A 72089-nucleotide genomic window follows, 5' to 3' on the forward strand; every position below is an offset into this window, starting at 1 on the left:
AATACAAATTCAAAATTAACATTGAATTTTTATTTTTAATATTTCATTGACATTAAATATAAATTTAAAATTATTTGTAATATAATTTTTTTAATTTCTTAAAAAAATTATAAATATCCATGGATATCCATGGATATCTGTGAGTATTCAAGAAATTCATGGATACCCGCTTAATCGATACCCGCGTGGATATGGGGTGGGTATGGGGCTAATTTTCATACAGTGGGGCGGGGACGAATTTACTATTACCCGCCCCCATGGAACCCCATTGCCATCCTTATATATATATATATATAAATATATATATATATATATATATATAATATTTTTAGATTAATTTTTGAAATTACTGAAATAATAGTTTACTCAAAGGTTAAATGTAGAAGAAAAATGAAAAAGGACAATGGAGTGAAGCTTTAGGTGATATTTGATACATGATTTTTTTTAATTTATGAAATTATGATTCATGAAAATAATAAATTTTGAGAATCATGATTTTTAAGAATGATGAAAATCTGTTTGCTAGCTAATAAATATATATATTTTTGGAATGTTTATAAATGTTATCTAAGAATCTAAGTTTTTTACTACATTAAATAAATAAATAAAGGTAATGTGATGTTTTTACTACATTGAAACTTTTTTTTTAACTCAAGAATGTTAGTTTTCCACTTCCCTATGGGAACAATTTTTGTAGGAAACATGTGGAAAAAAAACATTTATGAGAAACAATGTTTCCTAAGAATATTATTTTTTAAATAACAAATCAAACATGAGAAACTATCATTTCCAACTTTAGATTCTCGATAAAATAAAAACTTTTTGTATCAACATCTACTTAAGGCTTGTAGGCAACTTGAAGCAACTTCAACCCAAAATAACATTAAGCACAATTGCATAAGAGGAAAGTTCAACACAAAAGTCTTGTACATTAGATGTGAGTGTAGAGTTCTCAATTTGAGTCTGTTCTAATAAGTCAGTTTGAGCAACTCACAAATAAGGCCAAGTTGGACCTTGAAAATGATGCCCTAAATAAAATCAAACCATTTTGACCTGACCCATTAAGCTCGATAAACCAAATGGGATTCAGTCAGGTTGACCTAGAAACTTATAAGATGACTTATTAAACTAATAAGTAGAATAATTTGAATTACCATCAATTTGTAAATATGTAATTTATCATAAGTTAATAAAATAAATTATAATAATACTATAATAGTAATAGTTTTTCAATGTTTTACAAGATTGTGATTACAGACTTAAAGTTAGGATTAGCCGTTGCGAAAGTTTTTCTACTTCTGTTACGTCCTTGAAGGCTTGACCTTGTGACTTGTCATCTCTATGTTATTTGTCGAAGAAGACGAAGATGCAGTCAAACTTACACTTATACTCATAGATGACGACAATGACTCACCATCACTGCTTTGGCCATGTTATTATAAGGTACACTTTACTCTACAAACTACTTTTATTTTAGTTTGAATATTTTTAGCCTTTCAAGTAAGAAATCTTAATTCTTTTTATGGTATGATTTTTTTTTTGCTTAATTGTTCAAGTATATTTACTTAATTAATTGAGTCTTTTTTCTTGTTTTGATATTTTTTCTATCTTATTTAGTTATCATCTGCACAAAAATAACTAGGTATTTTATGATAGTATATAATATCAATTAATCATGTTATAAATTTTTTTATCTTTTTATTATAAAATATTATATTAATTTTTTAAAATATATTTTTTTAATTAGACCAATAATTTAATACATGAGTTAGATTGGACCAACAAATGATAATCCAAAAAAAATATAAACTAAACCAACTTAATTTAAAATAATATTTGACTTATATAAATCAAAAACCAAACACAACCAATTCAACCCATTTAACATCTTTATATAAATCTCATAACTTAAATATCATACATATTAAGTTTCTTATTCTTCTATATTTGGGACTCTTAACAATATGAATAATTTAATCATATCTAAACCATTTAGTAATAGAAATTGGACTAAGTGTAAGAATTTAAATTTGATTCTTATTATGATCGTTATAATATTTTGATAAAAAACTTAATTATCAATAATTTTTTAAGATCTAAAATAACATTCAGAGCATACGTTAAAAGATATCAATTATTTTAAGATATTAATAACATTCACAGGATACGTTAAAAGATATTAATTATTTTAAGATATTAATATATGGTTAGTCTCACTAAAACAAAATTTGGATATCTTAAAAAGTTATATGTAATGTAACATAAAGATATGTACATATATAACGCAGTGATGAAAAACTCTAACCCTTTAACCGCGAATATGCTAGTTAACCAAAAAATATAATACTTTTTGAGTTTAAAAATTAATCAAACTGAAATGAGAATTTAAAATGAGTTAAAGTTTAAGCTAAGGCGTGCATTATCAAATAAACTGTAAATAACTTTCCCTTTGTTAAATACCGTAACGCATAATTTGTTTAAGAGTTTAATTGTTTTAAAAAAACAATTTAATAGTAGAACAAACTATCATATATATATTTTTTATTATTATTATCGTTAAAAAAATTATTATATCTAAATAAATATAAATAATAACATGTTTAATATATTAATAATTTCATGATTTCTTTAAAAATTTAATTAGATTCTTAATCTTAAAAAAATTACAATTAAATTCTTGATCTTTTATAATTTTTGTAATCACTTTTTACATATAAGTTAGAATAAATTTTATGTTATACAAATAATTTCATTCTCCTTATTTTCATTAACATTCCTCCTCATTTGATTACTCTTATCTCATTAAGAAGTGAATTTCACTCTCTTAAAGCATGACTGACTCTTTATATTATTCAAATTTAATGAACAATATATTATTTAGAATGTACGTAGTAAATGGATATTGTAGCACCATATTTTCCTAATTATGTATATTGATGAAATATGTAATTAAGAGTGATGTTTTGTGTTGTTTTTATCCTATGTGGGGTGAGGTTAAAGTTGAAATAACTCTAGGCTTAAGTTATAGAAGATATAGCTCAAGTGTGTGAGAGTTAGCCCGATGAGAACTAAGGTATATAAGACAAATTCTAATAAATGAACTTCATAAGTTCATTACTCTAGAATTTTAGACAAAATTTAGAGAGAATTTCTTTAGAGCCCATAGAGTTTAATCTTTCATCCGATTCCATTAAAAGATCTATTTTCTTCCCTTGATTGATAGTTTGTGTGGTAGAAGCCAATATTCAAGCTAAAGAATTGATAGTCATAGAGAGAAGTCGATTATGGAGGGTTTTAGGGTTTCTCCTTTTCTTCCTTCCTTTCCTTGATTTAGGAGAAATTGAGTAAGAAAAGCTTGTAGATTTATTCCTTTGTGTTGCATGTGTTGATTTTTGTGTTGTTTGACCCATTGGTGGCATTATGTTGAAAATACATAAATTTGATGTTGTTGGATTTTGGGGTTTTTAAAGGTTGAAGATGAGTTAATGATTTTGAGTTTTGTAGTAGTTGCATGTGATGTTTTTGAGGTATTTGGAGTTGAATGAAGTGTCGAGAAGAAGAATTATGGAATACATGTGTGGAAGAAAATATGCACAAAGTTTTGATGATGCCAAAGCATTGAAGAAAATAAAGGTCAAGTTAAAGCAAGCTGATCAAGAAGTAAAGATATCAAGTAATAACTAGATAAGTCTTGACTGCTTAGCTTAGTATGTAAAATGAACTTTTAGAATTTGCAAATTTGACTTGGCCATTAAAATAAGAATTTCAAGAAAACCTAAACTTAATACTTTTGAATATAAGAATAAGTTGTTTGAAAAAAAAGGAAAAAGAGTATTCAAAAGATTAAATAAAAATATTTTTAACTGGAAAATAGAAGCTCTTTATATCTTAAGTTTTCATAAGCCAAAACAAGTGACATGTTTCTGGTAATCGATTACCACTTGCTGTAATCGATTACTAGAGAAAGAAAACCTTTCAAAATGTTAAAATGTTCTCTGGTAATCGATTACCAGTGATTGTAATCGATTACCAGAAGAGAAATTTTCAAAATTCGAATTTGAATTATACAATGTTTCAAACATTTTGAACTTAAACCGTTGTAATCGATTACCAAGTCTTGTAATCGATTACCAGAGCCTATTTTCTGAAAAATTATAGAGAGTTACAACTCTTCATGAAAAGACATAACTTAAGAAACAATTGTCTATAAATACATATAATTTTTCAGAGAAAAGTGACGAACTCTATTGTGAAAATAATCTTTACAAATCACTTGGCCAAAATCATTTGCAAAATCTCTAAAGAGTTCATCAAAGATCATGAAAGTGTAATATCCACTCTTCAAGAGAGTCATTCTGTAATACTTAATAGATCATTGGATCTGTAAAGGAGAAAGGGTTTTTCTCCTTGTTGGTGTTTGAATCTCAACACAAGGAAAGGGAGTTCCGAGGTGTTGGAGGATTCATTTTCTTGTAAGGTTTACAAGAGTAGTGGAAATCTCAAGTGGGAGACTTGAGGACTGGATGTAGGCAGGATTGGTCGAACCAATATAAAATCAAGTTTGCAATTCTTCTTTCCCTACACTTTTAATTTCTTGTTATTAATTATAATTGTGTAGTTTGCATCATCATTCATTCTTTACATACAAATTTTGTCTAAGAAATTATATTTGATAAAGAAGTAATTGGAAAAGTTTTTATAAGAGGAAATTTAAGAAAACTTAATTCATCCCCCCCTCTTAAGTTAATTGAGGCTAAGGGACTAACAACATGTATTATTTTTTATTTGGTTAGCTAGATTTCATTGAGAGAATGTGATTTTCATAAAGGAACATCACATTCTCGCTCAACTAAAGGTGTATGGTAACTCAACATTCATATAAAAATGAAGATATTAACCTAATCTTCATATTTTCGCTGAACAGTGAATTTTGGTTGCTCAGTAAGGAGCTCTAAAGATCTCAACTTGCTAAATGAGAAAACAATCGCTCAACAATTAGTAGATGGCCAAATTAAGCTTTGTGTTTTTCACAAAAGTTGTAGTCTTGCATGTTATCTTTTCAATGGTTTTGAAATCACCTAAAATGGAACTCTATAACTTCATGTATGACTTTTTTAGTGAACAAAGGTCAAACTATCAACTTTAAGATAAAATGTTGCAATTTTAATTTGTGATTTTCATAATAATAGAAATTTTAATTAAAACTGCAGGTCAACATATTGGAAAATCTTCTTAGCTCTTATATGAGATAAAGATGAACTTGAGATGATTAGTAGAACTACATATGTGTTGTTTTGTGTGGAAGTTGTTATACTGATATGTTGCTATGATGATAATTATTTCTTGTATATTATTAAGGATGATAATTTAGTTGGTGATATGATGAAGTTGATAATGATGTCTATGAGATTATTTATGATATTGAAATATATTGATGATGATGTGAGTTGAAATTATGATCTTGGACCATGTAGTTGATACATGTTTGAGTTGTATAAGATATGTGTGTTTGTCTATATATATATATATATATATATATATATATATATATATATATATATATATATATATATTATTTTCAAGGATGCACGTTGAGATTATGTTGAGTGATGGTTGAATTTTAAGTGAGAATTTGTATATCCTTGAGTGGAAACCCTGTTTTCACCCAATGAGACATAATGTCTGATACCCACAACAAGTTTTGCTTGCCCAATGAGCTATGGTCGTTTGGAAAGGAAAGCAATAAAGCATTTCCTACACTAAGTGAGAGTAATATCGCCTAGTGAGAAGCTTCAAAGAGCTTAATTTTTCCAATGATGACCTTGTTTTAAGTCTCTTTTATGATTATAGCTTTTACCTTGTATGAGAAGTTTTAAGTTCTATATCTGTGGAGTTATGATGAAGAATCATGGTGTAGTATGTAACAATCTAGCAGGTCTTACACTTTACAGGTTAACAAATAAGTAATAGAAAATATAAATCTAATTACCTATAATTATAATGCAAACAATTCCTAAATATACATGCCATATAATATATATATATATATTAATATATATATATATATATATATATATATATAATTCAAAAATTGAAAACATAAATTTAAATCCCTTTGAGGGACTACATCTCAATCTTGTACACACACACACACAAACACACACACACACACACACACAAACACACACACACACACACACACACACATATATATATATACATAATAATCTAGACCGTAAAACATAGATTTTAAGTTGTTGATCAAGCAACTACTATCTACAAGTTATTTTAGAATAGCATAACCAAACACCATTATCTCCAACATGGCCTTCAAAATCCTTCTCACCCTCCAGCCCAATCCTTCTTACTCCCATCATAATATGATCATCGTAGTCCAATAATAAGGAAAGTGTAAGAGTAAGCTCGTAAATAAGAAATCAGCATAAATAATATAGAAGCAAATAAGCTAACTCTAATACAATCTCAACGTTGCAACGCAGTTACGACCCAATGCCTAGTTTAACAACACATAATTGCATGCAACAAAAGATTTATAACTTAACACCATTTACAACTTAGTATATAAACAACACAATTTATCAACAACTCAACAACACAACTACTAAACAACATATTAACTTACAACATAATACACCTCAACAACATTTCAACTTATCAATACAATTATACAATCTTATCATCATTGCACATCATATTATCATCTCAACTTTTCAACACAACTTATGAATCAACATATCAACTCACAACTTAAACAATATTGCAACATGACAACACAACAACACAATGAGTCATCACATATTTCAACTAAAAGATCTCTTACAACATAAGTGAGTAGTTTAAGTGGCTTGACCTTATTGAACCAACTTAACAACGCGATCTTTTTGGACTTGTTAGATCAACAAAAAATTTGGATATCAATTCACAACACAACATGATTTCTTGAATTTCGCCACTTAAACTATAACAGTTCAGTACCCATCATAAAAAAAATACCAGAACTTGGGTATGAGTCTGGCATTACATTGACATGCATTAACCAAGTCACCTATATATACAACTCGCTAACTATCCTTGCAATATCACATACCTTTTTAGTAGTCAGTTACAGATTTTACTCATGGACTTCATACCTTACTCAACTTGGCCATTTCTAACCTAGTATGATTCGATCTGACCCCCATATATAGTATTAACTAAGGATCTAGAGGAGACTTAACACTCCACTTCGAGAGACACTACATTTTTAAACAATTAGACTCTTAAAGCACCATAACATATATACACACAATGAGATATCTCAACTTTTTAAAATAATACCTTTCCTTTAGTCTTAAGTCCACAACATAGGGCAACTACATGTACCAAGCATCTCATCAACATATTTCACACAACTTGCCATTTACATATCTCAATACAACACTACTCAACAACATGCCTCCTATACGTCCCAACATAATACTACTCATCCATATACTTCCTATACATTCACAACACAACATACAACAATATGTTATTAATATTCAATTCAACATACTAACGTCTGTTGTGATTAGTTTATTCCGACGCCATTCATCCAACACCTAACACCACCATTAAGGCGGAGAGTTGTTGACTCACTCACGCTCGATGCCAATCCTCTTGCACCCAGTGTCAATGAGACACTGATTCCTTGTCTAAATCAATCCTCATGTTAAGATATTTGTATATATATATATATATATATATATATGTGTGTGTGTGTGTGTGTGTGTGTGTGTGTGTTCAAGATTGAGTTGTAATTCCATGTGTGTGTGTTCAAGATTGAGTTGTAATTCTATCGAGGGAATTTATGTTTTAAGTTGTTTATTCATATATATCGCTGCATGAATATCAATGTACTACTTGCATGAAAATCTTAATTTTTGTAGTTAGCGTATAAAGACTTGTTAGGTTGTTACAAATATAAAATAATATATTTGTATTAATTTTATATTTATTTTAATATTTTTTTATCTTTTTTTCTTTTTACCTTTTTATCTCTTTGAATATATCATGTTTTGCCTTCACTTCAACATATATGTTTTATAAAAATTACCAAATAGTTAAAAATAATTTTATATCATAATATAAATTATTTATCATAAATAAAATATGATTTATATGTTCAAAATTAATTATTTATTATAAATTTTAATTATAATATATAATAAAATATTTATTTATTATAAATTTTAGTTATATAAAATAAATAATTATCTTGTACATTCCATAATTTAAATAATAAAATTGACACAAATTATTGTCAAGCCTAAATGCATTTTTTGGTCTCTCAAGTATATTGAAGTTGTCGAATTTTAGTCTTTTAAATTTTAATTAAGTAATTTTAATACCTTAATTATTGTAATTGTGCGATTTTGATTTCTCAAGTTTTAATCAAATTAAACAATTTTAATCTTTTCAATACAACAGTTGTCAAATTTAGTCTCTCCCATTGAAATCTAATAATTTTTGTAGATACAACTTGAGTGACATGATGTATCAATATTTCTAATTTATATTTATGAAATTATTAATTTATTTATAAATATACTAATGATGTTGTTGATATTAATATATCAATAATATATATATATATATATATTTATTTATTTAATAAAATAAATACATATCATTTAATACATGAATGATAATTAATATGCGTGTAATATAAATAGGTCAATAATTGTATAATTTAAAGAAATTATGTGTGTATATATATATATATATATTATAATTTTAAAATTATTAAATTTTTATTGAGAAAGACGATAATTACACAATTATGATACTTTAAAGAATTGCAATTGATCAATTAAAATTTGTGGGATCAAAATCATATAACTATTAAAATTGTTCAATTAAAATAGCACAATTACAATATTTAATAAATAAAAACAAATTTAAATCTTATTATTATAATTAATATTACATTCAACTATATGATAATCAATAATTAGATGACAACGTAAAAAATTCGGCTATATATTTGAATTAAATTCTATGATTATAACAAACTAAATTATAATAATTTTGTTACGAATTGACCCAAGCATGTGATTCAGCGGTAGGGATTGATCCACGCTTAAGCAAGGTCAAGGGTTCAAATCTTGCTTTGTGTATGCAGCCGCGTTAAATCTTGGGGCCAACTATCCCACCCTTTGAGGTGCCTCCAACCTAGCGAGGAAATAAAAAAAAATACAATTCAAATAATTCAATAAAATTTATTAATTATTAATAAATGATAAGAAAGAAAATCACACATATATATATATAACAAATATTGTATTAAATTCAACCATATTGAAAATATTTTTATATGTAAAAATAATTGTTCAAAAAATTTAATTTTTTAAATAAATTTCAGTACTTCAAAGAGCTAATTAATCCTTGTATACTGGTACCGGTCCACCCGATGTTGAAAAAAATTATATTATATAACCATATTTTTTTCTACAAAAATGCACCATTTAATACCGTTGGTTTAGTGAGTTTTAAATATACATATCATTTAGTATATATACATATATATATATATATATATATAACATTTAATTTTTATCTATATTTATATGTATTTAATATACATATAGTACAATTAAATAAAAAAAGAATATTAAATGATATATTTATTAATCATAATCATTTATTACTCCGTATTTTTTTTTTTAATAAATATTGCATTTAATATCAATGTTTACTAATATATGTGTGTTGTATTAAATGATTTATTTATTAGAAGATAAAAAAAATCCTTTATTTGTAAAATGTGATATATAATTTACTCTAATAATATTATCAAATGTTATATTTAATACTTAGAATATATACTCCCTCCGTCTCAAAATTATCGTCAATTTTGAATGTTTTACACATAACGAAAAATAATAAAAAGATGAGAGAGATCGATAATTTCATAAAACTAATCTTATTTAATTTGCAAAAAATCATAAATAAATGATAGAATCTTATTATTAAGGGTATTAATAGAAAAGAACAATTAATATTACCTTTAAAAGCTAAATGACAAATATTTTGGGACAAACTTTTACTCATTTTGTTTATCATATAAACTCTTTGTTTGTGTTATCATTAGTTGATACCAAACTTAATTTTTTTTTCAATACTCCCTTTCAAGTCTCGTACTATTGGACTTAATATATAGATAAATAATTGATGATCACTTTTAATGATATAGGATAGATAATACTCGTATTTTTGATAGAAATTAGTTATTAATAAAATTAATAAATATTTCGCACAAATAACATAGTATATATATATATATATATATATATATATATATATATATATATATATAAATATAAATTTTTAAAAGAAAGCTAGTCCATTTTTTTATTAAATGAGTCATATATAAATAAATAATATATATATATATATATATATATATATATATATTTATATATGACTCATTTAATATATATATATATATATATATATATATTTATATATGACTCATTTAATAAAAAAAATGGACTAGCTTTCTTTTAAAAATGTTCTATAATTGAATTTTTTTTGAAAATGTTCTATAATTGAAAAATGGGATCCTATTTGCAAATTTTACACTTGTGGTGTTTCATTTTAATATATTTTTTTTTTTGAAAATATGAATAAGATTTTTATAATAACAATTGTTCATATATATATATATATATATATATATATATATTTACAAATATAAAATATTTATTGACTTTATCAATAATTAGTCTTTTCTTAAAAATTTGACCGATTACTTTCAATAAAATTTATTTTTCTCAAAAACATTATTTTGAATTATTAATAATTTACTTTAAAAATATTAAAATTATTTATAAATAAATATGATAAATAAAAAATAAAATAGATAAAAAGCCATAAAAATCCCTAAAATCTTCAATTAAGGAAAGACTCCTAAAAACTTTATCGTCGAAGAGAAATTTTGTAGATTATTATGTTTATACTAAAATTTGATTTGTTTTTCAATAAAAAGTAATACTAAAAAGTAACCCTAATTTGTTTTATAATTTTTTGTCCATTAATAAAACTTATTTTTTGTAGTGTCATAAGGGAAGTGGAGTTACAGTGATCCTACCTAACCAAACATTTTTATTTTGATACAGATGAAGTCATCGTAATATTTGTGTAAGTTAGTGAATTAATACTCAAGAATATGAAACAGGAATAGGTCATGTTATATGTACATTAATTTCAAACAAGCATACAAACGGGTAATATAGTACGACCTATATCAAGCCACCCTCATTCTGTAATGTCGACACTCATTTTCCACCCTCTATCATTTTTCATTACGTTGTTGGCCACTAGGAACTACAAAAACAATATTCTAGTCATCATACCCCACCTTCACAATAATAATAGTAATTAGTAATAATCAAACAAGATTTTATATGGTATATAAGACTGCGTTATCGTGTATATATAATATATATCTTATCGATATGTTAAATAATACTTCATCAGCAAAAATTATATCTCGCAAATACTTTTGATTATTAGTTTTAAAATATTGTATAGATTATGCTTATGAGAAGAAAAAAAAAAATCTTATCTATGTTAATACCACACACTTACACCTCAAATGACCAAAGGACAATAAGAATCTGTTTAATTATTTATGTATCCTACATCCACGAATTCAATTTCAAGCCACTTCATTTCATTTCATGATATATGATTTTATATGGTTCTGTCTTTGACCATAGGTGCAGGATAGCTAGGTAGCTCCACTTTAGTGAATAAACAAGAAATCCCAGTGTAATCATTCTGCGATTGCAGTACAATGGTGATGTACTTAGCCTGAGAGCTGGCACTGACTCGTTGTGGCAGGAGAGTAAGATATATAGCAAGCCACAAGGACGAGTGGGTCTGGATCGATACTCTCTGAATCAGAGACACTCAGGCATGCAAACAAGGATTATCAAAGATAGTGATTACTTGTCAGTTGTGAGACAAGTGTTTTTACACACAATGATCAAAGTTTTAGACCTCAACTTACATGATATAGTTCACGGATAACTTTATCATTCAAGTGTGTGATAAAAGATTCAACTTTAAGATTGTTGAGAAAGATTAACTCCTTAAAGAATCTTAGTATCTCAAGAGATTAGTAACCGACTCTCGACAAGAGATATTCTAAATTCACCAACACAAAATCTTTTCGACCAAAAACACCACTTTGAAGCAATGGCAATGTGAAAACACAAGGGAATAAGGGCCCCAGAGAGCACATGTTGTGGCAGTCAAAGCAAATCAGTGTAATTTGCACACCAAGTTGACGACTCAGGACTCTGCCATTGCCCTGCTACTTTTGCATCCATTTGGTATAAGTGGTTTAATAAAAAAGAAAAGGTTTGGCTCAGGTATTGACTGGTACAAAATATGTTAAAAGATGCAATGCCAAGCCCTCCTTCGCTCCACTTCATCACTTATCTGGCAGTTTTGTGCTAAAGAAACATACACAAACACTTTAAACATCAAACACCAATTTATGTGGTAAATATATTAATAACTATAGCCTCGTATATAAGCTATCTGTTACCTGGTACTGTTCCTTACATCGAAACATTTTGTTTTATCCACCTCTATTCATTACTTGTAGACCATTTACTTTGTCTCCTCATTCAAATTCTCTATGTGCATTACTATAATTTAGCTAGGTTTAGGGTTAAACTTGAAACACTTTATTTCATTATCTTTTTGTGTTATTTGGTTATATACCATGCTTAGGGTTTGAAGTAGTGGTGTATTTTGAGCCTTCATCTCCTCCTCCGTCTCTGCATCTGAATAAAATGAGATACAGAACGTGTTCATTTGTGTTATTTAAGTTGAAACTATCACATGGTAAAAAAACTTGAAATAAAACACACAAACAAGGGATAGATTATAGAAAATAGAGAGGTTTTCTGAGCTTAGAATAACTATATATATTTACCTAATTTCCTTGTTTGGCTTTCCTGATTCTTTTGACTATCCACGATTGTGTTTATGAATTCATATTGAATCTGTAATAAACTAAAACACCCTATAAATATATCACTGTGCGTGTGTTTATTTTTCTGCTCTGTTTTTCCTTTTCGTGCATACTATTTCCTGCTGAGTGAAACAGAAACCACAGAGATCGGTTCGTATGGAATTCTTGGTGTTTCTGTGGAAGATATATGCTGCCACGGAGTTCATGAGATCCCAGAAATAGTGCTGAGTCTGCTGAACAGTTTCCTGTTTTCAGTAGAACATTATTATTATTATTATTACTACCACTATTATTATCAGTACAATGAAATTGCAAAAATAAAAATATATACCTGGGAATTTGTGGCTTCGTATGATTGGGTTCCCTGATATACAGGAAGCGGAAAGAACGATATCCTGTTCGCTGCATTTATAAATTCTGTCAAAACAAAACAAACAGAAAGAAACCCTGTTTCTTGTTAACTAGTGAGACAATGTATAGCAGCTAGCTAGATGTTATACATAGCAAAGAACCAGAAGAAATAAAATGTAATGATATAGACGAAACTCAACCAAACTCTGTTTCTTCTGTTCATTTATCCTCCACATATAGCAAATCCAAGAGGATCACAAATATATCGATAAAGCCTGACATAATTAATAGATGATCATACTTTTTTAAGTATGTAATTAGAAATTTGATTTTAGGTCTGCATATATATATATGAATAAACATATTTTAAAAAAGATTAATTCTTTAAATGAATCTTCATATCTTAATATATTAGTATTTGACTATCGGTTGAATATCCTGAAATTAACAAAAAATATATATGCATGTGTTAATGAGACTGATCTTAATTAATTACTTATTTTCACAAAAACAATAAATCTTGATGATACAATTATATGTATATGAAAGGTTAAGATTAATTTAATTATTTATATATAAATATATAGTAATTTTCAGTAGCAACTTTTTAGTCTCATAGTTTGGCTAATAAAACTCGCAGAGTAAGAATGGCGAAAAGTGGTTACATGAAATAATGAATCTTGGTATTAGGTGAAAAGGTTAAACAGAAGAAAGATTGCACACAAGAATTTCTACGTGGAAGGGTTCACTTGTATGCGTACGTCTTGGCATCGTTTTTATTTAATTATCTGGTTAGGGGTTTCCCTGTTTCTAAAATAACGTTTTTTTTTATTGTGAGCTATCTCTTTCCAAATACTATCGTCATGATTGATATATTACTTTATGAAGTAAGCCAAATAATCAAATATATATAACGTATTATTATTATTATTCTCGTGGCTTCAGTATTAAAAGGATATATTTTGTAACACTCGTATACTTCAATAAGAAAAAATGATGAGCACAGATCTCGTATGATGAAGACAAGGAGTAGCCTTATTTAAACAACTAGAGTTATAGATTTTGTTGTATTTTTTTTTTTTTTAATTATCGGGGGAAGACTGAGGAAAAAAAGAGAGACAGAAAAGGAGATTAAAAAAGGTGTGTGCTTTCTATTATATTACTCTTTTTAGTCTTTACCCACACCTGCTGCACAAATTGGCTGCAACTCTTTTCATCCCTGTGTGCCCCACAAACTAGTGCTTGTGTTTAGTCATTTTTACAGAAAAAAGGGTCAGGTATATATATATATAGTGCCATACACTTGCGAGGGCTCGGATCACACAGCTTATATATTTATATATAATATATGATAAATACTACTTCACAGACAGAGAACTGAAAATTGTCCTTTTTTTTATACTTTTGCCCTAGGTGTAATTCCGAATAGATTAATTTATTTATTTTGGTTTCAATATTTTTATCAACCGTGGTTGTTACCTAGGTGCCCTACCATTTGGTCATGCCAAAAGGTTAAATGTGAATCACTCATGGCTAAATTGAATTCCTTCGGGGTTGACCATTGGGGTGTCAATAAATTCACCAACAGTTATAAACGTTAAAGAAAGAAAGAAAAAAGAAACTAAAAAAAATATATATATATAAAAAATATGGGTAGAACTGAAAAAAGAATTGAGGGAAATGGTAATAAGAGACAAGTCCTATAATTGCAAGGGTAACGGCGAGGGTGATGCGTATATGTTGGTTGGGAAATGAATCGAGGTTTTAGTGCCACGTATTATGTGTTGCTGCAATTGCAAAGGGTGGAGTGTTTGGTATCAGATACCCCAAAGTTTAAAACTTTTCATGCAAGTCCCTCACATTACTTCCGTTTCCATCATCAGAACCGTTCATCCTTTTAGGCTCCAAATGGGTCCCAATCAAGTACAATGGTCCAGCCATTTTTTCTGTGGGCCACTCTTGTTGGCCACTCCTACCGCACGCAGGGGCAAGATTTCCTGCGTCTCACACACGCGCCTCCATTTCTAGACAAAAAATTAAAAAATTAAAAAATTAAAAAAAAATTAGTTTGCCGAATAGTGAAAATTATCGTAAATATAATTATCCATTAGAAAACTTTGTTCCAAAAATAACCCGGAGACATTGATAAAAACTAGTGTTGCGAGAGGGAAAAATGAGAATGCGATGATGCATAGGAGTTTAGTGTGGGTTGTATGTAGGGGATGATTCGGTAAGAAAAACAATAAATTAATGTGTTTAGGACAACCCAGAGTGACGTGGATGTAGCTAGCGGCAGGGGTTCCTTTAGAGCGATTCGTTGAGTAAATAGATCCGAAACCTAAGGGCAAAATGGTGAGAAGAAAAAAGGAAGAGAAACATGAATGAAGGGGCGAGCGAGAGCGAGGAAGCAAAAACCCTGATTATTTATCATCGAGAGGTGAGTGAGTGAGTGAGTGAGTGAAATAGAGATTAGAGAGTGAGAGATCTGCAGCAAAGAGAAAGAAAGAGCGTGTTGGTGTGTTGGTGTGTGTTTTCCCTCCCCGAGTCCCCAGAGATTACATAAAATCTAAACCTATCTTTTGATCGGAGGAAGAAAGATGAGGATCCGCAAGAACGCCAAGCTTTCCCCTCTTCTGTTCTCGTCGTGCGTAGAAGGTGGTTCGGTTCCGGTGGAGACGCACGTGTGCCAGCTCAACCAGTCTCCATGGGATGTGATCCCCTTCGACTCCGACTCGATCCAGGTTCCTAACTCTTCCAATCTCTTCGCTTCTCTCTATTCATTATTCCCTCTTCCTCCTAGATCTCCACCCTCATTTAGGGTTTCCCTCCTCTCGCAGTTAGGGTTCAACACCCTAAATTCTCCTCGCTTCCCAATTAGGTTTACGCTTTACCCCTATCCCTCATTTCTCACTCTCACTCTTCCCCTTTCTTCCTCAGTTCCAACTCCACCCCACCTTCCCCGCGGGAAACAATGGCACCGCACCCCACTCCTTCGGCCCCGTAGAAAGGTACGCAACGTAATCTCTATCCCTATTCCAGTTAGGGTTTTTATTCTTATTACATCAACTTAATTCTCCGAATTTTTCATTCCATACCGATTATTATTATTATTATTATTATCGTGCTCTCGCGCGCCACCACCACCAGCCTCGCCTCCATCATGGATACCGATAACTCCCACCACGCGATGACGACGATAGTGCCACTAAATAATAACAAGGTGGCGACCATGAATATCGGCGCCACCGCACCCATGCCCAACCCTTGTCAGAAATTTGATAACAAGGGTTGGCCATGTAAGGTGGAAGCCAGCCAAGGGCAATCGTTTTGCAACCAACATTTGTCTTTGTCTTTGTCCGTTCCATACAACAAGAAGCCTCAAACTCAGGTTCAAGCTCAGGTTCAAGCTCAAGCTCAAGCTCAAGCTCAAGCTCAATCCTCCGCCACCGGAACTCGGCGTTCCAAGTCTCGTGCGGCGGGGAAGAAGGCGGCGGCGGGGAGCTCCAACCCTTACGAATTCTACTATTATTCGGGGTTTGGGCCCTTGTGGGGCAAACGAAGAGGTGATAGGAACGGAGAAGGGAGCAAGAGTGGTTTGAATTCGACGGTGGAGTCGGAGGATGTGGCGGTGGATGATATTAACGATAATGTGGCGGGTGTGGGGGGTGGTACTTCGGTTTCGGAGATGGATAATGAGGGGATAATCGATTATGTGGATGATGACGAGGAAGAGGTAGACGATAGCGGGAAGAAGCGAATGAGGAAGCCCGTGAAAGCAAGGTCGCTGAAATCGCTCATGTGAGGGTATTGGGTGGGTATCTATGTAGGGGTGGGGAGATATAGTAAAATCGAGGGTTGGGGTTCAATGTCTTTTGTGATTATCGTAATTTGTTGTTGTCTTTTTATTATTTTTATTTCGGTGTTGGGTTGGGATATTTAGGGTTATGAAAATAATGATGTTAATTTTCGGGTTCACATGACGATGGGTTAGTTCGCGGGTGAGGTTAGCCTTGCCAATATGACTGACGGTAGGGGTTTTTTTCTGCTGCGGAGGAGGTGGACCGTAAGAACTCTGTGTTTCAAAATGAAAGGGTGTAATGGTAAATTGGGTTCATGGATTTTAGACTTTTTTTTTTTTTTTTTTTTCTTAAGGTGGTTCTTTGTTTTGCCTTTAATATCTAGGAGCTTTATCCAGAAGGGGTGGATTGGACTTTTTAAATTGGCAGTTATATCCATGCATAAATATACTGTGGGCCACCTTGGCAGCATATTTTGAAAGTTACTTCTTTTTTGTGGTCTTGATCTATTTTATTTTTTATCTTTTTTTATTTTTTTTGTTTTCGAGTATGGCATTTGCGATACTGAAATCTACTCTTTTAATTCACCAGGTTTTTTCTAATCGAAATAAAAGCGCTAATAATAATGATAGTAACAGAACGATGAAATATGACATTTTTCATTCGGCCAATGTTTATTTATTTATTTAGCCACTTTACTTATTAAAATGTTGGCATTGGTAAGAGAGCCAAAGGACTGAAATGATAATTTTTAGAATTAAAATATTAAATAGTTAAATACAATAATCATCATTACACGGTTATTTAACCGGATGCGTATAGATTTTTTAGCGCTACCTAAAATCTAGCAAAATTCCAAGTATTTAGCGTTAACAACTCTTTCGCATGCGAAAATTTTAGACAACAATTTTTCATGTGTTTTTCTATCCCGTGCTAATAAAAAAATTGTTATTAATTAAATTTAATCATTTTTAGATTTTCATTCGGACAACAAAGTTAATCCTAAGCCTAAGGATTACTAAGTCCATTTTATTTAATTTACATGTAATTAAATAGATCAGTATCTGGTAATCGCATGTCTCGGTGAAAATATTATTATGTCTAGTTAATACACGCGCAACCCAAAAAAATAACAAAAGGATAGAATTTGATAGTATATCATTTTAAAATTATACTTTTTGTATGAATATTCATGTTTTTCCTAAAAATAGCATTATTGCATAGTTTCTTCCTAAAAATCAAATTTGACAACAGAAAATATAATATTAATAATGCTGACGGCTTAAAATTGTATGTAATTTCAAAAAAAATAATCTTGAAAGTGTTGGAAACGTGATTTTGCTCGTAAAAGTTGTGATTTATATCGGAAATGATGTAATTAATTCAACACGTTTTGGAAACCAACCCCCACCCCGCTAATTTTGAACCTAATAGAACTTGTCTTGTAATTTTCTTTTTTACCGTCACGTGCATTTGTTACAAAAAGTTTTCATGGTGTGGAAGTACTACAAGATCTTCACAATAACAATATGGCATAATTCTTTTGAGGAAAGGATTATCTAACCCTGTCATTTTAATGGACAATAAACAAAATAATATTAATAAGGATTACAAAGTAGGTTAATTTACTTTAATCCACTTATAACATACCTTAAGGAATATTTGGTATACAAAATATCTTTATTTTTAAAAAAAAATCTTAAATAGAAAATATTGGTTTTTCATGTAAAATATAATTTTTTAATAATCATTTTTATCCTAGTTTCTCACAAAAAAATTTCATGAGAAGTGAAAATTCAACTTTCTTGAATTAAGAAAGAGTTTTATTTATAAAAATGATTATATTATCCCTTTTTAAAACAAAAAAGAAGAAGAAGAAAACTTTTCTCTTATTCTATTTTTCTTTCTCTCTCTCTTTCTCGCTCTCACTCTTCCCCTCCTTCTATCTCTCTTTCTCTCTCTCCCTCTCCCCCTCCTCTCTCTCTTTTCCTCCCATATTTTTATTTCTTTTTTTTTTTCTTCTTATATATCATTATTTCTTGACCTTTCATGTTAATTTTAATAATATTATTAAAGTCTATTTTGTTTATACATTTTAATGGTATTTGTTAACATTTTTTTAATTTTTTTATTTAAATGATATGAAATAATGTATTTTTTATCTTCTTAATTATAATGTAGCATTTTCCCTTTTTTTTGTTGAATTATCTATTTAAATAATTTTCATGATTTTTAAACTTTTTAAAATAGTTTAATATCATATTTGTAATAAGACTTGAGTAAATAAATATACCTAATGAGCTTCTTTTAATAAAGGATATTTTTGTTAAAAATATTTATATACCCAAGAATATACTATTATAACCAAATACGAAAATCTTTAATTTTCAAAAAACCTGTATGAATATTCTTAAGAATTTTTATGAGTAGTCAAACATATTTTAGCTATTTCCAAGAATCATAATTCCTATGTATAAAAAACTTCTCCCCTACCAAATGTCTCCTAAGTGGATGGATTGATTTGATAAAAAAAAAAAAAAAAAGTGGGTTCAAAAACATATCATGTCCAACTCAAGTGGAGTAAGTTATCCCATAAAAAAACATTAGATTGAAAAACATAATACTCTATTTATAAGTGAGTTAGCATGTCAAAAAATGGCTGGACATAAATAGAGTGAGCTGGCACATAAATGAGTGGCAAAACATCCTAACCTATTTTGACCTGCTCACAACCTGTCTTAAGTGGGATGAGAAGGGAAAAAATAAGTTGATTTGCCGGATGAAACAAGTTGGAAAACATAATCAAACTCATTTAGAGGTGAATTGGTTTGCCAAAGAGTGGAATGGAAACTTAGTAGGTATTGGGATACAAACAAGTCCCACATCGACAAATATCATAACAAAATAATAACCCCATAAATGATTGAGAGGCCTTTTGGGTGATGAACAAAAGTAAAACCGTGAGGGCTTAGGTCCAAAGTGAACGATATCTCATCATTGTGTAGTTGTATGTAAAATAATCTTATAAAAAAAATAACTCTTATAAAATAACTCCTTAGACAATATCATAAAATAATACCAACAGTGGTATCAGAATCGCTAGGTTGGATTCGGTAACAAACCTTATAACCCTTCATAACTCATAATTGATAATGTGATAAATATAAAGACAAATTTTGATGTATGAAAGGTTAGGTCCCTTATCTGAGGAGAGGATTGTTGAGATACAAACAAGTCTCACATCGATAAAATAAGAAAAAAATAGTAACTTATAAAACACACTCATACTTCAATAATTGAGAAACCTTTTGAGTGATGATCAAAAGTAAAACAGTAAATGATTAGGCTTAAAGTGAACAAATGAATTGATTCACCTCAGTAAAGAGGTAAATTGACGTGTCAAAATTTCTATAAAAAATAATTAAAATATCATCAAAACACTTAACAACTCCTTTAATTTTATTTCATTCCAAGTATCAATAATTTAACATCTCCTATAACACTTAACAAATTGTTAATCAAAATAAAATTAAATTCATCCTTTTAAATAATGTTTTAAATTCAAGTCTTATAGATAAAAAATATATATAATTAATTTTTTTAATTAAAAATAACCAATTAAATTTTTCAGTCGTTAATAAATAATTTACACCGATAATATGAGTATAAAAAAGTATAACTTCATTATGATATAAAAAAAACTCTTGAACTCAACAAATTCAATAAGTAAAAATAGAAATATTTGATAATAAAATCACATTCTTCGATACACAAAGGACATAAAACTTTTAGAAACCAAATACCTTAATAAATTACCAATATATCCATAAATAGTAATTAATCCATTAGCACAAGTTCAATGCATATTAATCATTCAAAAGTCTAAAAATACAAAAAAAAAAAAAAAAAAAAAAAAAACTAAAATTGTGAGTTATCAAGCCAACTCAATAATATGCATTTGTCTCGCTCACTAAATTGGCATTTTAAGTAGAACAAATTTGGCTAGTCACTAAATTAAACACACATAATATATATTTTCTAATATTTATTTATTCCAAATCAAATTTTAAGTTTTCACGGTTTATACTTTACATATTATTTGTATTAAATGTCAACTATTTCAAGGCAATTCATATCAATATATTAAAGTAGAATTTCCTCTTTTTTTTAAGTATCAATTATATTATTCTAATATCTTATTACTAAGTTGATTTTAATAATATATGTTCTCTATATTATAGCATATGGATATATATCATATTTAAATATTTAAATATTTAAAATTATAATTTCAAAATTTTAAAAATAATTTTTGCATATTTTATTTATAAGTTTATATTTATATGTTTTTTTTGCCTATTTTATTAAAATTTCATATAAATTGTATATATCGCTCTTATAATTTTATGTTGTTTTAAAAAGCATTTATATGTTGTGTGTAGGTACGTATTGTCATGTCAAGTTTAGTTATGAAGCAGCGTTTGTCGCAATTTAAAATTGTCTATAAGAGGAAAAAAAATAACAAAATAATATGGTACATGTACAACACGCGCTTGCTTGTGCGTGTGGTTTGTAGCACAATACTGAATTTGGGCCACCAGGTCCAAATTTTGGGTTATTGCTTCAGAATCAGTAAGACACTGAGCTTTTCTTCTCTACCCAGTAATTGAAATGCGGCTACAATACACCCATTCAGACGCAAAATTACATATGACCATTTTGTGTGTTCAAACCCATTTACCTAATTTTTAACACTAATATATACAATTATCTAAAACTCATGATCTGCCAAACCCCTTTTGTGATTTACATTTTTTGCATTAATATTAAGAGAATGGGAAGAGGAAAATTAATTAACTCACTACATTGGAGTTTTGTATGCTTTCACAATCGAAAACCTAATTGTTTAGAAGGTTGCATGTGTTAATTGGTTATTCCATAACAAACCCCGATTTTGCACTTTCAAAACCTTTTGATAGCAACAGATTCTTCCAGATTGTTGTCAATTTCAGACAACCCAATATGGCAAAATGCATGACCTAAGGTTTATGAAAAATTACACAAGCTACAATGATGTACTAGATCAAACATTGCTACAACAAAGGCAAAATTATATTAAAAAAATCTACATTCATATTAAACTATCTCCTGTGTAACAAAAATAAATCCAAATAGAGTCCAAGAAATACCTGATATAAGGAAGAGTTTGCATTAACTAATAGAATTTTCCTCTTTCAAAACTGGGCATATGCATGAAGGTTTCTTCTTGTTTGACTTGAGTTGTTACACAAAGATTTTTACTTTCGAATTTAGTAAAATCTCTAATCAAAAAATGATTCTGATTGTGACAATAAGATATAAGTTGCGTAATAAGGTAATAATCTTATTTAATAGGATAAATTTTAATTTTTGCAAAAAAAAATTTCTTAACTAATTATTAGGATGTCTATCAATTTCAAATTTTATAAAATTTCTAATCTAAAATAAAAAAGTATTATTTAGGTTGTCTTCAATTTTTTTGTGATGATAATATGTTGCTTAATTAAAAGTATTACTTACATTGAAGTTCAAGTAAAATATGTCGTTATTTTGTTGTAGACTTTTTATCAATAAATTCTTGTTTATATTGAAATGATTCAAAATTGATAAGGAGTTGGTCAATGATATTCGAGTATTCACTTGTTTTGAGTGCCTTTTTATTTTCTATAGGCATCCTTGGGTTGATCACGAACCAAAATATGGTTAGAGCCCTTATGTGTCTTGAACTTATAATGAATGCAGTTAATTATATACAAATCTCATAACCTTTTCTGATTTTTTTGATAGTCGACAATTAAAAGGAAATATTTTTTCAATTTTTTTTATAGCTGTTGCAGTCGCTGAAGCAGCTATCGGACCGGCTATTGTTTCCTCAATTTACCGGAATAGAAAATTAACCCGTATCAATCAATCGAATTTGTTGAATAAATACTGTACTATCCGTACCACGAGCCGAGTTCCTAGCTCGGCATCATAACGCATGATGACCTAGGATACGCGTTATGTGACGTCATCTCGTCACTTAACCAGATCATAACTGATCTGAAGAGATCCGTTATCTAATCATATTATATCTTATCTCAGGCCCAAGGCCCAAAGCAACCCTAAACCACACTAAGGTACGCGCATTACTTATACGAGACTCATACTCATACAAACCCTAACTTTAACATCGGAATCTCTTTTGCAGGTACCACCCCCATCTTGGAACATCAAGCGTACCAGCGAAGGAGGCTCACCAATCTTACTCGGAGAATCATCCCTACGACAGATTTCCGGTAAGAACAAATACTATTACTCATAAAAGATCAAAAAAAGTATAATTTAGAAAAGTGTGCACTATTAATCAATTAAAATTAACATATATGATATATAACTTATGATCATGTTTGTGAAAACAAACATATATAAGAAATCAAAGTATCTTGGTTGTATTATCTTTTTATTAATTTGATAAGTCGATTTTGATTAGCAAAATTCTGAAAAATCATTGATTCATCTGGTGTCTAATATATCCTTCATTTACAAGTTTACTAGATTGAAAATGTTGATTTTTTTATGTTCAAGGATTACGATCCAATGTCACATTCAGTAAAGATTTATGATACATGTATAGGATGTACTCAATGTGTCTGAGCCTGCCCCATAGATGTATTAGAAATGATACCTTGGGACAGATGTAAAGCTAAACAAATTGCTTCTGCCCCAAAAATAGAGGATTGTGTTGGTTGTAAGAGGTGTGAATCCGCTTGTCCGACGAATTTCTTAAGTATTAGAGTTTATTTATGGCATGAAACAACGCAAAGAATGGGCCTAGCTTATTGATACGTCTCAAAAAGAACCACACACAAGTACATTTTTTTACCGGGAATGGAAATAGGTCAAGTTAAGTTAGGTTCTGAATATATAGATTGTGTTTGTTTTGCAAAATTAAAGTTCAAATTTGACCTATTATTTATTATAGACTTTTTCTATAAGTTTAACTTGACTTTTTTAAAGTCTGGCCTATTAACCTATTAGCATATTTAAAATTATTAATGTTAATTAGGTTGGTGGACTTGTAACAACCTAAACACACTAGAATTAGAAGGATCTAGAGATTGTACAAGTATGAGATTGTATAGTTGATGATGATTTAAATGAATTAATTTGTACTACCTATACCAACAAGATGTATCTACTTTTCGGTAGCTCAATATATAAGAACTTCACAATTAAGTGTGTTTGGCTTAGAGCAATTAAGGGATACGTGACCTTTTGAGAAGTTTCTTATAAAACATGCGAGTGAGGACAAAACACGTTGAAATGTCTTATGTTGGTTTGACTTGTTAGGTCAACAAAAAATTGGATATAAACCTACAAAGCAACGTCATTTCTCAATTTTTGTCACCTAAACTATGAAAGTTTGGTATTCGTCATCTAGAATAGTATAACTTAGGTATGAGTCTACCATGACATTGACATGAATTAACCTAATCACCTATGGGTACAACCCACTAACTATCATTGCGATATCACACCTTTTCAGTAATTAGTTAAGAATTTTATCCCTTGACTTCATACCTTACTCAATTCTAACTAAGGACTTAGAGGGACTTAACACTCTACTCCAAGATACAACAATATTCAAGGATGATTTTTCAACAACTGGACTCCAAGAACACTACAACATATATCCACACAATGAAATATTTCAACTTTTAAAACAACACATATCCTCTAGTCTTAAGTTAACAACACAACACAATTCAATGCATAATATATTTATGACACAACTCCATATAACAACATATTAATTTGCATATCTTAGTACAACACTACTCGACAACATAATTCATATATTTTATCAACACAATTTAACTCTACAATATGTTTCCTACACATCTCATTCAATACTACACATTAACATGCTTCTCATGCATCAACAACACAACATACAACAATGTATAATTCAAATACATTTAACATAATCACGCCTAGAATGGCCTACCCCTACCTAGTGCCCGCGTTTGGCATTACCTTCCCATGTTCAACATCAATGAGGCATAGAGTTTTTGGATCACTTACACTTGGTGTGGATCCTCCCATGCTCGACATCATCTTGACAAAGAGTCTTTGCCTAACCCATGTTTGGCACCACACAACTTGTACTTAGTGTCGTCAAGGCAAAAAGTCACTATCTTGATCACATTCGGCACTTCACAACTCGCACCTGACTTTATCAAGGGAAATAGCTCACATGGAAATCTCAGCCAATGCCCTTCAACCCATGTTTAGCATAACCAAGTTAGAGAGTTTCCTTCTAAGTCACGTCTAAGGTTTCCTATCTTGCTCTTGTCATTAGTAAGGTAGAAAGCCTTTGACTTGTATCACGTCCAGCTCCATGAAGCTATGCCTGGTGGGATAGCAAATTCTTCACTTGGCAGAATCATGATTTGGCTGATCAAAACCTGCAAAATTCACTTCCAATCCATCATGCAACATACAAGATCACAAGTATACACTTTGACCAACTTAGACACATCAACAATATCTGAACATATGCAACTAACCAAATGTTCAAATCATCACTTTCTCCTTCAAACCACCAAAACCCAAATAATAATAACATCTCATATTCACATCTCAATTTCAACATCAAAATCATCTCAAACAGGAATCAACTCAGCAAATTATGCTCATACAACATAGAAGATTCAATTATAAGCTTTCCTTACTTCAATGTACAAAGAAAACAGGTAGAAGAAGGAAGGATGTGGTTCACCGAAGTTTCCTCCACATGACACCACTAACACTTGGATTCTCAACTCTCCACGCCTTAAATCTCAATTCAACTACACAATCTATGCTTTGGTGAAGGATAAAAGCAATTTATGAAGTCAGGAGGAAGAAAAAAACTTTTCTCTTTTAAAATGTTTATATTTGTTATCATTAAAACTTAAAGTATAAGGGGTTTAAGATTGTTTGTTAACCTAATAAATTCTTTTACTATAGAAAAAAAAAATCACTTTGGTACTAATTATTTATATTTATTTTCTTAGTTTGTTAAAAGTAGTCCATCAACTCTAAATTAATTCCATCAAATTCTATCTAATAATTAAAAGATGTAATGACATCAAGTATCAAGGATATAACATTTTGATGACAATAACTAAAAATAATTTAAAAGTATATCACCTATTTTTAATTAAATGTATAATTTTGGAAGAATTTTATACTACAATCAATTTAAATTAAATTAAGGGTCGATTTAGTGATGGTTATTGCAATAATATGCACAATGATAAAGAAGTTTGTGTTCAAATTTTGTTGTCATAATTGTAATTCTTACAAATAAAATAAAATAAAATAAATTATATAGAACCAACTCAAGAATTAATGGTATGTTTGGTTGAAGGGAAAGGAAATAGAAAGGAAAAATAATATGGATAATAATGTATTTTTTTGTCTGGTTGAAATAAAATGAAAAAAAATCGATTTCATATAAATAAGATTTTTTTAAAAAAAATTCTTTTTATTTTCCTTCCATTTAAATTTCATGACTTTTCTTTCCTTCCTACTTTCTTTCCGTTATACCAAAATTGGTTGTAAAAGTAAAAGAAGGAATTTGATTTTAGTCCTATGAAGTAATAGTCGTCATCATTGTTTCTTCCAACAATGCAAGCAATCTATTACACCCTCCATTTGAAGGTCACCTAATAATGTGTTTGAAAAATCATTAACAGCATTAATTTAGCATTGATTTAGAATAAGATAATTTTTTAGTTAAAATTGATTTTGAAGTAATATGATTTATACTTGTATGTTTTTATTATAAAAATAAATTAATAAAAAAATTATCCAACGTGAAAGCTAACTAATGTTACTTTAACTCAATAAATTATAAATTTAAAATCAATGTAAAATTAAACATTTAGAAACTTACATAATCTTTTAATATGTTTATAGAATAGACAACATTAATCCAAACATGTATTGATAAACACACATCATTGTTGATGGAGAATATGAACAACTTTGAACAACTTGTGATCAATCTTAATACTTTACGGGCAAAGCACACTTGTGATGCCAACTCTTTTGAGTTCGTCCATGGCAAGGTCCATAAATTAGAGGGTGGTGATCAGATTGTAGCTCAAGTAATTGAAGGTATGATCCATTTATATAATAACTTTATTTTATATTTCTTCTGTCTATATGTCTCTATCACAATTGGATTGACTTTTTTTGTGTTGTCAAAATTGAATTAAATTTAGGAGAAGTACGATGAAAAATTAATATTTTGGAATAAACATACATTTTATTTTGGGATGTTTTATAGAGAGAGAAAATGAAAAATATTTTTACAATAAGTAATATGATTAGGAGAGAAAAAAGAAAGTAAGTTAAAATTAAATAAAAATAACCATATTTTTAATTATTTCACTTAAAATTAAGAAATATTAATTCATTTTTCATGCTTTTTAAATTATTTACTTTAGCTACTCTAATATAATTGGTTTTTAGTAGTTGTTTGACTAACAACCTAGATTTACAATTTCAATACTGGATTACTGTATTTATATACTTATACAATATTATAGTTGTAGTCTTGTTGAGAGATTTATTTTATTATCTTAGTTGTTGATGAAGTTTTTATACATGTATTTATTATTGCATATATTTTTAAGTATTATTTGCATATTAACTCTAGGTAATTAAATTCATATTTTTTGCTATTATAAGTTTCAAACTATAAACTATAAGAACCTACTATGTCGTTACAATTTCAATTAAGTCTCTCTAGTTAAAAAAAATTAAATACTTTAAAAATGTCATTTTAATTTTAAGAAACGTATAACTAAATCCTTATATATTAATTTTGTTGCAACTCTGAATTATCCGGTGACATGAGAATGATTTGTTTATTTATTATTATTAGGGTAAAATATTTTTTAATCTCTATATTATCAAAATTTATTTTTAGTCCTTTTAAATTTTTGTCTTATTTTAGTCCAATGCATCACTTTTAGTCTTTTAAGTACTTTAGATAACACTTGAAAATGATTATAAAAAGCTTTTTAAAATACTTTAAGGATTAAAAGTATTACATTTTCAAATTAGAAGGACTAAAATAAGATAAAAAAATTAAATGAACTAAAATCGAACTTGAGAGATTTTATAAAGACAAAAACATATTTTACCCTTATTATTATCATGTTCATGTATTAACATTATTATAAGTCATTAGATTTTTTTAATATCCTAATGAAATAATTATTATTCCCTCCTCAAAACGATTGCATACAATTGCATTTTAATAATGTTTTTACATACAAATTAAAGATTACCATAAATACATCACTTTTTGATTCTATCTAAAATATAATTTTTTATGTTTAAAGTTTTTACACATCTTTTAAGAATATTTAATACTAGTATGTTAAGTTTAAAATACTCTATTTAATATCTTAGAATATATAGAATAAGAACAATTATGATTATGAAGTAGGAATATTAATAGTTAAATAAGGATACATATGAGAAAAAAAAATTAATATAACTTAGAATCTGTAAAACATAAAAAAAAATGAATCAAAAGAAAAAGTTTAAAACAAAATATTATGGTATAGAGTATAATTTTACTAAAATAATACACTCTATCAATAAATGCATTATCTTTTATTATAGTGGTTAAATAATTTATGAATAGATAAATTAGAAGAAAAAAAGAAAGAAAGAAAGCAAACTTCACTTTTTTGAGACATTTTTTAATATTAAAACTGTAATTATTATTGAAAGAAAAAAGTGTAACACTCCAATTTTTTTCAAAGGTATTTTTGTAATTAATGGCATTTTGTAATTTTAATAAAGGAATAAGGGTATTTTTGTAATTTTATTATTAATGGCATTTTCGCAATTTTATTAAAGTTTGAGGGGTAAAAGAGTAATTTGGAACGGGCCGTTCCAAGCAATAAAAATATACTGAAATTTCAAGTTGAGAACGGTCCCAGAACGGGCCGTTCCAACAAGGAGAACGGGCCGTTCTGCTGAGATTGAGAACGGGCCGTTCTGCTGAGATTGAGAACGGGCCGTTCTGCTTTTTGGGAACAGGACGTTCTGATATTGGAACGGGCCGTTCCAGTTGAAAATTTTGCCCACGTTTGAAGGATCCGGAACGGGCTGTTCCGAAATCAGTACGGGCCGTTCTGGGTGCGTCAGATTGCCTATAAATAGGAGGCAGGGGGCTGTGAAAAATCATACAGAAATGGAAATTTAGAAAGAGAAAGAGAAAGAGAGAGAGAGAGAGAGAGAGAGAGGGAGAGAGAGAGAAAGAGAAAGAAAGAGGGAAAGAGAGGGAAAGAAAAAGGGAATCCAGATGGGGGAGGTTCTGCTCAAGTTTTAGCTCCTACTTATCCAGGTAAGGGGGAGGAGAACCTTATCTCTTTAAAATTTTATCTACTACTATTTTTATTTATTTATGTTATTTTTTTATGTATATTTATTTAGTGGGGTGTCTCTAACCTCATTTATTTGCTTAACCTTTGATTATTTTTGTCTATAATAATTATTAAGGTGTTCATATTTTATATTGTTTCATTATTTTATAATGATTGTCATTTTTATTTATATTATTGGTACTATTAATATATTCTTTTTACGTAAATATATTTATTGTAAATATATTTATAATTAACTATGATATAGTTTTGTTAAAGTCTATTTGACTCATATTGTTATTATTTCTTCACGTATTTATGAAGATAAATATTGTTCTATGGCCATAGAAGATAAAGTTTGAATTATTTGTAGCTGGAGGTTTGACCTTGGGGATTTAAATGAGTAAAGAATGAAGGTGAAATATCCTATTGTTGGTTAAGGTGAAATATCCTTTTATTGGTTGATATTTTGATGATGCTCATTTATCCTGACTAGTCACTACAAGTATAATTCAAATTTTATTGTATCATGAAAATCTAATATATGAGTTGTATATATATTTATATTTATATATATACATATATATATGTTTAATATTGATTATATAATTCTGTTTATTCTTTTGAATTATTGTATTTATTGGATATTGTTCTTACTCCTCTCTTTTCTTTGTTTTTATAAATTAAATATATTACAAAATAGATGGATCTACTTTGGATTCCAGATCATTTTGCAGTTGTTATAGCTGTTGTCTTCCTTGGAAGGAATTGGAATGTGGAGGCTATTTGATGAATCTATTACAATTTTTGTAAATTTATTTTCACTATCAATGTAAATATTGTAATAAAAGTGAAAGAAAAATATATTGGGTAAAATAATACATTATTGTAAATATTTTAGAACGATATATCATGTATTAAATTCACAAAATATGATTGTTTCTTTATCTTTATCCATAAAAAAAAATATTGTTAACGATATAATTGTAAAAATATTATATAAGAAAATATATAATTATTATTATATAAATTGGGCGTTAGTATCGGGCGTTACAAAAAGTCTTTTATTTGAATCTTTTGTATTTTTTAGAAGTTTTTGAATTTCCTCGTTCAAACACACTTGAATATGGTAATTTATTTTAAACGGTGATTGTAATACTCTAATGAATGTTGCCTATCATGCTTGATGCACCATTGAAAAGCAAAAGCTTTCTGCCCTTAAGGGCTTAACTAGTTAGGATAAAAAGAAGTTGGTACTACCAAAGGTTGTCCACGAACAAAGCAAAAAAGAAATTACATAAGGGCTTCGTTGTGGCATCAACACCTGGTTAAAACAAAATTAGCATATGACAAAACCTATGACTCTCATATATTGTGAGCTAAATAAAATCAGGGATTTGTATTTTTAAAATATATAAAAATAAAAGGATGATTACGTTGTTAGGATAATATGTTAACATAATAAATAAATAAATAAATAAACACTATCATGCCACAACATTCAATCAGCGTAAACTAATGGACATATAAGAGTGTTAGAATGTGATGATTTAATTACAAGTTTTTTTATATTATAAGAATCTTTTTAAGTATTTTTAACCGTAAAGACTTGATTAAAATCTTACAAAAATTATAGAGATTCACAATTTAATTTAATCTTTTAAATATTGAAAAGTTATAATTAAAAATTAAATATAAATTAAGAAGGATAAAATGAGTTAAATTTAACATCTAAACCAGTCTAATTAAATTGTAAAAAGATGGAGATTGAGTCGAGGAACTCAACCCACTTTAACTCGTTAGTCAAATGAGTGTGAATGGGTTATTTTTTGGATTAATTCATTGTTTTTTTTCAACAATAAAATAAAGTAATCCTAATAAGAATGGCAGAAGAAAAGAAAAGAAAAAAACTCCTAAAATACCTTACACCTATAGGGATTTAAGTAAAACCCTGAATAGTTAAACAGATACCTGCTTTAAAATCACGAATTACATATATTTTTATTCTTTATAAATATAAAAATATTTATTTTTCATCCTTCAAAAGAAAAATGTATGCTTTTAGTTTCTCGTTTATAAAAATGTATCAGATGTAAAGTTTTATATATTTTTTAAACCAAAAACTTCAATAAGTTTTAGATTGGAAGAAAAAACTTGCCCCCATCATGTATTAGTTAGATTCATTGCAGCTCTTTACGAGTTGAATCCGGGTTGATTCATGTTATGTTTTTTTTTTTATATACGCAAGAATTACGATAATAATAATAACAGAATTTGAACCATATTACTTTGATATTTCATGTTATGTTTGAATTAATTAGAAAAAACATAATTTCTTTGAGAATAAAAATACTCGAGTTCTCTTAGCTAAAATTCAAACACGTACTCAATCTTGGAAAATTTATTCATTCCTTTGAATTATTTGCACCTTTCATGTGTTGAGACATATTTATACTTATATCTAAGTATCTCAGCCCAAAATAAATTCTTTTTATCACATCCATGCCCCAACCCAGTTCGTAACAGAAGTACTAGTATTTTTGTTTGGAGACCGTGAAAGCCCAATTCCCAAGGATTTTGCTTTCCCATAACCCACTTTCCCAATAAACAGAGTTTGTTTTTACTTTTTACCACGTTTAGAGCAAGAGTCTCATATTTTGAATGGAAGAAGAAGGTTAATTAGGTTTTAAAAAATAATAAAAATTCCTCTGCCAAAAAAATAATAATTAAAAATTAAGACAAGTTTTATGTCTATATATGACATGAATCAAACTGTTTATTATTAGGAAAAAAAAATTAACCTCGAAAATGAATGAGCAGGGAGAATGGAAGAATAAAGGACCAATTTGGAAACTTAAAAAAAAGTTGGGACAAATGAGTTAAATTTTTTTAATCTCAGTCATTAATATTTAAGAAAATTGTCAACTGACCATGTTAAATGAAGTAAGATGTTGCCTACACCATCTATTCTATGTTATAAGTAAAAAATACAAACACATTATTTGTTCTTAAATATAAATAAATTTTAACCAATTTTAGCTTATTTAATAATATTTATTCTAAAATATCTCTCATGATTTTCAATTGTGTTATATTTTTTTTTTACATTTATAACAAGGATAATTTAGAAATAATATTATGAGATTAATAAAATTTAATATATATAACTAATTTTTTAATGTGTAAATTTTTTTTTTTTTTTATATTTCTAATAGATACAGACAAAGTATTAAGTAAGATAAAAAAAATTAAAAAAAAAACATAAAAATGTGAGATAGTCATGTGAGATCCCACCATTTATTTTGCTAAAACCCATCCTCATTATAAAAATGTTATACCAACAAAAAAAATTATTGAAGAGATAAATTCTCATGTAGTGATATTGTCAATGCAGAGAATCTATTCTCCTCGAATGATATCAGGTCAAAAAAATCATGAAAGATAATATTATTTATCTACTTTCAAATAAATGTAAAAAACTAAAATAGTAATTTTAAAATTTAAAAAATAAACATAAGAAAACGTATTACATAAAACTAAAATTACTTTTTTATAAAAAATTTTTTTTAAAAATATACAACAACAAAAATATTTTTTTTACCCATTTTATAATCACCCAAAACTTATTTATGGTTTCTGTAAAAAAAAAAAAAAAAAAAAAAAAAAAAAAAAAAAAAAAAACACTTATTTAAGGTAAAGATGTGTTAATTTACAAAGGTGCTTTACAACCCACAAAATCCAAAGTGGCAGTTGGCATCTCGCGTCTTGTATTTATTACTAGACAAATGTGCTTTTTCTTTTTATTATTTATTTCTCTGTACATAAATTTAATTATTTTTTTTATTCGTCAGAATCACCACGATTCAAACCTTTAAAAAAAAAACAATTAATTTGAGCACTTTATTATACAACTTTTTTCTTTTACAACTTTGATCTCTTTTTTCTTCTTCTTTTTATTGCATATATATATATATATATATATATATACTTTCTTTATTATATTTTTTCTTTTTTTTTTATCTTGTCTTACAACCTCAATCCATTCAGTGCCTAGAAAGATGTCAGGATTTATTCTAATTGAACTATAAAAAACAGAGCATTCAAGAGTGTAATTTAATATTTTAAATTTAGGTTTTTAGTCTTTATAATTACTTGTTGATAAGTCTTGTACACTCCAAAAATATCGAAATTTTCTAAAATAGCTTTAGTACTATAATTTTTAGTTATTAAAAATAAGATTTTTATTCTTAATATAACTCTTTATTACGAAATTATTCTGATCCCCTTTCTTGGGAGGGACTCTCTCTAGAAGTCAGCATGTTATCGATCTCCTAATATCTCCTAGACCATGCTTTTATCGTTCAGGTATCGGCCAAGACCTCTCTAGGGATCTTGACCAAGAACTTCTCGAAATTTATCGAGGATAATACACCTATCTTCCAGTCATAAGCTTAAGAGATGAAAGGATTTGATCAAAATCTTTTGGTGAGACCATCTCGAAATTTATCCAGGATGTTATACTTATCCTCAAGTTCTAAGTCTAGGAGGCAAAAGGGTTTGACCAAGACCTCTTGGTGAGACCATCTTGAAATTTATCCGAATGGTACTGATAATAATTTATCATGTTTGTTTTTAAAATTTTGGAACTAAGTTTCTATTTTTTCGTACAAATGTAACTAGTATGGAATGTGAGGAAAGAAAAACAAACGAACAAGTGAAAGAGGTTTTACCGATGAAATTTGAGAACAAGCATTCCTAGTGCCAATAATTAATGTTTTTCCGAGAACCCGTGGATTCTCTGCAGATTGAGCGTGCAAATAAAAAAACCAAAAATACAACGCATGTTTAACGTGGTATACTAAAAATTAACTATAAAATCATTTGGCTCTCCTTCGTTTGGAATTTGTGCATTTGTATTTTGTTCATTCCACAGCCATACGTTGACTTCGAAACTCATATATGTTGCTTCCAGAGATCGATCATCGTTCATCTTATTCTTCCTAGGTTTCTCATTCTCCTCTTTGTTTTATTTTATTCCTTACTTTTGCCTTGGCATGGGTGAGAGATTCCATTTGCATGCTAGTTAGTGATTTCATTTTACATACGAGTTTCAAGCATAGAGATCGTAAACTTATTAATTATCCAAATTGTGTCTGGATCTGTCTTATTTTTCTGGTTTGAAATTCTAATACTTATGCACGTGTACAATTTATTTGCTTTTCCAAGTAACACGGAATCATAACCGAGTTGAAATAGTATACATGAGGTTTTAGATTTGAATTCTATTATTTTTATTGTAATTTAATTTTAGATTTGAAGTGGATAGTAACTGCCCGTACAAGTATTCATGCTTAATAAAATTCAGCCAAGCAACCTTTTTGAGGGATATGGGATGGTTTAATAAATGTTGCTCCTTTTGTGATTCAGAGTTATGTTTTGTGTTTTGGGTCTAACAAAGAACACTTATTATGTTTGATTGATATGCAGAAAAAATGGAATCTGAAGCACTGATATTGGGAGACAAACTGATACTGAGGGGATTGTCATTCTATGGTTTTCATGGAGCAAGGCCAGAAGAAAGGACACTGGGCCAGAAGTTCATGGTTGATATTGATGCTTGGATGGATCTCACCCCAGCTGGCAAATCTGACCACTTATCAGATGCTGTTGATTACACACAAATATTTGAGTGAGCCACCAACAAATTCATCACATCTTTCTTCTGCTTTCATTCTTTGATTAGTGCCACTCTTTATATTGCTCATTTACTAATCATTATGTTTTAGTCTCTCTATATCGCAATCTTTATGTTTTTTAGTCTCCATATCTATATATCTAAAATGATAATGACTAAAACAAGTAATTTCTTGGTTTATAGAATAAAACATAAAACTTATAAAAAATAAAGATGAAATGAGTAATTAAATCTTTACTACTTTAGTAGCTGCAATAGTATTAACATATGAATAATTGGTGATGCAGTATAGCTAAGGAAGTTCTTGAAGGGTCACCTCACAACCTTCTGGAGTCACTGTCCCAAAAAATTGCAGTTACTACTTTGAGAAATCATAAACAAATATCTGCTGTAAGAGTGAAGATTATAAAGCCTCATGTGCCAGTCGAGGGTCAACTTGATTGCTTAGGGGTTGAGATACTTAGACGCAGAAGCGATTTGCCATACTAGAACTTTCATATCTACAGCTTCTGTCGTATTTATTGTTCTCATTTTGTTACTTTGTGTGTCCACCATTTCCACCTCAGTTGTGTCTTTTTTTTCTGTTTTCCTTTTTCTTACTTTTCGTCTGTTTGAAGTACCTCTCTTTGCCGTTTGAATCAAGAGAGAATGCATAAATAAGTACCTTTTTTTTTACTTAATTGAAAAAAAATAAAACAGGCCGGCTCTGAGCCTTAATTTCATGGGCCACTGCCCAGGCTCCATGATTAAAAGGATCTATTTTTTTTAAGAAAATTATATAATAGTGTTATAATTTTTATATTATTTTATTATTTTTAAAAGTAAATTAAAATTATATTTTTTATATTTAAAAAATAAATAATACAATTATAATGTTTTTTTTATCTTTATAACAATTTTTTTTTTATGTATTATATTTATAAAAGGGAAAAATATGTTTTTGATTCCTCTAAAAAAAATAATTTGGTTCTAGTTTTTTAATTTATTTATTTTTTCTAATTTGGAAATATATTACTTTTGATCCTTAAATTTATATATATATAATATTTTATGATAAACGATAGTATAAAATTAAATTGAATAAAAAAATATAGTATATCTATTTTAGATTTGTTAAAATTGTTATTTCTTTAATGTAATAAAAACATGTTATTTTCGATTAAAAGTTTAGTAAATTGTTTGATATATGAACTTTTTGAAAATTTTTAATTAGGTCTCTAAACTAAAAAAGATGTAATCGAATCATTTATTTTTTTATTTTTTTTTTAATGTAACCTTTAAGATTAGAGATTTATTTACATTTCATAAAATGACTTTTTTTAATATCTTTATATCTGCAAAGTCACTTCAAATTATTATTTCATATATCATCATATATGTTTACGTATAAAAATTTTCATAATTTCTTTAATCATATAAATAATAAAAAAATATTAATCATTAAAGTTTAAAATCTAATATACATAAATGATGGTATTACATAATAATTTAATATGATTGACTAATTACAAGGAAATAAAAAATATTATGTCAAATTAAATATCATGAATTATAAACGAATCTTTAATCGTAGGGATAAAATAAAAAGACGAAGGACCAAATTATAAAAAAAAAATAACTTAAAACCTAATTAAAAATTCTAAAAAAATTCATAAACCAAATGATATATCAAACCTTAATAAAATCATGTATATATTTTTATATTATAAATATTTATATTTAAATTATTTTTATATAAGTGTATAATACCTTATTGTTTTGCCCAAAGTTCATAAAATGTCAGGATCAATTCTACTTTAAAAAAAAAAAAGTTTACATATTGACTTAGTAGGTGTTTGAATTAAATTCTATTTTTCTAGAATTAATTCCAATTCCATATTGAAAATCAAAACAATTCTTTTAAGAAAAAAATTACCATAATTTTTTAGACCAAAATTGTTGATAGTTATCCAAATACATTAGATTTTTTGCGTTTACTCAAATATAGTTGTATATCTTTAAACATTGCAATCAATAATGCGCAAACCTACAAGTAATGCCTAGAACAGAAGAGTGTCTGCCTTAATTTGTTACCATTGTTGATACTTGAATTTGTCATAAATTAATGTTAATAATGTCATTTTATTGTCCGTACCAATCAGTTTAGTCATTAATGGTGATTTCAGTCACTTACAAACAAAGCAGATAACATTAAGCTAATCTAAGGAAAATGAAAAAAGAAAAAAAAAAAAAAAGAAAGAAAGAAAGAAAAAGGATAACTGTTGAGAAGTTTTAATTCCAAGAAAGCTTGTTAACATTAGTTCTTTGCCAAAGAAACAATGAGAGACAAAGAAAAGCTTAAAAAATAAAATTTTGTTTATATTAAAAACATAAAAATATCGTCCTCTTTCTTGATAAGAAATTTTTTTCCTTATGATGTGTTTGGATGAAGAATTTTACAAATTAAAATAATTTTAAATTCTTGATATTTAAATTACTTTATTTCAATTTCTATCATTTTTAAAATATTTTGTTTGGATAAATCAATTTAAATTTCTCAAATTTGAAATTGTTGAGCAGGATATGATAATTTAATTTCACCATGATAAAATTAATTTTAAAAATATATTTATATATTAATATTTTTAAATTAAATTTTTATAAAAATAAATATTAGCTAATTTTTAAATATTTAATAATTTTAAAAAAATATTAAATAATATTTAATAATTTTAAAAATATTTTTGAATATTCAATAATTAAAGAGATAAGAAATAAGATAAAATATATAAGTGAAATAAGAAGAAAAAAAATATGAGAAATTTTAAATTCTTACTTTTTTTTTTTAAGAATTTAAAATTCTAATATTTCAAGGAATTTCACAAATGCTTGAATTTCAAATTCTTTATAAATTTTTCATCCAAACAAAATATTTCACCTCAAAGAATTTAAAATTTTTTAAATAAATAAATTACTCCATTTAAATTCTCTATTCAAACACACTATTAATGTCAATTTTAAAGCTCCCGTTAATTTATATAGATATGGTCCCTCCTAAATTGCTTTTCTACATTGTAAAATCTAGAATCCTATATCATTCACAAACGAACTGCATTTCAAAGCGAGAACTCAGGTATGACCAAAAGTTCAAATGAATATTAAGTATGAATAGAAGATAACTATTGGCTAGACACTAAAACCTTCTACATTTAGCCGATATAATATTTTAATCACATAAGACATATCAACTTAAACATGTTTCATAGCTTGATAACAAAAATGAAATGCAAAGCATTTTCAAACCTAAGCAAAATGGATTGGCTACTAGCTGACAATTGCAAAGCAAAATACTGAACATTTTGCCATGAACTGAGTCATGCCTAAACCTAAATCACCTCCTATGTTGAATAAGTTACACTAATCTCGTATTCGTGAAGAATCCACAAAATTGAACAAAATTCACATCAGCACTCCCATATGAATTGAGTCACTTACTCACCCAAGCTGATCTAATCACTAAAAACAAAGTCCTAACAGAATTCAGACTTTGCCTTCATCACCATGCATCCCAATATTAGTTGAGATACCTTGGTTATATCATATGATACTTGATCCATCTAAATCACAACCCTGGAATTGAGCTCTTATTTCTTTTCTTGGATGCTGACTTGCTTTTCTTATCCCTTGATGCAATATTCAGATGTTCATCATTTCCTTCAGACTTCTTGCGGTCTTTGCTCTGTTTAGATCTTTTCTTTCTTTCACTGCCATCTAGTATGTGTTCTTTGCTTCTGGAAGATTTTTTTCTTTTCAAAGGTGACACTTCAACTTCTTCATTAACCATGATCTCGGGCTGAGTTTGTTCCTTGCACGGTAGCAAAACCGCTCCTGAGGATATATTTGCTTATATAAAATTAGAGGTGTTGGTAGAATAAGTCAATAACCTCAATCACCAAAGTCATCATGGTAATAATAAAAAGCATATAAATGTTGAGATATAGCAAGGACAGCGATTTAGGACAAAAATAAAGTAACCCAGAGACATAAAAGGAAATTTTAAGCCTTAAAGCATTGTGAGATTTTGGAGGAGCATAACATCCACAACAAATCCATTTCGGTGCCTGTTACTAAATTATACAGGACTCTCTTAACAAGTTGATTATTTTAATATATCAGAAAGAATACTGACAGCTGTATCCCTTGAATCATTGTTTGTTTCAGACCCAAGTTTTCTTGTTCATCAAACTAATGCTAAGGTGCAACACTAGTGAGACTCCAGGCAAAAAGAATCACTGACACTGAAGATCTTATAATGCTATATTGAAGAAGAAAAATACTAACCTTTAACAATAAAATTAGAGTCAAAAAGAACGTGCATAATAGGTTGCTTCAGGAAAACCTGCAATCAGTAAAAATAATATAAATGATTATGATATCAATACAGAATTATTTAAAAACCAACTAACTAAAAGTTTACAGATACCAACAACTATAATCCAAAAATAACTACAAATTACATGAAATTCTAACAACCATTGGGGATCCTAATTAGTTCGACTGAAGAAAGGTTTCCATGTCAAAGCCATAAAAAACTGGGTTTCTTCACAATACACGATCTTTTTCCATGGCCCTCACAACTCTTAACAGTATAGGAAAAACTGAGTAAGTTAAAAGAAATACAAAGAAGTCCCTATGAGAATATAGGTTTAGTCTTAACACAGGTTAATGGGCTTTAGTTTATAGGTTTTATAACAGGGTCACTTTATATGATATTCCAATAAATAGGTTAGAAATTATAATGGACAAAATATCACCGAATCATTTTATTTCCAGGCCTATATATACCAACAACAAGAACTACAGAGCATACTGCCATGGACAAAGAAATGGGGTATAAAACCTACAGCAGAAAGAAGCTGTCTTGTCTTTGTATCCCAGAGGCGTAAATAGTTGTCCAGTCCTGAAAAGAAAGATAATGATATATCATTAGGGTGGGTATTGCAAAATGAATTGATTACAGGAACTTAATATATTTTTATCAGACCGAGAAATATGAATCACGTATCATCTAGAAAAAATGTGATCCAATAACTACACGACTTTACTTTTTGGATGACTTTTTGGATGACTTTTAGGAATAATCATGCAAAAGATACATGAAGCTATAAATTTGTAACAGAAGATATAAAATTTGTTCCGGAAACCAAAACAATTTTAGAAACAAGTAATAAATTTTAGGGATACAAAGACTGCATCAGAGAACCTTCATTGCAATAAAAAGAATATGTAGTAAATGAAGGGGATACAAAGTAAGCTAACCAGATGAAGCTACCACAGGTAGCTCAGGGTGCCTGACTATGGATCTGATGCTTCCAGAGCATTTTCCAGAAAAACATCCAAGCATTTTTCCTGCAATAAAATTATTTGCAAAAAAAATTAAAAAGAAAAACTCATTTAAAAAGGTCAACAGCAACAACCAAGCCTTTTCTGACTAAGCAAAGTTGGTTCCATGTATCAAACAGCACCATAATGTTCCATTGTAAATCATGACTACAGATAAAATATTGAACTCTAAATCCTTATTAATTATTTCACCAATAGATTTTCTCAGTCTCCCACTGCCACCTTTCTATTTGGGATAGCAAGTTTTTGTCGCTTTTTCTACAATGTGTAATATGTCCCAAATAAGACAACAGGAGCAAAATAAAATAAAATAAAGTTTGTAACAAATAGAAGCTAAGTTGATGCAATTCCACCATTTGACAACCAATAATGCATGTGGATAGATTAGCGACAAGGCCAAGTGAAGCTTCTCAACTATACTTCCATAAATAATCATATTTTGAGAGAACTGTTACGCAAATTCTGAAAAAGACCCCCTCCCTCTCTCATCAATAAAAGGAAGTATGGAGAATACTATAACTTTTGATAAACAATTATTAGAACCCATCACCTAATATTAATTGATATTTATATAGTCTTGATTAAGCTATATGGGAAATAGTTTGATGGTTGGGTTTCAGACAGTGGGTGGTTGAACCTGCACAAGTGTGCCAGCATAGAGGTTAAACAAGGCATAAATAAAACTTTATACGGGTATCTTGCTATCTTAAGCTTAATCTGAGCTAAAATCCAGAGTAACTTTTGTCCTCCATAAAGGTAAATGCAAGCATGGTTGCATTTTGTTTCACACGGACTTCAGGATAATGAATATCAAGGAAAAATAGTTAACTATGGGAGCATGTTAAACAATGCTATAATTACTGTTCTTAAATTCATGATAATTTTCCTATGACTATGGGATACCTGTGCGTATATCAACAGAAGCCATGTCACCTGACCCATTCCCTATATAGATTGAGTAACCATCTATATCCTCAGCCAGTGCTTTAATTGGAGTCTCACGGAAATCAAAGGAGAGAACAGGCCTCCTCTGAGCAGAGATGTCATAAAGGCGAACCTGTTCAATAGATCAAGGTTGTAAAGAGTAATGGGACAACGCATAATTATGTAGAGCTGCTAGAGGAACAAATAACAAAAACAAAGAATTTTCCCTCTCTGAATTGAAAAGGTTAAGAAAAAAGCAAATCTGCCGTTTGAAATCATATTACTTTATATTTGTTGATTAAATGGGAAAGATCTTAAGTGACTTAAAGATCATGTACTCAACTATTCTTTTTAAAGAGATTTCTTGCAAAATATCATTTTCTCTTTCTCTGTAATTCTAGGTCAAGAACAAATTATTAATCCTATTCAATAGTCTCTCTAACACACCTTTTTCAAGGATATCAAAGAGGAATGTTCCATGCATTATTAGCTAGTCATAAGAAAATACGTTTCTTCATTTATTTTAGAATTTGAGAAGAATCCACTAATTAAATTTACCTGATGGCTGTTGGTGCCAGCAACAAATTTTCGATGGTCATCTTTCATAAGAAATGTAGCAGATGTGAACCAAGTCGGCGTAAATATACCAAGGCTATTCTTTGGTGGCTGCATAGGTTAAGAGGAATTGCAAAATCAAGCACTTGAAAAGGAATGTGCACTACGAAAAGATAAACTTTAGGAAGTTAAAAATTAATGACAAAGATGAAAAGTAGGGGTTGAAGTAAAGACTCACAGATTTAGAATTCCAGATCTTAGTGAAGTTGTTAAGATCCCAAATATTAATTTCAACACCTTTCCTACAGGTTAAGTACATATTGATTACTTCTCAGCTCAAAATAAGTACAGATAACAGTTATGTGTCAGTGACAACTTGTTTAGATTCTCAAAGTTTATGGATACATGTACCCCATTTTCCGTTGTTTACATTCGCTATAATATCCCTGAAATTGTTGCATAATCTATCTTATACATGTTTCTGCAGTAAGGAAGCCAGTATTTCATTAAGCATTTCACTTTATGAACCTTCCATAATGAAATGCTCCATTGGAGATTATTTGGCTTCCTCAAACTCATGAAACAATTCAATTCCATATACATTTTGGTAACTGGACTGTGCAGAAAATCCTTAATGCCACTTGAAATTAGCATGCAACAAGCAAACAAGTTGTCAAATCTTTCAGGCCCAATAGCCAATGTTATTTCATTGCACCAATCACAAATAAGCAGCTGGGATGGCAGAGGCCACATAAAGCTTTACTTCTGAAAATTACAAATTTTGTAATCTCCAAACTCCAAAGGCAACAATTATTTGCTTTTACAGTTTGGTTGAGTCAAGTGTTATCTATTATGAGGAATTTGATCAGGAGTTATTGTATAAAGCATGTTTGCCCACAAAGCTGTGGATTTATTATGGTGTTTGAGCCACTATAGAAGAGGATGGTCTTTTGAAAAGAAATCTCTTTGCTAATCATTATTTTAGGGGACCTCCTGTCTGATTTTCAAAGCAGAACAACCCATTATTTTGAATATCCTTTCCTTTTGTAGGTTCCCATTTTTTACCATGTCTGGTGAATTGTCTTATATTTTCTTCATCTCTTTTGTATTCATAAAATGTTTCATTATCAAAGTTGAATACTTAATTTATTAAAACTGTTTAATACTCATTTTTGCATTCAACTGAACTTTCAAGTTACTGTGTCACATTTATGCAAAATGTATAAACTCACCCTCCGAATAAAGCAAACTTCTCATTTCCATCAACCTTGGAACACAAGATGTTACCACCAGAACATACATTCCATGTTTTTGGAGAATCAATACAGGAAGATCCTGTAGATGAATCAGCAACTTCAACAGACCTTATGCTTGCATTTCCTTTGGTTGTGCATGAAAGTAGAGTACAATACCTAAAAACAATCACCACACCCAAATGATTTAGGGAGAACACCAACACAAAAACAAGTAGCTGATAAGACAGTCACACACATGCAACAACAGATACATTCACACATACATACATAAGAGCATAATGCAAGTAATTAATGTACTTTGAACATGAATGCGCATAGACTGAAGATACAAGTTCAGAATATAGAGGTCAACAACAAGTAAGGAAAATTGTTTTGGATACCCTCCTCCAACTCTGTATCAATGAGTATCCAGGGTCAAGAAGAGCAATACTACCATTCAGTCTTTCCCAGGAATTCAAGAGCTGAAATCTGAATTATTGACCAACTAACCAATTCCTTCAACTTTATTATAGATACCCATTAGTTAGTTAGTTAATTAGTAACATAAATAGTTAGAAGTTTGTTCGTTAAAGAAATAAGGTTGCCTATAAATAACAAGGGAGGTTAAGAGACGTCCCATCATTTGTCAGAGCATCGTAGCTTTTGCGCATTGGGATATCTAGATCTACAAAAGTTCTGCTAGTTAGCCACTGTATTCGGGGGAGAATTTATTATTTTTTTTCTAATAAGATACCAAGTTCCAATTACATTTTCTAGCTCTTTTATAGCAACCTAACCAATTCACTGACCCCAACAGCTTTAGTAACAAAGTCTACCCAAAACTAAAAAGGCCATACTAACAGTGGCCATCCAGTTGATTTGTAGGTTCCATCCTTATTTTTCCTAGAGTAAACATTTCTAATTGGGGTCAGAATACTAAACGCTTAAACTTCTAAGTTTTTCTGATATTCTAGTCAAGCAATCATCTAAAAGGACCAAAACTATATTAAGGTATGGCTTATATAATATAATAGTAATAATAAGAAGAATACCTTAATTGAAGGACGAGAATAAAAGACAAGCTTAAGTTAAACAGTCAAGAGAACAGCAATTGATATACCTGGAAGCTAAATCCAAATCTTGTTTTGCAAATAAATGCAAACCAACAATATTATTCTCTTCAGATCGAATATCTAAATCATTGGCATCCGAAATTGTAGCCTGAATATCTCCATTTACAGGGCTCAAAATCTCAATCTGTAGAATGAATATATAAGTGCTAAATGTTTAATAATAAATATAGAAAATCAAACCTTTTCCAAATCAAACAATAGAAGTATAGAGCCGTGAAATAACTTACTTGGTTGTTTTTCCTTGCTACAGCTAGTAACTGCAATATATCAGAAATGATAGAAAAATAATGAGAATCTTTTCCGTTTCATTTCTTTAGAGTCAAACTAAAAGGAAAGCTCTACCAAACAGATAGACAACCAACAATGTTATATGTTAGTCAGGTAGTGAATGCATGGTGGTATAGTGCCAATGAAATAAAAGAATAATTTTAGTGAAAAAGAGAATGCTTAAGCAGATGAGTTCGCTGATGATATACAAAAGTCAATAACATTAGGAATGACCGTATTTCAATAAAAGTACAAGCAGCATCTATGAAAGAGAGGATGATAACTCGCCTAAAGTTGTTTGGTTGTGTGGGAAGAATAGTAGACTCCAGAGAGAAAGGTGGATCAGAATAAAGATAGATTGAAGAGACTAAGGAATGACAAAAAAACATTACAAGAAATCATTAAAAAAATCCCTTGTTCTAAATGGTTTTAGTAGAAGTTAATGCCATGAACTGATCTATATAATCAACCCAATATAATGAATAAGGCTCAAATGTTGTTGTGTTAGAATAACACGAAATTCATATATTACACATCACACGAGTTCATGAATCAAATGTTTTCAAAGGAATTAGCATTTTAGGATTTAGGAAGTAGCACTCATTTACTTTTTTCTTTTACCTTTGAAATAAACCCCAATATAAGTCTATATATAGAGAATTAAAGATGTTCTGCATAACCAATCTACTACACAACACATTCAAGCAATATCAATCAGGTTATTCCATCCTATATCCCTCTCTCTATATTTCATTCTATCTCCTTCCAAATTCAAAGTTAAGGAGTGCATAAATATTTATAACTACATTAGTACAAAGGTTAAAAATAAAAATCTCATACATATTTTATTCCTACATCACTATAATTATAATATAAACCTCTGTCTAAACCAGATTATACACGCACAAAAAAAAAAGTATATGTAGAATTCTATGCCATGCATTCACCACCAGACCACTATGAACGCAGGTATGCACATTAATAACTAACCATTGCAAAAGAACAAATATTTCAAGGTATCCATTCAACAGCTTGTAAACTAAATAGATTATCCATCTATGAGACATACATCCAGTTTGATTATTTGGGGGAGATGCCATATAAGATCTGCAAAGGGATGGTATCTTGAGGAATGAGGATACATTGTCCTCGCCCCATTTTAGTTCTTTTCATTTTATATCACTTCTTTTATACACACTTACACTCTAATGTATTAATTTACATTCACTGCCTAAATGAGGGGCAAAAATCTAACCAAACTACCTACGACAAGATTTATCCAGCAGCAGGTACAAAGAATGCCTACAGGCTACAACTAAAGAGGAGAAGACAAAAATGGATATTGGATAATTAACTACTTAATCTGAAACTGCAAATCCATTGGGAAGACATGCATTGGGAGCTTTATTTCACTGTTTCTCAATTTCCATCTCCAAGGGTTAAAAGAAAGACACAACACACAGAACAAAGTTGTACTCAAACAATAAACATACCCACAACAGGAAAAAAAAAAAATCCAACACATACAGGGTTGGAGTTGCGGTCAATCATCGAAACAGCAGTGACACATTTGGATGCTTCAGAGTTGCCCCATCTCTCCACCACCTGGGGAACTCCTCGTTGCCTATCACGGGCCTCCACAACTAACAACACAAGCCAAACCCAAAAAGATAAGAAAAAGAAAGTGACATCTCATGACAAGTAAGAAAAGGGCATGCGAAAAAATCATCACCTTTGATGAGACCAAGCGCGTCAAACGTTAGAGCACGAAGTGGAGGGCAACCAGAGCACTCCAAAGTGGTTGTACGAGGCATCTTTCACAGTCAGAGGAAGAAAACGGCAATATTGAAGGGAGCTTAAGCTTAGTTATATAAAAATCAAAAGCATAAGTGAGATAAAATCATCCCTATGACAAACCATAGACTAAACATCAAAAGGAAAACTAATGTTCACTTAATTGGTATTCTAATAGAGAAACCAAATCAACAATTACATTGCAATAACATTATAAAGTCGTAAACAGAGGAAGAGGGAGAGGAAAAGGAAGGTACCAGAAGAAGCGATGAGAGTGGAGAGTGGATGTAGGGTTGGAAATTGGAATCGAGAGAGAGCGGCGAGGGAAGAGGAGCTGTGCGGCGCTAATCTTCAACTGCTTTTCTATTGCACCTTAAATTAATTCAAACTACATAAATATATAAATATATACATATAAATATAATTGATTGTATTAAATATATTTTTAGAACCTAAATTTTTTAAGTTTTATTTTAATTTTTAAAATTTTATTTAATTTTAGTTCTGAATTTATTTTTATGAATAAAAAATTATGCTTTCAAAACCAAAATTAAAATATTAATGAATGAAAAGTTTAAAAACTAAAAGTTAAAATTTATAAAATTTAAAGACTAAAATTAATAAAAATATTTGTTCAGAAATTTTAAAAAAAATAAAAATAACGATAAAATGTTTAAGAAAAAACATATATAATCCTAGTCGATTTATATCTTATAAAATTCAAATATATAATTCAGAGAATATTTTATTCTTTTCTTTCAATTATATATTTTCTATAATCAATAAAATATTTATTAAAAAAAGCAATAAAATACTTATTATTTCAAAATATTGGATATATATTTTACACACTATTTATGTAATTGGTGTTTTGGTGAGAAAAATTATCTCTAACTAGTCTAAATGATAATCATTTTATTTTTATTTTTATTTTTATTTTTATATTCATATTTATATATTTAATCTACTTAACTGTTTATCTTTTTTTTTTATCTCTAACTAGTTGTGATTTATTATTTATTTAATTGATGTCAATTAAATGACTTATGTTGTTGTCATTGTTTTAAATGTTTTAAAACTCTAAAGATTAAAAAAAAATTATGACTTTAGTTGTTTAGGGGTTGTCTTGTATTGAGGTTAAAGTTGACCAAGTTTTAGGGCAAGGTATATAATATTTTCTTAAAAATTGTAAAAAGAGATTTTACAGAGATAAATTTTGAGGGCAAAATAGTTCTTTTCTTCTTCTAACTCCATAGAAGCGTCTCAATCCTTCCCTATAGCAAACTTATGGTGTTTGATTGGAGATTCAAAGATTGGAGTATTGAGAATCAAATATTGGAGTTGTCAAACAATGAAAGCTTGAAGGCTCCTGTTCTTCATTGTTCTTCCTTCTCTACTTTTTTTTTATAGAAGATTTGAGGTAAGTGAAGCTTATAAATCACTCTTTATGGTGTTGCATGTGTTGATTCTTTTGTTGAATTGTCCATTAGTGGTTGGACGGTTGAATTCGAAGAAGTAAAGAGTGATGTTCTAGGTTTCATGGTTATTCATGGTGGGATGAAATAGGAACTTATTCTTTGATATGGTTGCATGTTGATTTTCTTGTTCAATTCAAGTTATTATGATGTATATGTGTTGCTTTTGAAGATTGCATTTTGTTTTGGTATGGTTGGAAAGATTGAAATTGTTAATGATAATTGAATTGTTTAAGTTGATGAACTTTGTTCTTGAGCTGGGTTTTCCATTTGGGTGTGCTCGCTCAAAGCGAGAACTTACTTGCTTAAGCAAGTTGGTGTAACCATTTTAAAGGTGTTATTTGACTTGTCTCTGAAATTGATAACTTACTCACTTAAGCGAGTTGATCACTTCTTCCAAGTGTACTCTGTGTTTGAGCTCACTTAAAGCAATTTGTGAGCACTTGGAGCAAATTTCGCTCACTTTGAGCACTATCTTCATGGCTTGAAGTACCTATTTCCTTTGAAACTTGTAACCTTCTAAGTCATATCTTATTGTGTTGGTTGTTTACATGAATATTGATGATGTATGATGAAGATTTAAGTTGTTTTAAAGTTGAAAGTAGCTTGTTGTTTGAAGTTATAAGATGTTAAGTTATGTATAAGGTATTTTATTGTGTAAAACTCTATTGTGAATGCACAATACATGATGTTGAATTATGTTGAGAACTTGGGACTAGAGAAGAATTATTTTAAAAGAAATATCCCAATGTGTGGATATGTGTTGTGATGCTCTAAGAGCCTAATATTAAAAAATCCTTTTTGAGTATTGTTATATCTTGAAGTGGAGTGTTAAGTATCATTTACATCCTTAGTTGATATCATATGGGGACCAAGTCGAGCCATACTAGTTTAGAAGTGGCTAAATTAAGTAAAGTATGAAGTTGATGGGTAAAATCCTTAACTAATTACTAGAAAGGTGAATGGTATCACAGGGATAGTTGGCGGGCTATTCCCATATGTGACTTGGTTGATGCATGTCAATGTCATGGCAGGTCCAAACCCAAGTCATGTTATACTTGACAACGAGTATTGGACTTTTCTAGTATAAGTGGCAAAATTAGAAATTATGTTATGTTGTAGATTGATATCCAACTTTGTTGTTGATCTAGAAAGCTAAAAAGATCATGTTATTGTTAGTTCAGTTGGGTCAAGTTACTTAGACTACTCACTTGTATTGTAAGAAATCTCTTAATTGAAATATGTGATGACATATGATGTAGTTATGTTATTTTTATACTAAGTTGATATATTGATAAATTGCATAGTTGTGTTGTAAGTTGAAATGTTGCCATGTTGTTAAGTCATAAAATTGAGTTGATATATTGGCTTGTGTTATTAAGTTGAGCCTTAGACTGTTGTTGCAAGTTGAGTTAATGAAGTTGTTTTATAGCTAGTTAATTGCTTCTCTATTATATTGTTTTCTTATTCATGAGCTTATCCTTGCATTTTCTTATTCTTGAACTGTGATAATCATATTATAGGTTTAAGGTAGGATTAGGTTAGAGGGTGAGCAGGTTGAGGTGTCAAGCAGGTGATGACGGTGTTGTGGTGGAGGTTGTTCTAACACAACATGTATAGTTATTGTTTGACTAGCAACCTATAGGATCTTTATGTTTTGCAACCTGATATTTGCATATGTGTGTGCATGATCTAGTTATAATCCCATTATGGGATTTTATGTTTTCCGTTGTTTATTTCCCTACATATATATTGTTGCATGAATATCCAATAATTAATTGCATGATAATTCTGTTATAATATATTATTTTTGTTGCACTGTAGTTGGACTATAAAGTGTAGAGACCTATTGGGTCGTTACAACAGACACTCATAGATTAATGATTAAAGCAATTATCATGAAATCGACCATACATATGTCTCAATCATTAAAAAAAAAAAAGCAAGGCATATAAGAAGAGTACAAAACATAATTTCATAGGTTATGAGAAATAATTAGGTTTATCCCTCACAACATACAAGAACAAATAAGAGATTAGGGGTCAATCTCTTTACCCGCAAATATCCCACTTCGAAAACAAGACTACTCACTCTCCTACATTGATAAACAATCATAGACAAACACAAGCCTCTAGAGTGGTTGCTTTCGTATCTTTTAGTAGTTCCTCAGTTTCTTCAAAGCATGGAGAAAAGAATGTAAGCGTGAAAACAAGAAGTGCAAGCAGTCTACGCTTAAAACCCTAATCTATGATTAAAAAAAAATTGCTCAAAACTCCATAATAAAAGTATTTGGTGACCAACAAGTTGTTGGTCCAAGTGGTACGTAACTCAATTCTCTTAAGCAAGGTCTTGAGTTTGAGTCTTGTGCATGAAAAAAAATGGTTGGGAAGGGATATGTCACTGAAGGTGACCAGTGCCAGGTTCTCAGACAGAGATTAGTCACTAGCAAAGCTAGAGGATACTCCATATTACTAAATGTGACATCGCATATTTTCTAAATAAGTTAATAAAAACATATTTGTAAAATAATTTTTTATAGTAACATACAAACAAAATATGTGTTTTAATTAATTATTTAATTAACACATTTTAGAAATATGTGTTTTATATTATGAGATATTTAATTATTTTTTGACATTAACTTAAATACGTTTTTAGTTCATGTAAAACGAGTGAGTTTTGATTTTGGTCCTTGTAGAAAAACTTATTTATTTTTCATCCTTCTAACATGTATAACATTATTTCTGGTCCTTGTGAAATAAATAAATTTTGATTTTGATCCTTGTAAAATATTTTTCTTTGATTTTTCCTTTTAAATATTAAAAACACTATTTTTTTTTTGTTTTAAGCGATCATTTTAAGGTAGATAAATAACCATTATTTTAAGTATCTATACAGATTTTAGAGATGTCAAATATTAATATGATATCACTAACAATCATGGGTAACATCTAAGATGACCACTTAATCTCTTAATAAACCAAAAAGTTGTTAAAAATGATCACAAAATATAGGACTAAAAACAATAGTTTCAATTTTAGAGAAATGAAAATAAGAAATTTTTTACAAAGATCAAAATCAAAATTAGTTAATTTTGTAAGGATTAAAAACATAACTTTGTTAATTTTACTTAAGTCTACATATGTTTAGTCCCTACATAATGAACAAATTTTAATTTTAGTTTCTGTAAAAAGAATTGTTTTCATCCTTTTAAACTTTAGAACGATTATTTTTATTTCCTAGTATTATATAATCATTTTTAATTATTTAATTATTTATTAAAATTTTAAATGACCATCTCAAGTATTATTTACAATTATTAGTAATATCATACTATATGACACTTTTTATAATAAAAAAATTATAGGTTATCAAAATAAAGGCTAAATCATACTTTTGATTTTTTTTTATCTTATTTTGTAGACTTATTTTAGTCCTTAATCTTATATATTTAGATCGATTTAATTCTTTCAAAATAATGATTATTTTCAATTTTGTAATATGATTTTGAATCATTTTTTTATTGATTCAATAGTGAAACTTATAACATTTTATCTATCTTAAAATCATTCTTACGATAAAAAAATAATGATTTTAGATTTTAGAATGATGAAAATAAAAAAGTAAATAAATTTAAATTATAAAAACCAAAAATAACGTTTACAAATTTATAAAGACAAAAAAAATTAAAAAAAAAATTAAAGGCCAAAACTAAAACTTACTCATTTTACAATGATTTAAAAAAACATATTCAATTCTTTTTCTCATTTAACTTTTTGTTTTCTTCTTTTAAAATTAGAATCCTCAAATAATGTGACGACTCATGTTTTTTCTAGATTTTTTCTAGAAAGAGGATCACATGGATGATCAATTACTTTCAAAATAGAGATGTATTTTAAGTTCACAAATTTTGTTGGAGAATATAATATGTAGAATTTTTTTATTAAAGCCATTTTTATTTTTATATATTTTTTAATTTGGTCTCGAAATTAAAAATTTGTTTACTAATGATAAAAAATTGTTTACTAATAACTAAATCATGTGAAATAATTTCAATTGGTCATTTTATACATGTATGACTCAATCCTAACCTCATACAAGTTTTTACGTAAAATCTAGAGGAGACAACTTAAAACACCACAATAGGATATTTTAATTTTTAAAACAATTGTATTGTCTTCTAGTCTTTAAGTAATTCAACTAAGACATGTATCATAATCACATGCATAATAGCTTAACAACTCAATCAACTATAAACATCATACGACTTTGCAACTTAATCAACTATCAACTTATAATTTAACCACATAAACATCACTATACATTATCCAAGCTCAATGCATAATGAGCTACTATCATTGTTAAGTCAAAAGACGATCTTAGATCCCTTAAGTCTTAAGTTTTAATGATGATAAACATAAATGTTTTTCTAGAGAAAATCTTTTCAGATCAATCATTAACATAATATTGGTATAAGACAATAGGTTATCATCACATTAAGTCTCACAAATGAAACACTTGATCTGTAATATAAATTGTTCTTAAATTATATTATTTATGATGTTTGATAATCGAATCATCTTTGTTCATGTGATTCCTTAAAAAATCAAATTGAAAATTTTTTTTCAATACTCTCAATTCTTTAGAGGAACTAAAGACATGTTTTTTGCCAGAAAAAGGATTGATATATCCTGTAAAGCACAAAAAACTACAAGAAAAACTATTACAGATTGACACATGCATAGTTTATTTCTTTCGGTAGCTAAAAAGTGATAAGTAGTTTTCTTGATTAAATAAGAAGTGATAATTTGATGAAATACATTTAATGCACCAACAAACAATTCCCTCCATAAGGAACAATGATAAAGATAAACAAAGCAAGCCTGTGAGAAATGCTCAAGGATTTGTAACATTCATCTTCATGAAGTACCTATAGAAAAAAGTTTGAAGATTCAAAAAATAAAGAGACAGATTTACACAAGCATCATTGTACATTTCATTATTTCTATAAAGAGACTTGTACTTAATTGGTTGTATCATGTCTTGATAGTAAGATGAGACAACATTGTTAATTTACCCAACTTTAACTTAGTGTTATTGTTTTGAGCCTAAAAATGCTTGATTGTAAAAGAATACTTGGTTGTTTGAGCTTGAAAAGACTTGATTTTAAAAAAATACTTGGTTGTTTGAAGCTCAGAGAGGCTTAGTATTAAAAGAATACTTGGGTAGTTACTTGGAGAGACAAGTCAAATAACACTTAAGTTGAAACAAAAATGGCTTGTGAAAAAATACTTGTATATTTGTAAAATATAGTGGAATTTGATATGGTTGATGAAGAATTGGGCGTAGTCTTGGTGGTTGAAAAAAACTAGTATAAAAACACTGTGTTCTTCTTATTTATCTCTTATACACTTTATAATCATGTTACTACTTCGTCATTTTAAAAATTATTGAGTTTTTAATTGATATTATTCAATCTCATTCTCTCCACAATCATATTACATTAATTACTCAAGTGTATCCTCATTCATCCACCCTTAAACAACTTAAAGCACCAAATTTTCATCCAACAAATCATGCTCTGCATCACTCTTCTCGAGCTCGACATTAATTAAGGCAAAAAGCCTCTAGCTCGCCCATACCTAGAACCAATCCACCCATGTCTGGTGTGGATGAGGTAGAGAGCCTCTATGGCAATAGCGCCTGATGTGGTTACACCCACACCTAGCCTCGTTCAGATAGAGAGTCTTTGCCTGATTCATGTTTGGCATCACAACACCAACGCTTGATGTCGTCTAGGTAGAAAGTCTTTTTCTTGATCATGCTTGGTGTTACTCATCTTAAGGCCCACATCACTAAGTCAAAAAGTTCCTTGAATACTCCTGCCCAACACCTATAACTCCACACCCTCCGTGACTAAGTTGGAGAACTTCTCACTAATCAACGCCAGATGCTATCAACCCCAAGCTCGACATGATCAGGGAAAAAAGCTCCTAACTTGAGTCACATCCGATGCCATGAAGGTATTCCCAGCTTTCATACTTGACAAAATCTCATTTTAACTCAACCCACCTGAAACTCAAAAAAAGACCAACATGCAACACCTAATTCAACATATATGCATCATTAACATCTCAAAATTAGCTTAATAAGCAACATACAACCATTACATTCCATGGATCATCAAATTCACCTAAAAGCACCTTTAAAACCAACATCTGATGCATTCAATTAGCTTACAAACAATAGAACACAATTCATCAATCAAAAACCTTTTTTTACCTCAAATCCCTTGAAAGTGAAAAAAACAAGGAAGAAGGAAGAAGAATGCAACAACTTTGCACAACTCTCACCGTTAGATTCTCAGCTTCCTGAAGCTCGAATCTCCAATCCACTAACTTTGATCATTTGTAGGAAATTTTAGGAGAAATTAAGGAAAATGAGGGAAGGAAAGACTTCTTTGGCTCTAAAGACCTTCTCTCTAATTTTTCTTAAAACATAAACTTATGAGGTTTAATTATTTAAAAAACCTTATATACCCTTACTCCATCAACTAATCCAACTAACTTTAACCAAAACTATCTTAGAGACCCAAAGTTCTAAATAGCAACAACAACAATAAAACAACAATTTAACCATATAATTCATATAATTGAATATAAAAAAAACACCTAAAAGATACAATGTTACAAGTTACTCTAAATTAGGACTTTTGATGTTGTGTGCCTCTTGTATCCTTACTTGCAAGGCCCATTGTTGAGACATCTTTCTTTACTCTCACAAAATTGAAACCTTTACCATGTTAATGAAAAACATACAACGTTACAAAAAAATTAACCCATCTTCTTCTTTTCCACACACCGCCTTCCTTTTCCCTATCAGTTTTCACATTCAACCCATTGTCTTCCTCCCATTTGTCACCTATTTCAATAGGTAGTTTTAATCCTCTCTATTTTCACTTTACTCTCTTTTCCCTCACCTCTTTTAGTTTTCACATGTACCCAAACTATAGAATTATTGCACGACGACGTTGTAGACATGTGCGACTTCCTCAATAGTTTCGAAGGTGTTGAGTCAAACACACATTTTTTCTTTGAACACTTCCTCCCCTTTCACAACTTTAAAAACCTCAACATTAAATTTTGTGCTATGAAAAATACTTTTCAAAATACTAATTTCACTATTCTAAAAAATACTAGTTTTAAAACACTAAATTTACAATTTTAGAAAAAAATTTAACTGTAAATTTAGTGTTCTAAAAAGTATTTTGCAGAATTATGTTAAAAAAACAATTCCAAAACATACTTTCTAAAATACTAATTTCACTATCCTAAAAAAATACTTTATAGAATATTCAAATTATTTGATGTTATGCTTTCTAGATGTGTAAATTGGGGAAGTGTTAAGAGAAAAGACATTTGATTTAGTACTTTCGATAATGTCAAGGAAGCTACATGTACCTGGAGTGCTATCGAAAACTAGTTTTAAGCCCCGAATGTGTGTGAAAATTAAAAGAAGGGAGAGAAATAATAATAGTGTGAAAATCGAAAGAAAATGGAGAAGAAAGTAATAGTCAGAAAATTGAAAAAAGGAAAGAAAAGAGAGTAATATAAAAAAACAAAAAAAATAAAATTACCTACCGAAATAGGTAAAAAGTGAAAAAAAAAAAAGTAAGAAAATACATGTAAAAACTGAAAAGATGAAAAAAAAAAAAAAGGTGTGTAAAAAAGAAAAAAAAATATTAAATTAAATGTTGAACATTAAAAATGAAAAATTAAAAATTTTAAAATTGAAGATATTTTTTTTAAATAAAAGTCCACTTATTTATATATATATATATATGTATATCCTTAAAAAAATTAGGAATTAAATTTTAAAGCGTAATCCAATTTAGAACTTGGTCTATTTTATCGTAAACGATTTTACTTTTATTCTTGGTTTATTCTTCGTTTTCTTATGATTAAAAATTGCTGCACAATTTTCTTGAACCTACGTAAATTTCTTTCTCAAAACAAACTCATATTCAACGTTGTGACTGCGACTCTGCGAGGGTGGCATACATAATCACAGTTAATTTTTCAGAAAAAGTTCACTACTTTAATAATTTTAAAGGCAAAGTCCTCATTTTAGATTAAAAATAATTAATTTGGCTTTGACAAATCACATGGGTAATGCTATTGGGAATATCATTTATTGGCAATACTATATTGCTATTGCATAAAGTTCTTTCTTTGTGCATGATTTACGTGAGATGATGACCTATACAACAACTTTATCAGTCTCTATCATTTAACTTTCTTTATTTTCTCATTTTACCAACTTTAATTAAATACTTTCCAACATTTTTCATTCAAAATCCGGTGCCGTGTCTTACGACCCACTTTGTCTTTGATTTCATAAAGTTTAGTCAGAGAATATTATAATTATAATTTTAGGGACGGATGTAATATGAATATTAAATTGCATAAATCTAACATCTCATCATCACAATATGAATATTAATGCAATATTTTACACTTCAGTTAGAAAAAATAATAATTATAAATTGTGTAGCTCCTAACATCTTCTCACCCATCATCATTAACCTAATTTGCAGTAAATTTTGTTAAAGTTTCAAAAAGAAAAATCAAATATTAAATAATAATAAAACAATAATAATTACTTGTAATTTGGGAAAACTATGTGATACTCATATTCTCATAGACAATGATCATTTTGAAAAATTTGCTTCATTCTGATTATTTAAAGTTTGAAACTTTCCATAAATAAATAATTATAATTTGCAATTTCTATATCTTTTAATTATTTTGAACAATGATGTCAACATTGAAATCAAAAGACATGATGCATTTGAGAAAAAACTATCCCATGATAGAAATTCATTAAATGAATTATTTATTATAACAATTAAGTCTTTTAAAAAGGAAAAAATTGAATCTATAGAATCTCTTGTTTGGTGTCTGATGTTGATTTTTATCTTTTCTAGTTTGTGTAATATATAGACATATTTGTTATATATAAATAAATTTTTTATTAAAAAATATATATATTATTTTCAATTTTTAAATCGGAATATACAAATATTTTGAATATATAAATTATATTTTAAATTTATGATAAATAATATGTATTGTAACAAAATTTATTTATTTATTGATTGATAATTTATTTTAAATTATTAATATTTAATATATAAATAATTATGATAGATAAAAATTAAATTAAATAAAACGTTAATGAAACCTCTACAAATCCTTTTGTTGAAGAAAAAATTTCTAAAAACACTTTTATGCAAGACAAAAGTTCATATTTAATATATAAAGATTTAAGTATTTTAGTTTATGTGATGCACAAACATATTTGTTATATATAATTAACATTTGTATTAGAATATTATGTTTAAATTTTTAAATTATATTTAAAATTAATGTACATAATTTTTTTTTTAATTTTTGAACGTATAAATTATATTTTAGATTTATGATAAATAATTTGTATTGTAATAAAATTTATTTATAATTTATTTTAAATTATTAAAATTTAATACATAAATAATTATAATTAATAAAAATTGAATTAGATAAAAAAAATTAAATATCTCTACAAACTCTCTTGTAAAAAAGACTCTTAAAAATATTCTCATGCAAGGTAGAGACTCTTGTTTAAATATAATGATTAACATTTTAGCTCATGCAATACATAGGCAAAATATTTATTATATGTAACTAAAATTTATAATAAATTATGAGGAGAGTTCAAACGACACCGGTGTAACTTTTACTAAGTGTTACACCGCTCAATAACTTTATATTAAATATGAATTTTAAAAATTCAACCGTTAGATTGAAAGTTCATATCTCTTAGATCATATATGTCAAATTTTGTATTAATCTAAGATGATTTGATACTTCATTCTCATAAAACAAAATTGACGTAATATATACATTTCAAAATATACTAAAATATGAACACTTTGATTACCTTCAAATTGTTGTTCAATTTTAACAAAATTTGACATATATGATCTAAGATATACGAACTTTCAATCTAACGGTTGAATTTTTAAAATTCACATTTAATATAAAGTTATTGAGCGGTGTAACACTTAGTAAAAGTTACACCGATGTCGTTTGAACCATCCTCATAAATTATATATATAAATAAATATTATATTTGAATATATAAATTATATTTAAATTTTGTGTAAATAGATAATTTTTAAAATAAATTATATTTTAGATTTATGATCAATAATTTATATTGTAACATAATATTATATTTATTTATTGATAACTAATTTAAATGTATTAAAATTTAAATAATAAATAATTATGATTAATAAAAATTAAAGTAGACAAAAGTTAAAAAATCCTTAAATTTTCTCTCATTGAATAAAATCTCATAAAAATGTTTATAAATATTTATATTTAATATATAAATATTGATGTTGATGATTTATTTTAAAAATATTAAAGTTTAATTTATAAATTATTATAATAAATAAAAATCAAATTGATAAAAAGATGAAAGAATCACTAGAAATCCTAAAAAAAGTCTCTAAAAACATTATCATGTAATTAATATATTTGTACTTAATATATTGGGATCTATTAATTTTACCCTTATACATTTGCTATTTAAATCCCTCTATTATTTTCACTCTTTTTTAATAGAAGTAGGGCGGTGTCTTTTATTCTCATTTGTATTTAAATAAAGAAAATATTTGTTATAATTATATCTATTCTCAAAGTAATAGTAATAATCTTATTATTTTACTTACTATACATAATAATATATTAAATGCATTATTTATATATTTTAAAATATTGTAATCACCTTAATAGGAAAATAAGAATTCATTCTTATACACGAACTTTTATATCGTGTAAAAATATTTTTAGAAACTTTTTTTAATAGAAATATTTTTAGGTTTTTTTTATCTAATAAGACTTTTAAAACTTCTATCAACATCTTATCTATTTCAATTTATATTTATCATATTTATTTTTAAATTAGATTTTAATATTTTAAATAATTTATCAATAATTAAAAATGATTTTACAATATACTATAAATTATTTATCATAAATTTAGAATATAATTTTATATGTTCAAAACTATTTATTCATATAATTTTTAAATTAATGTAACTTTATATTAAAATATAATATATATATATTTAATATAAATTTTATTTATATATAATTAATATGAAAAAGATATTTCGTACTTGTGTGTATCTTAAAATAAAATAAAAACAATTAGGATTCAATAATAGTTTGTTGTTAATAAATTAGATGATTTGTGTGATTTTTTTTTTGTAACGACTTAACAAATCTTACACTTATTATAGTTAAGTTACTATGCAACAAAGACAATAACATGATATACAACTAGACTAAAGCTATCATGCAATAGATAATGGATCTCATGCACATTGATATATGTAAGGAATAGAAAACTAAAACAACTCATGTACATATATACGATCTACATAAGACGTCATTGTACATAAGAAAAATGCTACTTATCGGTTAAGCACCTATATAAGACCTGAATTGCATCAGAGAAATACCATAAAAAAGAAAATTGGTTGTCTCCAGCATGACCCTCCATAGCTAGACAAGTTAATATGCTAATCCTACTATACTCTCATACAAAGTATGATCATTACAGTTCCAACTACAAGAAAAACATAAGATAAATTTGTGAAAAGAATCGATCTACAATACAACATTGAGTAACAACTTGAACCAACCAAATAGCAAAATTCAACTTAACAAACAACTTCAACTTATTAATCACTGCAACACATACAACCTACACCGCAATACCTCTTAACAACTTTAGCATAACAACATTATCAACATAAACAACAATGGATAACTAATGTGTTGTCATGCATATCAACTATGAATATCTCCTAAAATAAAGATGACCAGTTTAAGCGGCTAGACCCTATCGAACCACAACGTTTGACCTATCATAATTAAATCTAGTATAAACAACTTTAGGTCTCATAGAGATCCTATTTAATAACTTAATTTGATTTTTCAAGTTTCACCACTTAAATTAGAAAGTCTATTACTCTATTAGGGTAGGATAGTTTATTGGACTCTCGGAGCTCCACAATGTATATACACACAATGAGATATTTAATTTTTAAAATATATTTTACTTTCTTCTAATTTTCATGTATCTTAGCAAAGACATATATCTTCACCATGTTCCTAACAACTTAATCAACTATAGCAACATATAACTTTACAATATAATGATCTATCAACATACAACTTAAAACATGATACATCTTACAACTTCAAAAATACACACCATAAACAACTTTAAAAATCATCATATATCATCATTCATATAAATAATTCATCATACTTCAACAATCAGACAACTTAGAACATCATTTTTCATTTCAACATATCATACCTATCACCACTCTCCATGCACTTGACGTTATCAAGGTAGGGGGCTTTATATCTCATCCACACCCAATTTCAATCCAACTACGCTCGACATGGATGAGGTAGAAAGGCTCCAAGCCTCTCACACTTGGCATGGAAAAATCCATGTCCAGCCACACTTAGGTAGAGAGTTTCCACCTAACTCACATCTGACGCCACTCAACCTAGGCCCGACATCACTTAGGCAAAGACCCACTAACTTGGTCACGCTTAGAGTCACACCTCTAGGCTCAGTATCACCAAGTTAGAGGATTCTCAAGATCTCACACCTAACGCCATTCATTTAATGTATAGCATGACTAAGTCAAAGAACTTCTCTTTGACCCACATCCGACGCTACTAATCTTGTGCTTGACGTGATTAGGGTATAGAGCTCCTTAACTTGAGCCACGTCTGACGTAATGAAGGTGTGCTCGGCATGATGCTCGTTTTGCACATAGCAAAATTCCCAAATGGCTCAAAACCTGTAATCCAACTAGCCAAACACAACATACAACCTCTAAGCACCAAAAATAGCTCTCATTTACAACATGTAACGATTATAAATCATAGACCATCACTTCTCTTTCAAAACACAACCAAGAACCCTAACACCACATATTCATCATCTCATTCAGATTTTTAATCCAAAACAACCATCAATAATGTAATCAAACAAGTCATCAACATGCAATCTAATAGAATCAAACACAATGTTTTCCTTGCATCTTGGAGAACCAAATCAACAAGAAGGGAAGAGAAAAATCAAGAGACAAGCTCCATACAACTTCTAACTTGGTGTTCTTAGTTCTGCAAGCTTCAAAGCACCAACTCAACAATTCTGATCATCTACAAAGAAGAAGAAGGGAAAGATTTTTCAAAAAAAGAAAGAAAAAAAGGAAGAAAATTTTGAGTTATAGAGAGACTCATTAACTTCTCTATAGAATTCTTACTAAAACTTGAACTTATGAGGTTTTCTTCTTAAGAAAATCTTATATACCTTTCTTGAGCTAACTCAACTTATCTATAGTTCAACTATCACATAGACCAACTTAACCCTCATAATCCCTTGACTCCAGAGTTCTAAGCCAATACTACTAACAACAATCAACAAATAAATCATACATCACATATAATAAGATTAAACATCTAAAACTCACAGTATTACATTTTGAATGATTATAAAGGATAAAATAAGACATAATATAGAAATTATAATGACAAAATTATCAACAACAAAAATTGTGCACACCAAAATATGATATCTTTTTTATTATTATTATTAGTATCAGTGTAGAATTTTTTTTTATTCATAAACATGGTTCACACAACATCAAATAACCAAAGACTAAAACCATTTAGCTTGCACAATACATAGACTAAAATACTAGTTACCTATATATATTAAAATCATTTCAACTAGTATAAGGGTTTGTGTTTAATATATTTATCTTTTTCTCAAAAGAATAAAATAGAAAGAAAAAATATACAAAACATCAATTGTTTACATCAATAATAACCACCCACTTATTTTGCAATTAAATTTTTATCTCTGTTTTTGTTTATTATATATTATTTTTCTTGATTCACATGTTGTATAATCTCTATTATTTTTGTTTTTTAAACAAAATAGTACAAAGGTACAAAGTGACTCTTTTTAATTAGTCTTAATTAATATAATTATATATTTTATAAATTAAAAAATATAAGAAAACAGCTGTGTTTTTTTATATGTATAATCGATAAATTATTTCTTTAGTTTGTTTTTAAAAGAATTATTTTATTTAGCTTTGACCCCCTCTTTTTAAATTATTATCATTATTTGGTTTAATTCAATTAGATTGACTAATACATAATTCATAGTCCACTCGCCTGCGTCTTCATGGTCTGGGAACAACCTTGAATTTACCAAAAAGAAAACAAAAGAAAAAAAAAATGTCTTTGAATTCGATTCTTTGGTGTCATCTCAACCTGATTCCTGTCAGTGCGTTGCTTTTTTGTTGTTGTTCTATTGGTCTCTGCTCTGCAAACGATGAACTTGGAGCCACTGATGATGTCTTCACTGTTTCCAGCTTCAGCTACCCTGAGACCACCATTAGACCCTATGATTTGCGCTACATCAGAGGTTGCTGACCCTTTTGTTTATTTGCTTCAATTCTTCTGCTTTTGTTGTTCATGATGCATTTCACAGTTTGCTGTTTAATGGGTCGGAATTGAATTTTGAAGGGTATAGGTGAATTAGCATTGTAGAAAATTTTCTTCTCTCTCTTTGGGTTTTTTTCTTTGTTGATTGACTTATTAAAATGAGTCAATTATCCCTGGTCTTCAAATTGTTATTGGTTTAAGGAATTCAAGGTAATTGTTCTTATTATGTATGCAATTGTTCATAATTAAACTATACTGAGGGAACTTGCAACAATTTAATGAAGTTGATCTTATGAGTGTTGTGTTGCAGAGTTAGGTAAACTGCTCTGTGGACATGCCTTATTATGTGGATACAATTGTGTGTTGTAACACTAGGAACCATGACTTGAAGTATAATAGGATGGTATCTTATGATTGTTGGGTCGTTAACTTGTCATTTGTTCTTTAATTTATGATTTGTGATTCACTGAATTTTGTTTGATGAGGTTGCTACTATGTTGTCCGAGATTTTGTGGTTTTTGTATGCTGTCTCATTTCATTACTCTTTTTCTCCCTGCCGGTGCTTGATTATTCAAATTCAAATGTACATCGTTTCATATGTTTTGATTGATTTAAACCGTTGACACTTCTTGTAATGCTGTATATATGTCAAACTATCATGCACTGAATCCCTGCATGAATGGGTACTAACAAGCTGTTTCAGATGGAAAAAGTGATGAGATAATAACAATTTGAATGAAGAAGATAAATATTTTTATCCTTTTCTACTGTTTTGACAATTCAATTGGTTACAGGACATGGGTGCCGTTTTCCTTCTATCAATAAAAATAAAAACTATTGTCAAACTTATGGATGATCTTACTTTTATCTTGATTTTTCTTGTTTCAGTTGATATACCTCCATGGTTTTCTGCGGTGTCCATAGCATTGAACTCAGATGTAGACCTTGTAAGTAATCCAATAATTCTTTCTATATATTCAATCAAACTATTTTTTTTTATGATTTACTTATTATTTATTTATTTATTTATTTAAATTGTTTCATTCTTGGTTTTGCTACAGAAAAATTTCAAGGGAACCTGATTTCATAGTATCATCTCTTTGTTGACTAATTATTGCCCCTTATTGGTTCATAATTACGTTGTTTTTAGGATATTGCCAGAGTTGAAAGGATTCCAAAAAGCTCACTGCCAATAATATGCTTTAGAGATGGCAGTCCTCCTCTTCCAGATGCTTTAAACACATCCTTGAAGGATTCGGCTGCCACAGGTAGAAACCCCACCTAAATATATTCAACCATAGTTAAATTAAACTGTTTTATAAACTTGATATTTAAGCACATAAATTCTATGTTGAATTTCATTCTAAGATATTTAAAGACTTGTTTCAATTTTTTTATTCATCAACATGATAGAACCATTGGAGCCCCAGTAAATTCCCGCCACTCATTAAATAAGCATCATAGTTTCTACAGAAGATTCTTCTTTTAATTAGTGTATGTTTAGTTCTTTTGCCCGTACTTTTACATACCCTACTATATTTTCTTTTGGTCATAGTGTAAAGGATGAATACTAAACTCATGAACATGTAATGTTTTCTTCATTTTTAGTGTTTCACTTGTTTTGAAGCACCATGGCAGTACTTCTTCCCTTGTTTCATCTTCCTCGTTTTCTGTCTCCCTCTCAACAAAGAAAAAGGACTACAATTTTCTTTTCTTTTCAAAACTGTCATGAGTTGTGCCACTATAATTATTTTTTATTCCCCTTTTTTCTTAGGAATAAATGGTCTTGATGTCGAGCAGTGCTTTCCTATGGAGAAAAACATCACTATGAAATTGACAAACGAACAGGTATTGTGATAAGTCCTTTTTACTTTTGGCAATATCTTTATTTGCTTATAGTATCTTTAAGTTCAATGTCTCCTTTCCTTTGAGATCTATAATGACATAGTTATACTTGTCTTAGTTTTAAATTACTACATTAATAATGGGAAAGTATTAGTTCGAAATGAATTTACTTATTGTCCTCTTATAATATAGAAATAAATATATGAATTATTCTTCAGATATCTCCAGGTGCTTGGTACATTGGTCTTTTCAATGGCATTGGAGCTACAAGAACACAATCGAAAATGGTATGGTTTATTACCCAAACATTACTTTTATCACAATGAAGACCGAGATTTCAAGTATTTTTCATCATATGCTATAACTAGTCTCATTTAGAGTTTAGACGAGAAATGTTCAGCACACCTAGTGTAATACAGTATTTCAATATTTAGTAACCCATTTTCTTCTAGAGCCAAGGGTATGGATTGCTATTGATATTTGATAGAAATGGTACTGTACGGTAGGTGTATCTAATAAATTCTCCATCCAAAATGTCGGATTGGAAACATGTCCATACTGATTTCCGCTTTTATTTTTGCAATCTATCTCAAAACTAAAATTCCTTAACTTCCATTTGACTTGCTCTATCTCTCAGCAAAGTTCTTGATGCAATAACTATGCATGGATGAGTCACAATTACTAATCTACCTCTGCAGATTATTCGAGGCTCAGCATACTCATTCAGTGCCAATATAAGTGTGGAAGCATGCTCAAATTCAATGATGAGGGGAGAGTTATGTAACAGTACAGTCTATCCACTTTCATGCACAGCATCTGATGTCTACAACACTATGAAGGAGACGGTGAAGAAGCCAATGATGGAAAATGTAATGAGCTGCAAAAGTAACATAGAAACGTTCTGTGTTCAAGAGGGTGTACCAGAATTGTACTCCTTGGAGATAACAAATGTTGTAGAAGAATTGACCATTATGGCCGCAAATGTTAGATTCAATACTACAGCTTCAAATAACATTTCCGGAGCAAATGATTTTAATTTAATGTGTTTTGCTCGCCATGGTGCTATTCCTTCAGAGACTTTGCATGATTATTCTGGTGATTTAAATAAAGCTCCTCTGATTATCCGTTATCCACAGATTGGTAATTTGTACATTAGTATATCACCAGTGAATGTTACAAAAAAGTTTGGAGGGACTCTGGATGACAATTTAAAAGTTTGCTATTCGATGGAATCACAAGTGCTTCAGTGCCCACTTGGGAAAGCTGGACCAAATTGCACAATGGACAGCTACACACTTCAGGTAGTATTGATTGCTTGATGCATCTCTATCTCTATTCTATTTGTGCTGGTGCATTTTTTTTTAGTTCAAAGGTTCACTCTAATGTAAGTGCTATATTTATTAGACAACAAAACTTGTGCTTTGGGTTATAACTTAGAATGGGGATACGATCACATGCAAGCATATCTTGATGGTTAAGAAAAAATTAGATGTAACAATTAAAAATAATGAAAGAAAATAAAATATACAAACATAAACCTTCTGGTGGCAAATAAAAAGATTATGATAACATCTGAAATCGTACTGCATAGAATCCATTCAAATGTTTATGATTTTCAGAAATAGGAATGTGCCTAGTCATTGTACTGCAGACATTAGCATACATGTGGTGCTTATCTCTTGGGGAAGTCTACATCCTGGCTTCTTTCCTGCAATAGACTGAATTTGTTCTACAAGACTGAACTATTTTATGTGCAATGCTAAAATATATGGATTGAAGAACTTGTTCAACATATTAAGTTTCCTTGTATAAAAATTAAAATATTGGAGCTTTTCACCAAATACTATCCAATGGGAATTTTGAAGCATTTCCCAGAAATCTTGTTTAACGACACTGGTAGAATAAGTTCTACGTCTTGATCCTTAAAGATGTTTACTCACAAGAAGTTATTAACAAGATAGAAATGGTTGTCTGCAGACAGTTCTAAGGAGAGGTCCAACCCCCTTTGAATCATATTATTTACCTGTGTCTGCTGGTGAAGGAGCATCTTCTGCAAATTTTCCTCTCGAGCCACTTTTAAACAAGTCATCAAATGCAGGAGATACTGATGAAATTTGGACTTACTTTACTTTGGATATTCCTCGTGGTGCAGCTGGACGGAATATTCACATTCGTCTGTCTGCAAATGTGAAGATCAATTATGAAGTTTATGCTAAATTTGGTGGATTGCCTTCTCTTGATAGCTGGGACTATTATTATGCTAACAGGACAAGGAGGAGTGAACAATCCATGTTTTTCATGCTATATGATTCAAGTGATGACAAAATTGATTTTTACATTATTTATGCCAGAGAAGGAACTTGGGGTTTAGGTCTAAGACATCTTGATACTAGCAGTGATTCTTTGAAAGCGCAAACTGTCATGTCTATTTCACTTGAAGGATGCCCAAAAGAATGCTCCTCTCATGGAGACTGTAAATATTCTTTTGATGCCAGTGGATTGACATCTTACAGGTTTATGATATTCCCTTTGCTTGTTCTTAATTTATCAGTTCTGTTTACATTTCATTTGTTTGTTTTAAGGAGACAAGAACCATATGAATCATTGGTATTGACTGAACCATTTTTGTAAAAGAGTCTGATACTAAGTGACAGAATTCCAGATTTCTTGATTTGTATTTGTTGCACAACTTCCTAAAGAAATTTACCATTTTTAATGTTTACTTTTTGGACTCAGCTTCTGCTCTTGTGATCGAAACCATGGTGGCTTTGACTGTAGCATTGAAATTGTATCACATAAAGGTAATTGTTTAATTTAGAAATTGATAATTTGTTGTTTCTGGTACAAGTATCATGGTTCAACTCTTTTTACATATCTTCATCCCCCTCTCTTTTTGTTGAGTCATCAGTATCCTGTTTCCTGGATACTATTTTAGTCAGAAATAGTTCTGTTTAAGTGTCAGCATTCAGCAGAGAACCCAAACTAAATAGTTTACAAATATATTCAGGTCAATAGTTATTTTGGTTTTTCCATTTTATGATATTATTTATAGTGATTTGTTGCAACCAATATCAATATATCAATGTATGTATTTTTGTTGGCAATCAACTGAATAAAATAGGTAAACATAGTTTGAGTCCAGTTTAGTTTGGCAGGTTCAGTCTAATTATAAAATGTTAAAAACCAAGTATGCTTTTCTCCTGTTTTTCCCTGCGATTCATCAAATACATGGATATGGGTTTGCTGTTGTATTTATTTTTCGTATGTGATTTTTTTGTTCTTTATTTTGGTTGTTGAAAATTTGTTGTAGGGCATATACTGCAATCAATTTTTCTCATTGGATCAAATGCTGCAGCCATTCTTCCTGCCTATTGGTCTCTTCGGCAGAAGGTAATTCTTGTTCTTTCTTTCCTTTTTTTTTTATCTATTTTTTCTCCCAATTACTTGGTTGGATGATTTATCTACCAGCATATGGAAATTGATGGAATTTAGAATGATATATTAACTTAAATGTTAAGGACAAATAATTTTTAAGTTAACACAATAAGGAGACTAATGATTTGGATTCCCCAAAAGTACTTATATTATTGATTTGAGAGTATTACATCAAAATTTCTAACAAAATAAATTGACTTGTTAAATAGATTGTGTTGACAATGGAACCGGTAATTTCCTTTTTGCAGGCATATGCAGAATGGATTTTATTCACGTCTAGTGGAATTGCTAGTGGGATATATCATGCATGTGACGTTGGCACCTGGTGTATATTGAACTTTAATGTTTTACAGGTTACTGCTCTTCCTTTAGTGGTTTCTCACACTGTATCTTAAAATTGAAAAAATAAAAAATAAAAAGGTTGGGGAACTAACAATGTTACTGAGAATCTGAGATATGATACAGAAAGATGTTATCTCACTTGCACAGCTTGACTAGCCTCAACAACCTTCTGTAACCTGAGTTCCAAATAGTATTCTATTTCTTTGGGTGTCAACCATAGTAGCATGCATAAACACTCAGATTAGAAGCTAAAAATCACTTCATTAAAGATGTTGGGATCTAAATTACAACTCAACAATAGCTATACTTCAATATAGTGACTTAATATTTCAACATTTCAGTTCATGGACTTCTGGCTCTCTTTCATGGCTGTGGTTAGCACTTTTGTATATCTATCTACCATTGACGAAGTTTATAAGAGGGCAATCCACACAGCTGTTGCCATCCTTACTGCCCTCTTGGCTTCAACTAAGGCAACTAGGTAAATTGAACTAGTGGACAAACAACTTTGTATATATACTGCTAAAGGTGTTTAAGTTTTGTTTACATGTATCTACACCAAATTGTGCAGATCTTCCAATATTGTTCTTGTCATTGTGATTGGAGCTGCTGGTCTTCTAATTGCATGGTTGATAGAAATCTCAAAAAAGTATAGGTCCCTCTCCTTTTCATTTGAATTATCGCTGAGTTTCCTTCAAAGGTGAGATCTATGTGCTTTGTAAATTTTTTTGAACACTGCATTTTCCGGACAAAATAATAGTAATTGATGGTAAATTTGTGTACAATAATATATTTTTGAAGTATATTGTGTGCATTCATTGGTTTCCAATTTGGGCTTCCCCCAGTGATGGCAACAAATATGGCTGATAGAATCATGACCTGGTGGCATGTATGGTACTGTTTAGCACGTGTTCCCCAATTCTCTCACATAAGTTGAAAGGGTTCATAAACATCGAGGGATACTGTTCCCGGCAATAAAAATATATAATCTTGATTTGTGACTTAGGTGCTCCAAGTCGAGATATTTCCAACTTAGGAATATTAACCAGTGGTTTGATTGATAATGTATCTTATCTGCACTGTAGGGCATATTTTCTGCTAATTTTCATTTTGAACTGATAGTATAACATCTGTCATGATATCATCATTGGATCAAATCTCACAGGAAAACCCTTTTGTAAATTTCCAATTTAACGATACTACTGTTTTCTCGTTCATTCAATTCATGGTCCGGCTCCTGCATGTAGTCACTGATTTTGTCTGGAGTATGGCTTTTTGTCATAGCCACTGAAGCTGAAAAGCTTAAAAACCAGATAATTCAACCTTCAAATAGCTTTTTGTTTTGTTCATTCAAGCAACAAAGGTGGTGGTGGGAATTCAAGATGAACCACACACAGTTCCTTCCACAAATACCTTGAATCTTATATGTTAACCAACCCTTCTTGGTACCTTCAAGCTGGTCATTGTCAATACTGTACTCATAACATGATCATTGATCACAATTTTATATTTTTAATTTAAACGTAGATGTGCTTAAAGATAAATTTCCACTGCAGCTTGCAAACTATAAAGCAATGGTTTTGTAATCTGGTCAAGACACTTTTGAGACGGTTTCGCTGGGGTTTTCTGTTGGTTGGTTTCATTACATTGGCCATGGCAGGAATGAGCTGGACATTTGAAACCAGTGCAAACTATTGGTTTTGGCATAGGTATTACAATACTAATACTACTCTCTCCACTATCTCTTTCTTTTTCTCTGTCTTCTCTAGTCTCATGTTTTGCTCTTTTAAAATTGTTACAGCTTTTGGCATGTTACAATATATACATCTTCTTTCCTCTTCCTTTGCTCAAAAGCAAATATTGTTGATGCTGAAAATTCACTCCCGGCAAGTGGAAACTATGCACTGACTCGTCAGGATTCTTTTCCAAGAGGTGATTAGAACATATATGGGATTGGTGGGTGCAAAAAGGAAAGGGGTGGATCTTTTGGAACTTAATTTTTCACTAATGTGACATAAAATTGTTAGGCTGGCATTATTGTGTAGGTGAAAGATATGGCTGCTGAGTAGAACTAGAAATCAACATAAGAGTGAATTGTGAGGCCTAAGATGTTAACAGGGATCAACAAAGCAGTCTCTTGTACATTCTTTTTCTCACAAGGTTTCCTTATTTACATTCATTTTAGGGTATATATATTTATTCACCACAAACATCTTCTATGCCATAAGATAGGAGAAAGAAATGAAACAAGGGATACATTTAGTCATATAGGATAAAGGGTTGGAGATTTGGTCATGTAATTATAAATTGGAATATTAATATTGATAGCCTGGGAATTGTATTATATGTAGAGTTCTGTCGGTAAAAACAACTCAACATAACTTGATAGGTCTTTGTTATTTAATTTAGCTGCTATTTGTTTTTTTAAAACAAAACATGTTTTTGGAATACGGGTAAGGTATCGCTATGTGTATAGGTACGAGATTCACAATTTTTTTAAAAATCAAGGATATGGATACGTTGATATAATTTATATATATATATATATATATATATATAAACATAGTAAATTGTATAAAAAAAATCTCTAGATAAACATAATTTGTAATATAAAAGAGATTAAAATTTTCATTATGATAAAATATATGTAAATGTCTAACAATAAAATTTATAACCCTTAAACGTAATTATAATATTACACTTTAATTGTAATAACAACAATATTTTGATCACAATTTAACTTTGATTCATAAAAGAAAGAATAACAACAATAAAAATATCGATTCATTTAAATGATTCTCATTCATTTATACTAATGTCCCATATTTTGTTCTCACTTTTACTTTTCTTTTTTTTTAGAGAAAGTGATTTATAAGTATAAGAATTAAATCTTTGATCGATGATGAGTTGTGTGGTATTACTTATAAGTAAGAATTGAGTTTTGGAAGTAAATAAGATTAATGAAAATTTTATTTTGTATTAATTGAATGAGTTTTTATTTATTAGAGTACGATATTTATCCAAAAAAAAATTCATGTGTACTTAATTTTTTTAAAATATATTTTGGATACGTATATGATATATGTATTTAGGAGTACCCAATGTGTACTAAATATGTACTTAGTCCGTATATGTACGAAATAAATTTTGAGATATTGATGCTTCGGATTGATTGATGCTTAACATTTATTATCTCCGGATGAAAAAATAAATACACGGATAAAATAAAGAGATTTATGTGATTTTATTACAATCATACACCTTATAAATATTTTGCATTTCATAAACATACAGTTTGTTTTCAATAATGTAAACTGCTTATACAAAACTAGCTAACATAAGAGGATTATAAAGAAGTGGACGTACTTCCATAAAGAAAAATAATAAAAATTGCTGGTACTTATTTGAAAGTAATTAAGGAATGTCAATAATTAATTATTACGATAAAAAAAAATAAAACGTTAGAAATACTATAAACTTCTTTTATTTTAATTTTCCCCTTTTAAGCGATTTCACATATAAAAAAAATTGTAGCATTTAGTATTAAGAAAAATATAAACTGAAAGCATATTAAAATTTCTCTCATGTCATGCATGTCCCTTTCAATAATCAATAAATTAAAGAAAACCAGAAAAATAAGAACGTAGCAGTTGAGTTGCAAATCGGGGTGTTTTATTTTCATTTTATTTATAACTTTCTTGGAGTTCTATGACTTGGCATTATTTTCATGTTTGTTTGAAATTCTACGCAGTATGACGTGGCTATATCATA

The 72089-nt window shown here is 29.0% G+C and overlaps 4 protein-coding genes across 7 annotated transcripts; 3 read left to right on the forward strand and 1 right to left on the reverse strand.

The window, feature by feature from the left end:
• Positions 1–15650: 15650 nt before the first annotated feature.
• Positions 15651–17663, forward strand: EDA8 (Putative membrane lipoprotein). Its single transcript, XM_020358935.3, has 3 exons — positions 15651–16122; positions 16319–16389; positions 16529–17663. The coding sequence occupies exons 1-3, from the start codon at positions 15979–15981 to the stop codon at positions 17181–17183; spliced, it is 870 nt and encodes a 289-aa protein (XP_020214524.1). The 5' UTR covers positions 15651–15978; the 3' UTR covers positions 17184–17663.
• Positions 17664–34489: 16826 nt separating this feature from the next.
• On the forward strand, positions 34490–36060 carry LOC109802661 (dihydroneopterin aldolase 2). Of its 2 annotated transcripts, none has more exons than XM_020364079.3 (3): positions 34490–34640; positions 35124–35325; positions 35619–36060. In XM_020364079.3, the coding sequence occupies exons 2-3, from the start codon at positions 35129–35131 to the stop codon at positions 35818–35820; spliced, it is 399 nt and encodes a 132-aa protein (XP_020219668.1). In that variant the 5' UTR covers positions 34490–34640; positions 35124–35128; the 3' UTR covers positions 35821–36060. The 2 variants fall into 2 exon arrangements, with proteins under 2 accessions (XP_020219668.1, XP_029127888.1); XM_029272055.2 differs by having other exon boundaries at positions 34585–34694.
• A 2437-nt stretch (positions 36061–38497) lies between these two features.
• On the reverse strand, positions 38498–47019 carry LOC109800387 (Transducin/WD40 repeat-like superfamily protein). 3 transcript variants are annotated; one of them, XM_020361175.3, is made up of 13 exons: positions 46879–47018; positions 46560–46688; positions 46355–46470; positions 44788–44817; positions 44548–44684; positions 43425–43604; positions 42431–42494; positions 42196–42303; positions 41617–41770; positions 40630–40719; positions 40215–40270; positions 39652–39709; positions 38498–39198 (listed from the first exon to the last, which is right to left on the reverse strand). In XM_020361175.3, the coding sequence occupies exons 2-13, from the start codon at positions 46639–46641 to the stop codon at positions 38933–38935; spliced, it is 1341 nt and encodes a 446-aa protein (XP_020216764.1). In that variant the 5' UTR covers positions 46642–46688; positions 46879–47018; the 3' UTR covers positions 38498–38932. The 3 variants fall into 3 exon arrangements, with proteins under 3 accessions (XP_020216764.1, XP_020216767.1, XP_020216771.1); XM_020361178.3 differs by having other exon boundaries at positions 46560–46641; positions 46879–47005; XM_020361182.3 differs by lacking the exon at positions 38498–39198 and having other exon boundaries at positions 39647–39709; positions 46879–47019.
• A 15382-nt stretch (positions 47020–62401) lies between these two features.
• Positions 62402–70706, forward strand: LOC109800257 (uncharacterized). Its single transcript, XM_020361033.3, has 14 exons — positions 62402–62676; positions 63585–63643; positions 63847–63964; positions 64471–64544; positions 64760–64828; positions 65240–65842; positions 66519–67054; positions 67278–67342; positions 67852–67931; positions 68225–68329; positions 68660–68799; positions 68890–69018; positions 69875–70027; positions 70120–70706. Exons 1-14 carry the CDS (start codon positions 62487–62489, stop codon positions 70256–70258), a joined length of 2460 nt encoding a protein of 819 aa, XP_020216622.1. The 5' UTR covers positions 62402–62486; the 3' UTR covers positions 70259–70706.
• Positions 70707–72089: the final 1383 nt, after the last annotated feature.

Source organism: Cajanus cajan, chromosome 3, assembly GCF_000230855.2.
Source record: "Cajanus cajan strain Asha chromosome 3, NIPB_CcT2T_4, whole genome shotgun sequence".
NCBI lineage: Eukaryota > Viridiplantae > Streptophyta > Magnoliopsida > Fabales > Fabaceae > Cajanus > Cajanus cajan.

Excerpts from the sequence above, each read along its gene's own strand:
- LOC109802661 (XM_029272055.2), top strand. Across the intron at positions 35,326-35,618 it reads GATTACACACAAATATTTGA|TATAGCTAAGGAAGTTCTTG; the intron begins GTGAGCCACCAA and ends TTGGTGATGCAG.
- LOC109800387 (XM_020361175.3), bottom strand. The coding sequence starts at position 46,641 with ATGCCTCGTACAACCACTTTGGAGTGCTCTGGTTGCCCTCCACTTCGT. Across the intron at positions 42,495-43,424 it reads AAGTTTGCTTTATTCGGAGG|GAAAGGTGTTGAAATTAATA; the intron begins GTGAGTTTATAC and ends CTTAACCTGTAG. Across the intron at positions 40,720-41,616 it reads TTCTGTTGATATACGCACAG|GAAAAATGCTTGGATGTTTT; the intron begins GTATCCCATAGT and ends ATTTTATTGCAG.
- EDA8 (XM_020358935.3), top strand. The coding sequence starts at position 15,979 with ATGAGGATCCGCAAGAACGCCAAGCTTTCCCCTCTTCTGTTCTCGTCG. Across the intron at positions 16,123-16,318 it reads TCGACTCCGACTCGATCCAG|TTCCAACTCCACCCCACCTT; the intron begins GTTCCTAACTCT and ends TTTCTTCCTCAG. Across the intron at positions 16,390-16,528 it reads TCCTTCGGCCCCGTAGAAAG|CCTCGCCTCCATCATGGATA; the intron begins GTACGCAACGTA and ends CACCACCACCAG.
- LOC109800257 (XM_020361033.3), top strand. The coding sequence starts at position 62,487 with ATGTCTTTGAATTCGATTCTTTGGTGTCATCTCAACCTGATTCCTGTC. Across the intron at positions 63,644-63,846 it reads TGAACTCAGATGTAGACCTT|GATATTGCCAGAGTTGAAAG; the intron begins GTAAGTAATCCA and ends CGTTGTTTTTAG. Across the intron at positions 68,330-68,659 it reads TGAACTTTAATGTTTTACAG|TTCATGGACTTCTGGCTCTC; the intron begins GTTACTGCTCTT and ends TCAACATTTCAG.